The sequence below is a fragment of the Macaca nemestrina genome, chromosome 14 (assembly GCF_043159975.1).
Source record: "Macaca nemestrina isolate mMacNem1 chromosome 14, mMacNem.hap1, whole genome shotgun sequence".
NCBI classification, from domain to species: domain Eukaryota; kingdom Metazoa; phylum Chordata; class Mammalia; order Primates; family Cercopithecidae; genus Macaca; species Macaca nemestrina.
Window position 1 is genome coordinate 6,852,892 of NC_092138.1, and position 72,089 is coordinate 6,924,980.

General features: G+C 41.1%; 1 long non-coding RNA gene across 3 annotated transcripts; it reads left to right on the top strand.

Moving 5' to 3' along the window:
- Positions 1-27,442: 27,442 nt before the first annotated feature.
- Positions 27,443-48,855, top strand: LOC139358078 (uncharacterized). 3 transcript variants are annotated; one of them, XR_011612329.1, is made up of 4 exons: positions 27,443-27,569; positions 30,310-30,414; positions 31,045-32,436; positions 47,676-48,855. It is a non-coding gene; the product is annotated as an uncharacterized lncRNA (long non-coding RNA). The 3 variants fall into 3 exon arrangements; XR_011612328.1 differs by lacking the exon at positions 47,676-48,855 and having other exon boundaries at positions 31,045-31,236; positions 32,251-33,529; XR_011612327.1 differs by lacking the exon at positions 47,676-48,855 and having other exon boundaries at positions 31,045-33,529.
- Positions 48,856-72,089: the final 23,234 nt, after the last annotated feature.

The following is a 72,089-nucleotide window of genomic DNA, read 5'->3' on the forward strand; positions in this document are numbered from 1 at the left end:
CATCAAAAGAGAGTTATTGGGGAACTAACTAACTCAAATAACCCTCTCTTATTCAACCTTCTGCTCTGGCTCCCTTGACTAAGCACCCTCCAGTTTCAGGTGTGTTCTTATAGCTCCAGGCAGCACCTGCTGCTAGATCCTCTGGTTTCTTTAGGGTACAGTTGCCTTCCTCCCCTTTCAGGCCCAGGAATTCCAGGCTGGTTTTTGTTGAGATTTAATCTACTTACTGGTCTGGAATCCAGGAAGGGAGACAGAGGCAGGTCCTGAGGGAGGCACAGGTGTCAGGAGAAGAGGACCCTGAGTCATCTTCAACAAAGGGTAGGCAGGAGGTTCCTGCGTGCAAGCTTAGAGGTTCAGGGGAATCTGGAGATTCGATATTTTAGGAAGCATTAATCCAGATGGCCCCATCCTCTATGCCGGGGTCCCGTTCTTTCCCAGCCATGGCCTCACCTTGACATAACACTGTCACCTTGGTGGGAATCCACCTCATTTGGAGCTCTGCCACTCTCCCTGGCACTCAACCCTCTCTTCCTTTTCAGTGCAGGAGGTGAGAATTTCTCTATTCATGACCAAAGAAGCCTTCTGCATTCATTCTTGCTGTTAGTTGCTAATTGATTTATCCCAGCTTTCCTTTTTCTTTCCCAAAGGTCAATCGAGTTTAGCAATAGCCAACCAATCCCCTTTTCTTTATGGTTAGTATTTCCCCCACTTTTCCCAAACCCTTGGCATAGCATATGAGTTAATGCACTTCCTCTCTCCATGACACCACCAATGGAAGCTTTAACGGCTGCACCGCTTCCTATGCAGCACTGTCTGTGCTCTACCTACCACGAGTGATGGGCCTTCATTGCCAGGTAGGCAGGGGCTGATCCACCCCAGCCCCCGTGGGTGCCACCCCAGTGCCTATATTTTTGGACCACTTCTAATAATTGTCATAGTTTGGGATCCCTGGTAGGCTGAATCTGGGAGGGGCCGTGTAGGAGGTTTATTAGGAAGAGCTGGTGAGATCAACTCCTGCAGAAAAGAGCTAGGAAGCAGGATTAGGCAGAGGGAGAAACTGAGTTGCAACACAGCTGCAATGAAGGCTTTAGTTGACCCCACAGAAGTCTCTGTACCTGGGAATGCCCTGTGGAGTTGTCCTGAGCTGGAGTGAAAAAGCTGAGTTTCTAGTTCCCTGTACTGATCAGTTAGTGAATGTGGCCTGCCCCTGGAAAGAGGCATGACTTTGGGCCAAGCAGTTTCTTCAGCTGAAGCAAGTCTCTAGAGAGTCCTGATGGCTGAGAGCTGTCTTCCCATTGGATTCCCAGCAGCTGGGAAACACTTTTCCTGAGAGGCGACATTTCAACAGCAACAATGGAGATGGAAGATACTGGCATGATTACTTTAATGAGATGAGGGAACACAACTGACACGTGTGAAAAGATCCTGCAAGAATGGAGGTGAATAAAGACATTTTCAAACAAACAAAATCAAGATAATTAGCTAACAAGAGACCTACACCAAAGGATGTTCACACTGTGGTTTTTAGGGGAAGGAAAACAATGTCAATTGGAAAGTCAAAGATGCAAGGAATAACGAAGAGCAATGAAAATGGCAAATATGTGGGTAAATCTAAAATAACACTGACTTCGTAAACATTCATCATAATGTCTTACATGGTGAAAAATTTAAAAATACAGCAAAAATTACATGTAAGGATGGAGGGGGTATTGTTCCCCTCCATATGTCCACGTGTTCTCATTGTTCAGCTCCCACTTAAAAGTGAGAACATGTAGTGTTTGGTTTTCTATTCCTACATTAGTTTGCTGAAGATAATGGTTTCCAGCTTCATCCATGTCCCTGCAAAGGACATGATCTTGTTCCTTTTCTATGGCTGCATAGTTTCCATAGTGTATATGTACCACCTTTTCTTTATCCAGTCTATCATTGATGGGCATTTGGGTTGATTCCATGTCTTTGCTATTGTTAACAGTGCTGCAGTGAACATACATATGCATGTATCTTTATAATAGAATGATAAAAAGATTCTTTTACATGGATGTATTATGTGATGGTAAAATAAAACAAAAGACTTTTTATTTATTTATTTTTTTTGAGACAGAGTCTTGCTCTGTCACCCAGGCAGGTGATCCACCTGCCTCGGCCTCCCAAAGTGCTGGGATTACAGGCGTGAGCCACTGTGCCCGGCCTAGGCCAGGTCTTTCTCGTGTTGTTTGAGTGGATATCAGAAGGAAGTGAGGACACAGGCTATTCAGGTAAGTGGAGAGAGAGCATTTCAGCAAATGTAACAGCTGATGTTGGGAAAGAGTATGGCATGATTAAGGAACATTAAGGATGCCAGTGTGGCTACAGTGTAATGAATGAAAAGAGAGTGGTAGGAGAGGAAGTTAGATCAGAAGGAACCCAGGTCATTGGGGTCTTATAGGTGATTGGGAGGATTTCATCTTTCACTTGAGTGAGATGGATATTATTAGAGGTTTTGAGCAGAGGAATGACATGATCTGACTTCTTTTTAAGAGAATTATTCTGGCTGCTGTGTGGAAACTTAGATGCTCAGAAAGCAAGAGTAGAAGCAGTGAGTTGATAGATAATAATCCAGGTGAGAGATGATGGTGACTTGGACTAGAATGACAGTGGTAAAAATGATGAGAAAGGAGTTGAAGTGTGTATATATTTTGAAGATACAAGAGCGAGTGAGGATGGCATCAAAATTTTTGGACTGAGTAACTGGAAGATTTGAGTTAAGAGAAGAAATGCAGGCTTTTAATCTTTTAATGCGCAATGTCATTTGTGGGTAGAAATATTACCATAGGTCTCCTCGATGTTAAAAAGGGTCACAGCCACTACTCCTCTTTTGGTCATCATAGTTACTAAACTTAGAAAAAACCCTGACCAGATAGAGCAGCACGGAAAACACGGAGACGCATCACATGTCTGCTTCAAAACATCTTTTTTTTTTTTTTTTTTTTTTAGACGGAGTCTCGCTCTGCCACCCAGAGACGGGGTTTCACCGTGTCAGCCAGGATGGTCTCGATCTCCTGACCTCGTGATCCGCCCGTCTCGGCCTCCCAAAGTGCTGGGATTACAGGCTTGAGCCACCGCGCCCGGCCCAAAACATCTTAAGCAATGTGTTCTAACCATAACCCTAGCCCCAACCCCTAAAACTTGTGTTCTAGTAAACTTAAAGGAACCAGTTACTCATGGTCTTTCCTTATGGTTGTGCATAGGAAAAATTTGGGACTTTTTCTTTTTTATGGTAGCCTCCATAACTCTGATTACTGAACCTGAGGAAGACGGCACAGATGATTTGCTAAGATTTTTGTCAAGGATTTTCATGTCTATGTTCATGAGGGATACTGATGTCTGCGATTTTCTTTTCTTGCAATGTCTTGGTTTCATTTTTGTATCAAGGTTATGTTGATCTCATAAATGAAGTCATTGCCTCTTCCTCCTGAAGTATTCCCTCTTCCTCCATTTTCTGGAGGAAAATGATCAAAAGATCCCACTTTATGGCTAGGATTGCAAAGATCTTACATATATATTATCAAATCTTACATGTTTATTAAAAGTAGAATAAATCAGGATCAAGTCAATTTATTCTAGGATGGCTCAACCTTGAAAATTTCTAAAATATGACTCATTGTATTCCTTTATTATAAAATTAGAAAAAAACATAATTATATCTATGGAAACTGAGAGGCATTATACATAATTCAACTTCTTGATTTTCTTTTTCAAAAGCAGTATTTTAGTACAACAGGAATGCATGGAAATTCCCTTAATAAAGAGGTTTTCTTTGTTGTTGGTCTTTTTTTTTTTTTTTTTTTTTTTTTTTGAGACAAAGTCTCACTTCATTGCCCAGAGCGCAGTGATGCAAACACAGCTCAGTGCAGCCTTGACCTCCCGGGCTCAAGTGATCCTCTCACCTCAGCCCCCAAGTAGCTGGGATTACAGGTGCATGCCACCATACCCAGCTAATTTTTTTCTTTTCTTTTCTTTCTTTTCTTTTTTTTTTTTTTTAAGAGATAGGGTTTCACCATGTTGCCCAGGCTGGTCTTGAGGTCCTGAGCTCAAGCAATCCACCTACTTTGGCCTCCCAAACTGCTGGGATTTAAAGGCATGAGCCACCATGTCCCGCCAATAAAGAGTATCTATCAAAATTAAACCCAAATATTGTACTTAATGATAAAATAAACATACCTATCTTCAAAACTTTCACAGGGACATTACTGCCATAGGCATTTTTTGGTGCATCTAAATCTAGAGTTTCTCAAACTCAGCTGATAATGACAATTCAAGAGGAACCGTTGCCCCACCTCAAAATCCCAGTCTGCAGAGTAGAGACCTGGGTGTGTGATCCTTAAACAAGGGCTCCAGGTGAATCCTTTCGTTCTTTCATTTAGGGAACACTGATCCAAGTGCTTAGCTCATTTCAGCTTTGAAAAGTGTTATAAGGTTACTCCTCAACCTCTTCTCTGAATTAAATCATACCATTACATTTTCTTCAAAGATTTAATTATCTAATCTTAGTCCTCCTAATTAACTCAACAGCTATTAGCAGAGCATGCTTTGAGGATTTGAAATCTATCTTTAGAGTTGTGGGCCCTTGAACTTTATATGAACATGACGGTTTGCCTCAAGGTTGCTGGGAGGCTCTCAGACGCAGGGATATAGACTATGTGACTTTTAAGCTTCCTTCGCACCCCCCCCTCAATTTTTAGATAAATTGCACATACTAGAAATGTTGCAGCTGATATTTGTATAGGTTTACTTTTCCTCATTCTGCAACTAATCTACAATACAGTCCTAGTTTGCAGAGAGGTTTTATCATGAATATGTGTTGAATTTTGCCAAATACTTTCACTGCATCTACTGGGATGATTATATTTAATTTTTAAAATATATTTGACTGTTGAAAATATATTTAACTGTTGACTGCATTTTTCAATGTTAAATCTATTCGATACCGTCCATGAATTCCTGGGATAACCCCTATTTAATCAGGATATGTCATCCTTTTATAAATGTCTGCGTTTTGGTTTGCTAAGACTTTTGTCAAGGATTTTCATGTCTTTGTTCATGAGGGATACTGATGTATGTGATTTTCTTTTCTTGCAACGTCTTGGTTTCATTTCTGTATCAAGGCTATGTTGATCTCATAAATGAAGTCCTTCCCTCTTCCTCCTGAAGTATTCCCTCTTCCTCCATTTTCTGGAGGAAATAATTTCCGGATTCCGATTCCAGCTGTGTCATTTCCCTTCAGGTTAAAGGAGAACTTCTAGTCCGGGCGCGGTGGCTCACGCCTGTAATCCCAGCACTTTGGGAGGCCAAGGCAGGGGGATCACCAGGTCAGGAGATCGAGACCATCCTGGCTAACATGGTGAAACCCATCTCTACTAAAAATGCAAAAAATTAGCCGAGTGTGATGGCGGCGGCTGTAGTTCCAGCTACTCACTTGGAGGCTGAGGCAGGAGAATGGCGTGAACCCGGGAGGCGGAGCTTGCAGTGAGCTGAGATGGCGCCACTGCACTCCAGCCTGGGTGACAGAGTGAGACTCGGTCTCAAAAAAAAAAAAAAAAAAAAAAAACCCCACAAAACTTCTAGTCTTTCTTGTAGCACAGTTCTGCTGGAGATAAATTTTCTGCAATGTCTTTTTTATTTTTTAATGTATCTGTTGGAGTTTAACCAAAGAAGCAGGATCAGTCCTTCCAGATGCTTCCCTTCCTGTCTGTCCTCATCAGCAACAGACGGTGGCTGTGGTTGGTATGAAGCACCCTGTATATCAGAAGAGCAGACTCACCTACAGAGGAGGACATGCCTACCTACAGATGACAGCACTCAGTCACCCAGCTTCCTACACCCACAAAAATTCACTCCCATCACTGTTTTCTCCAGGACTGATAATACGTTCCTTCGTATTCACTATTGTTTAAGTCATTCTACACTCCTGGGCTGGTCCCTGGGTCCAATCCCCTAAGCCAGACTTCCTAAATATTGCCTTTATTTAAAATAGTCCAGGCTGGGACTCATGGCTCTCTCCTGTAATCCTGGCACTTTGGGAGGCAAAGGTGGGAGGATCACTTGAGTCCAGGAGTTTGAGACTAGCCTGGGCAACACAGCGCAGCCCCATCTCTATGAAAAATGAATTTTAAAAATTAGCCAGGTGTGGTGGTACACACCTGTAGTCACAGCTACTTGGGAGGCTGAGGCGGGAGGATCACTTGAGCTGGGGAGACTGAAGCTGCAGTGAGCTATGATCGCATCACCGCACTCCAGTTTGGGCAACAGAGTGAGAACTTGCCTCAGAAAAATAAAATAAAAATAAAATAAAATAAAATATTTCAGCTCACTCTCCCCATAAATTATTGAACCATCCTGGCTAGTCTAACATTTTAGCATACATACAATAAAACTCTATCAGTGAGACAAGTTTTCAAACCCGGAAGCAACGTGAAATCCTTTGGCAGATCGTGTTTACCAACTTCACCTGCTGACTCATCGAGGGGAGGAGGTACAGGTGCCAGTGCTATATTGTTACATTCATTGGGAATCCTAGAAAAGAGGGCCCTACAGGACTCAAAATCAAATTGGAGTGCATATTCCTTCATGCAGTACTCAGGGGCCTAAGACATCCAGGAGTAAAGTGCATGGTCATCTTATTCCTAGTGTAGCTTGGGCGAGGGGGAGAGTCATCCCTTTGGGCACATTGGCCAATAACCCCAACTCTTCCCTTCAACATGCCAGTTCAACATCCTGGACACCAGAATTCTCCCAACCTTCTTACATGAGCCTAAATCCTCCCTTCAAACAGAAGAAGGAACGGAGCTGCGGTGATTTGAAAGGAAGATCCATAACTCTCTGTCGGTGGAAGGCAAGAAACAGAAACAGCTGCTTCTACTCCACTGCTGACGTGACCTCCTTCCCCTTTTATTCCCTTACAGACTGGTCTTTTTGGTTTTCTCCAACCATGTCCACGTTACTGGTGTGCGTCACTGGGGCTTCCCTCCTTCCAGCATGTTGGTCTCATTGCCCTTATCCGCTCTCTGCCAAAGCTTGTCTGACCCTGACTCTCAGCCTGGGTGGAGAGTAGGGATCCCCACCCCTGCCCGCTGTACTCGTTGACTAGTCAGACCCAAAGTGACAAGCCTGAAATTGCATCTGCAGAATGAGGAACGGACAGCCATGACTCAGCATCCAGAATCAATGAGGAAGCAGTTACTTCATATCTCCACACGGGACCTGAAAACACTACCTCTGAAACAGTACGTTTTAGTTTTTAAATGTTAGCATTTTAAATGCAAAACTTTGTAGTGATCATACACATTTCTCACACAATGTGTTGGTCTGAATTCAATCTTTTCTTGATGAGTTGGATGATATGGTAGTTTGACACATTGATGGCCCCCAATAAACCACACCTGCTGGTAGTCACATCCTTGTGTCATTCCTCCCCTTGAATCTGGTCTCTTGTGATTCACCTTAACCAGAAGAATGTGGCGGAAGTGACGCTTTGCCAGGTCCAGGCCTAAATCTTAAGAAAGCTGGAGGCTTCCACCTTTAGGTTCTGGGGGGAAGCCAGCAGCCATATAAAAGGCCTCATTATTCTGAGACTGCCATGCTCTGAGAAGCCTACTCCAGCCACATGGGAAGGCCGCACAGAGGAAAGCTGAAGCCCCCTTGTCAATACTCCTGGCAGAGTCCCCCACCAAATGCCAGCACCAATAGGCCAGCCTCATGAGGAGGCCATGTGGACATGGATGATGCAGCCACATTTGAGCTGCTGCACTAATGCCACAGAGAAAAGAGACAAGCTGTCTCCGCAAACCCTGCCCAAATTGCACAATCATGAACAAATCAATGGTTGTTGATGTTGAAGCCACCAAGTCTCAGTGTGGTTTCTTACACAGAAAGATGACTCACCAGGAACATCAGTATTGATCGGTGATGGGATTGTGCCAATCTTCACAAGCAAGCCGGAGCGCCATATGAGAGTGTAAGGAGGGCTTGTGATTTGCTTTCTGCAGTAATAGAAAGTCAGCTGATATTCCTCCCTGATATGAGGGCACTCTCACTATAAAAAGGGGCTTTGGGTCTTCAAAACCACTGATAATTAGGTATGGTAGGGGGAACGAAGAAGTATGAGAAGAATGCAGGAGAGTGGATGGCCACTTGTAAAAACGAGAGAGACTCATTTGTTGTTGATAAGTACAGTGGACTGGAGTAAGGAGAACTTTCAAAGACTCATGAAGACGTCAGGGCGCCTAGGAAACAGTAGAGCTGTGGATAAGCATGAAACACCTGCACCCTGGCTCTTTTCCACGATAACCTGGAAGAGCAAACATCATTTCTCGAACATAGTTTGAGTGATGTACACCTAGGAATAGTGCACCACATGCTTAGGAGTGGATTTTATTGACATTCTCAATAAAAAACTAGGTGTAATTTTGTATACTTAGAAGCTTGAGTGCTTTCTTTACCTTAATAATTCCCTTTCTCTCTCTTCGGGATACTTTTCATTAGAACATACTTAGCTGGTTTATTATTAGCTGAAATAATTATGTGTTGATGAAAAGCACTAACAAATTGCAGATGGGAATAACATTCTCCATGGGCAATCCCACGCTGTCTTGGAGGCCTCGCTTGGAATTCTTTGGGAATTTCAGCCCTCTATTATGATGGAATCATCATCTATGAAAATTGTTATTCTCTACACCAAATATTCCATCATCATCAGGATTTAAGAGCTTAATTGTTTAATGAAGCCAATTTTCAGACCTCTCCTTATTTCTCCTTCAATATGAAAATTGGCCCATTAAAAATAAATAGGAGATGAAAATTTGGGTCATGTAGCCAGATGTGTGCTCCATTTAGATTTGGACAATTTAGTCACTGCAGCCATGGCCTGAATTAGCGCTCCTGAAAGGTGTTGACACCTCTCCAACTATAGGCTCCAGGTTTGGCATCCGCATAGAGGAGGCATTTGTGGGTGGAAGTCTTTCAGTCTTAGTATTCACTCAATACTACGTAATTGTATTATTGTACATTGTAAATGTAAATGATAATTGTAAATTTAAGTGATACTAACAATTTAATTGTAAATGTAAACGATACTAAGTGAACTGAAATTACTTAGTATTGAGTGAATGATACTGGTGAAAACATAGACCCCACTAATTCACAAAAGATTGTAGTGTGTATCATGTGCAAACTCTGCATTAGGAGGCTACAGCCTGGTTAGTAACTTTCCGACTAGTTCTAATGTATACAGGTTTTATCAATATCTACTCTTGGCTCCTGCAGTGATATTATGGTCTACTTTAAATGATAAAAATAATGTAATTTATACCAATCTCACCACATTCCATAGATTAATATATCAAATGTAGCTGTACAACCATCAGCTGAATTTTCCCCAATTTCTTTCAAAATATCTAAAACTTGCAGGAAAATAGAAATAATAGTACAATGAACACCCATAAATTCTCCTTCCAAATTCACCAATTGTTAATGCTTTGCCACATTACTTTCTTGCTCTTTTTCTCTCTATATAAACGCACACACACATTTGGAAATAAGCTGCAGTCATCACCTCTGCTTCAGTGCGCACCCCTCAAGAACAAAGATACTTTCCTATTAACCACAAAATCATTAACTCCAAAAATTCAATATTTAATATGATGGTATTAAAATTTCTTCAATTGTCACCAAAATGATCTTCATTGCTGTTTTCTGTTTTATAAATTCGGGATACAAAGACCTCGCATGACAGCTAGCTACCACACTTCTTCAGTCCCCTCACAGTGATTTGCCGTTCAAGCCCTTAGCATTTTTGAAGTCGACGTGTAGAAGCATTCACTATCTGGATTTGCTTAATCATCTTGATTAGATTGCAAACTAAAAATAAATCTAAGCCCCCCTCCTCAACTGACCAAACCAACCTCCTCTTGGCCAAGGGAACCCCAGAGAAACCCATGATGAAATGGGAGGTTAGACACACCTCGTTATAATCCCCCCGCCCCGCCCTGCCCCCGTCTGAGGTTTAGACACATCAACTGACCAGCATTCATGTTAAAACGGAGATCAGAAGACTGACAGAACAGACTATTTGTGGCAATAAGATACCAAATTATAAACAGGACCTAAGGCCATGCCAGTGAAGTCACCCACTCCTACACTTAAAGAGTGGACTATGTTCTAACTGCCACAAGGTTTCTCTTTTTCTTTTTCTCTGGCAGCTAAACAAGGACTAGACTTGAGATAAGCAATATTAAAACAATTATGAGTCATCGGCTCACAGATGCTGACTCACTGAACCCGTGCTGCACCAGCCATGACTACAGCTTTGACTGGACAAGGCAATGATTCAGTAACCTCCTCCCGATAAGAAAATCACCAACCATAGACTGGCTCTGGCAGACTCACAAAGGCTGAACACTAGTGCTGTGGTGACTCTGCTGCACCTCTGATCACACAGAACCTAACGGTAATACCTTTAAATGTTAAGCCTCTACCCCAAGATGAACAAGGGTCTATGTTTGGGAATATTTGTAGTTTCCCTGTAAACTGTTGAATATGTATGTTTAGCCAACCCATTCACTATGAGCTCCAGCTCCAACTTGTCTTCCTTCGAAGTGCCTGTCTCTGATCTTTGCTGGAGACCCACTTCCCAGCCTGCAGGATGGCCACCTTGCACGTTGTAACCCTTTACAAAAAATAAAGTCTTCTTTCCTGAATGTATAGATCTTAAGTTAACAAGATGCAGGTTAAACAGCTTTGACACGAGAACTACCTGGCACTATGGTCTGCTTCCTTTACATCATCAGTTTGTCCCACGACTGGGCAATTCTGACTTCCATCTATTCTTCAAGGTGTATCCTTTTCCTCTTTATACTTAAAAATAACCTGTGGGTGATGCTTTGAGATTGTGTGCCCAACTCTTCAGCCAATGATTTTAGGTGCACTGCTGATTCTTGCCTAAATCGGTCATTACCGTGGTGACTGCAAAATTTTATTGTTAAATTCCTTCATTCCTCTGATATTCATTAAAAAGTATTACTTTATAAAGAAGAGCTGCCTTGCCCCTATTTTAAATGTATTACTAAGGACTTGAAGATTTCTTTCTTTATTTTAGTTAATGTAATATAACCCATTACGCCCTTTTTAAATGTTCGAATTGTCCCAACTATGGCTGGTGGGAGTCCCTTTCAGTGAGCACCTGTGTTCTTCTCACATATCCCTCTGAGATTTTTGCTTTGTTTTAGCACTTTTCTTGCTTTCTGGTACAGCAAAGCGTCCCCAGCTTGCCTTGTGTTTGTTTCCTGTGGTTAGGCATTTACATTGCTTCCACCATTAGCTATCTCAAATTATGGCACAGTGAATAACTACGCATGAATTGATTTGCAGCTGCCATGTGGTATCTCAAAGACAAATTCCAAGAAGTAAGGTTGCAGATTGAAAGATAAATGTCTGTGTGATTTTGCTAGAAATTGCCAAATGCCCCTCCCAAAGAGTTGTAGCATTTTGTACTCTTATTAGCCAAAGTACCAGCTTGATTTTTTTATATTCATACTTCAGATTAAGTTCTTGTCCCAGAGACGTCACTATTTTTTGAAACTCTGTTTTTACAATTACTTTATGTCCCTTCATTACAATCTTAAATTATTTCACTTAGCAATTTTTGTCATACATGATAATATTCGAGAATTTTTATTGCAACTTTTATTTTACTTAATTTATTGTAAAAATAATACATGCTCATTTGATTTTTTTAGAAAACTTCACGAGTCAGAGCAAGTATAATTGTACTTTGTAGCGCATTTGCAAACCAAATGAAATTATTTTGGTTTTGTTACTACAGTTCGTCAGATTGGTCACAAAATGCTATAAATTTTATATATTTTATGCATTGGCTTTTGAGCCCATATCCAAACAGAGACTCTAAAACTATTTTGAGCAATTTCAGCATCATTTGAATAAGTTTATGGCCTCCCACAGTAAAACTTTAAAAGATAACATGCTTTCAAGTACATAAATATCACTGTATAATTATTTTCCTTAAGAAATAATATTTCATAGACATTACACTATTTGCTTGCCCCTGACAAGTATAATTATACAAGTCTAGCATAAGAACAAATACGATCAAATATTCTATTTAAAAGAACCAAATTTAGTTGCACACTAACTAAAAATATGCTCACTGGCAAAAATGTTTCTTCCCTGAGTTCTAGGCAAGACAAAAAAGAAACAAACTTCAAGTTAAATAGATATTTAAGTTATGGAATGGTGGTGTCAAATGCTTATTCAACTCTTAAAGTTGGTTAGATATATTTTTATACCATGGTTAACAAATATTTTCAGTATTTTTCAAATTAGTGATAAATGAGAAAATGATTTAATTGTGAACTCTTAACATTCATGTTTGTTTAAGCCAAGTCACATTACATTGAGTAGGCATGAAAGTACTAGAAGCCGGTTCAGTTAACCAATGGATGCAGACATTCTAGACAGTGACATTTCCACCACTGCAACTAGTAAAACTATGTTATTATTGGTGGTGATTGGAATATTTGCAGTCACTTTTTCAGTTGGATTTGTGAGGCCAGTACTTTAAAAAGTGGTGCATTTCTTCTTGGAGTCTACCAGCAATTCAGATAGCTGCCAGGGAGTGACTGAAACCTCTCATCTCTAACTGCATGACTAATTAAGATGACCTAGGTAATATTGTCACGGATTTATTTCAATTGGCATAGACAAACTGAAAGTAGAAATGTAATATATAATCAATCTTCTCATTCTGTGCCTAAGAACACACCCACACAAACACAAGAATAACCCTATGTACTATACTATACAGCTTTGTTTTTGTTGAGTATCCATCACGTGCCATTCACTGAGCTTGATTCTTTTACATAAAATCCTAGTGAGATAATTTCACAAGCAATCTGTGTAGTGTAATCTAATTCAGAGGGGAGCATATCATCACTCCCTGATAGAGAGGAGAGTGGTGAATCTCAAGAGATTAAATAACATGCTGATGATCATCAGAGAGAACACATCAGCAACGCATCTCCAATTGCTAGGTAACATTAGATGTAATACAATTGCCTAGGTAAAAGCAGAACTTCCCTTTAAAATCTCGAAGACACTTTACTTGCTGATTTTCCTTATTGCATTCAATGCAGTAAAACCTGCTTTTCCGTTTGTGCAGGATGGAGGCACTCCCTCTTGTTGCTGTGGCCTCGGGGGACAGTGTGGGGGCTGGTGGTGAAAGACTGTTGGTGCCCATCCTGCTACGGTCCCTCCCCGTGCCCACTGCCTCGCTGACAGGGCTGCCCTTCCCACAGGAGCTGGAAATGCCAGATGGCTGCTCTTCCCACTTCTTGTGAAGCCAGGTGTGGGCCTGAAGCCATCCTGGCCACAGAACTGTCTGCAGGGGGCAGAAGAAGGGACAAGTGTGTGTGTGAGGATGTGGCTCTTGCCGCTGTGAAGACAGAAGCCTGAGGCTGACAGGAGGGAGGATAGTCTGAGTTTTGTCCTTCATGTTACTATACCTATTAGTACACCAACTTATTATCATGATAATTTTAAGGCAGTCATTTTGTTCTTCAAAGTTCCGTTAAAATGTATGTCTTAAAGAATAATGGCTTCTAGGGGAACAGAATGGAAGGTCAGTGGCTCCAGCCACTGCACCAACCTGGGCACTGTCCAGTCTCCAGACATACTGGTGTCGAAGGCAATCAGCGTTGGATTTTTAAACTGTTGCTACCCAGCGGGGTCCTTGGGCCAACAGAATCAATAGCACCTGGAGATGACTAAAATTCAGGATCCGGGGTCCCACCCAGACCGGCTGGGCCAGTATTTGCATTTTAACCAGATGCCCTGGTGATGCGTGCTCTGAAGCAAGTATGAGCATCTTCAACCGATTGTTCAAAAAGCAGAACCACTTGTGCATATTCTGTGACCTGCAACCAAACGTAAGCAACTGAGGCAGGGGTCGTGGTAAACACCGTGCAGCCGTCCTTCAGCTCAGTAGCGTCTCCGCTCCCTAAATTCTTACAAGTGTCTTCAGTCTAAGCACAAGACGCGCTCTGGGCCGTTCACTCAGATGGCAAGAAGCTTTTTATCAATGCCTGAGAAATACACAAGCCAAACACTTTGTGGGAAAGCCTGGCATGGCCCCTAGTAAAGAGTCAGGTTTCTCCCCAGCCGCTCCCTAACAAGGCTGGCGGTACTGATTCGTCATAGCTGCAAAGGCTTTTTCTTTTCTTTAAAAAATAAGCTCTGTATGAATTCTTCCATTCCATTTCCCTAGACTCCCTTGTTCTTTAAGACACACATTTGAACAGAACAGTGAAGAGCAAAATAACTGCCTTAAAATTATCATGATAGTAAGTTGGGGAATAGGTATAGAAATAGTGGAATACTACTTCCCCCCTGCCCTGACCCATTTTAGTTCTCCTTTAGCTCATTTTAAAAAAAAAATGGATAACCACATATTAAAGGGTAGCTTCCTTGTGTCTGCATGTGTGTGCACTGAAAAATGCACTGAATAATTTATGCAATCATGCTTTAAAATAAGCAACATTAGACATTCAGTATAACGTAATGATCAGCATTTTAGTATTGCAAAACTAGTAAAAGTAGAGAAAGTCAACATGTTTCCCAGTTCCCAGAATGTAATTTTCCATCCTGGGAATTATGTTGACAATATTTTAGCAAATGGGAACTTTTTTTCCTCTTTCTACGCAAAAACTGGACCTTTTTGACCCTTACACAAATGATTATTAATCTTTCCAGATTTCTGGGTTTTTTTTTTTTAAGTTTCATAAAGTGGAACCCAAAACTGTAACTGAACACAGTTTGGAGACAGATGACTAATTTCCTAAGCTATTTCTGGATTTTTCCTTTGACTACTTATAGCTTCAAACAGGCTTCCACAGAAAACTTCGCTGTGAAGTCCTCCCTGCTCCCCCCTCCAGTCCCCCTCTCCCCTGAGAGGTAGAAGTGAAAGGTTTGTAATGGAACACTTAAAAAATGATTCCACTGGGCCCTGCCTCCTATTCACTAACAAGGAATGTGGCTGTGCTTATACAGCCGAGGTTAGTCCAAAAGAATTTTCATAAACCACCAATTGCATTACATCAACGCATCATCTTAAATCCCATGGTGATTTTCCTAAACATAACTAGCTCACTGGCCTCAAACCTATTATCTCTACTTGTCACTGCAAGAAACTCTCTAAATGTTTATGTTCCTGCAGGGCCATACTAAAACGGCCAGTTAGCTAATGTGGAATACTAAGGGAAAAGTAATATATACGCTCTCAAGAAATTATGCTGGGGTAGAATATACAGCCACCAAGCAAAACTGTCTGAAGATCATGCTGCCCCTAGAACCTGTGAGAGGAAGCATATCGTTAGCCCTATTGTTTCTGTGAATTTATTTATTGTTGTAGTGGGTGAGGGGAAGAGACTTTGGTATGGAAATGAAGAGGAAGCAGGAGAGCTATTTAGAGAGACTATTCCTCTTTCCAAAACACCATAGGGCAAAAATGCTTGCCCCTGATACTCTGAAATTGACAGAGAATGACAGGGAACTCGGAGAGAATGAGGAGGACTTACAAAATTAAAACGTGAGCTCCTCAACATCAGTAATCATCAGGGAAATGCAAATCAAAACCACAATGAGATATTATCTCACCCTAGTCAGAATGGCTATTATTAAAAAGACAAAAAACAACAGATGCTGGCAACAATTCAGAGAAAAAGAAACTCTTACACTCTGTTGGTGGGAATGTAAATTAGTATAGCCACGGTGGAAAACAATATGGATATTTCTCAAAAAAGTAAAAATAGAACTACTGTATCATCCAGCAATCCCATTACTGGGTATTTATCCAAAAGAAAAGAAATCAGTATATTAAAGGGATACCTACACTCACATGTTTATCATAGCACTATTGACAATAGCCAAGATATGGAATCAACCTAAGTGTGCATCATTGGATGAATGGATAAAGAAAATGTGGTATATATACACTGTGGAATATTATTCAGCCATAAGAAAGAATGAAGTCCTGTCATTTACAGCAACATGAATGGAACTGGAGGCCATTATATTAAGTGAAATAAGCCAGGCTCAGAAATACAAATACTGCATGGTCTCACTCATATGTGGGAGCTAACAAACTTGATTTCATGGAGATGGAGAATAAAATGATAGATATCAAAGATGGAAAAGTCAAGAGGAGGGGGATGAAAAGAGGTTGGTTAAGGGTACAAACATACAGTTAGATAGAAGAAATGAGTTGTATTGTTTGATAGTTGATATGGTTTCGCTGTGTCCCCACCCAACTCTGATCTTGACTTGTGGCTCCCATAATTCCAGGTCATGGGAGGGACCTGGTGGGAGGTAATCGAAGGCAGGTCTTTCCCGTGCTGTTCTCATGCTAGTGAATAAGCCTCACAAAATCTGATGGTTTTATAAAGGGGAGTTCCCTGGCACAGGCTTTCTTGCCTGCCACTATGTAAGACGTGACCTTGCTTCTCATTCGCCTTCCCCCATGATTGTGAGGCCTCCCCAGCCATGTGGAACTGTGAGTCAATTAAACCTCTTTCCTTTATCAATTGACCAGTCTCAGGTGTGTCTTTATTAGCAGCATGAGAACAGACTAATACAATAGCAGACTAGGAAAGTATACTTAGCAAAAATATTGCGTACATTTTAAAGTAACTAGAAGAGAGGACTTGAATGCTCTAAAAATGCTCCCAACACACAGAAATGATAAATACTCAAGGCGATGGACACCCAAAATACCCTGACTTGATCCTTATGCATATTCTATGAATGTAGCCAACTCACATGTGCCCCATAAATATGTAAATTATTATCTATCATTTAAAGGGAAAAAATTGTGAGCTCTTGAATGCAGTAACTGGTCAGGAAGATAACATTATGAGCTCTAAATCAAGACATGTCTCCTTAGCATATTAGCATATTGGACTTATGCAGTTCTCTGAAAAAGTAATTTTTGGTTATGGTTGAGAGGAGGCCTATGAAAGATGGTACAAAAAAGAAATCAGGTGTTGTATATCCTGAAGTTTCAGCTTTCCCTAAGACCTCACCTTTCATTGCAGGCTCTTCTCATTCTATGTTCTGTGAGTGACCTCACCCAAGACTTGAACTTCCACAGGTGTGCTGATGACCCAAACCTCCATCCCCAGCCTGGCTTCGCTTCTGAGCTCCAGATGCAAACAACTAGCTGCTTATGGGCCATCTCCTTAGGGGCCTTCCATGGGTACCTCACAGTGACACGTCCAAATGCAACTTCTCTGGTCTCCCCCTGCCTACTACCTCCATCCCTTAGTGTATTTGAGAAGAGGAAGGTTTGTCACTGACCCGGTTGGCTGCTCTGTGACACGAGCTCATCCCCTGTGGTTCTGGATCAACTCTGGGTTGCTAGTGTATTCCTGCAGGTCACCACTGAGATCCGCTGAGAACAGCACCAGCTGTTCCCTTAGCACAGGCCCTGGGGTGGCTGTAGGGGCTGCCAGTCTCCCATCACATGCTCCAAACACCACATGGGGGCTGATCAAGGGATGGGACCCTCTGATGAGGAAGGAAGGAGAGTAATTAAATAGAATTACAGCATGCTTGCTGGAAGCTTTTAAAACTGAGTGCTAAAATGACTATCCTGAGACTCTAGGAGAAAAGCAAAAAAAACCCAAAACGCCTCCCTGAAGATGCCTTGTGGGCAATTGCCCAGAGCTGCAACAGTGTGAATCTCCAGCCTGCCAGGAAGCCCACTCGGATTGCTCTCACCCAAACCCAGCACCCCCTCCAGCACCCGTGGCTCCAGCCTTCTCAGTTACTTGCGCCTCCAAATATCTCTGTCTGTTTCACTTTCCCTGCGTTCACATTGCTATTTTTCCTTGATTTCCTTCATCTTTCAGCTACTCCACCTGCTTATCCTAAATCCCTCTAGTCCCTGTCTCAAGCATCACCGTCCCTAAGCCCTTGCCTGAGTTAGAGGCACATTACGTTAGAGCAGGTGCCACACCCTCACCTCCCTGGAACCCCGCCCATCTCTTCTTCTCACTTGATTCCTACCACTCAGGGCCTTTGTGTTTGCAGCACCTGGCCCAGCACTTGGCACATAGCAGTTCACAAATATTTGGGGGAAGAATGACTGCTGTAAAGAACAACATGCTTGTGTTCAAGACCCGGGATTAATGCCCCGCTTTGCTATTTCCAGATGTGCAGTTTTGCTGAGGTAGCGTAATTTCCCTGATTGCCCTGAGTCCTCCTATCTGTAAGATGGAAGATGATTCCCTTTCTTCCTCTAGTGAGGATCAGCATCACAAGGGGAGTGTGCACGGGAAACTCAGAAGTTTCACCCAAATGTAAGCTTTTTGGGGGGGGTGGGGAAGGAGCTAAGAAGAAGAATAGCTGAAGCTCACCTAGCCCATACTCTGTGCCAGGCACCGTTTAACTGATCCTTGCAATTATCTCCTAAAGGAAGCTAAGTCATTTGCCAAAGAGCATAGAGGTAGGACACAGTGGAGAGAGGATTTGAACCCAGGCAAGTCACTCGCTTGTAAATGATTTCACCAGGCAAATCTTTGGCTTCAGAATGTATAGGCTTAAAAGCCCGCTGACGACTGTAATACAGAAAGCAAATGCTGCCTGCACCTTGCCTGTATGCTGAGCTCCGTGATAACCATTCTACAGCGACATCGCGCTATACCATCCACAGCCCTACTGCATCGGCGCCCTTGGTCCCGTGAATCCGATGAGAAAGTGGAGACAGAGCCATGGTCACTTGACCAGGCTGCAGGGCTAGTGTTCAGGACCGACCCACACTTCAGAGCCGGGGCTGTCCAGCACCATGCAGGGGACAGCAAGGATGACTCTCAGGCAGCAGTTCCTGGGCTGTGCAGGACCAGGAGGGAAGGCCAGTCGAGGCTCATGGACGATCCTGCTTGGACATAGCTTTGTCTCAAAACTGAAAGTGTTGAATGATCTTCAAGTCTCCATAGGAAAAAGAGGTTACAGAACAAGGAAGTACAGCCGAGGACTGCTGGGAATTGGGGCGGGCTAGCAAGTCCCTCTTGTGTTTAGAGGAGGAGACTTGACCCAGCAGGGAGAGCCTGAAAAGGCCTCGCTGAGGCTCTGAACACAAAGGTCTGGTGAACTCATCTTAGAGAAGGTTGCTAGTGTTGCAGAGGTCTCCTGTCGGTAAAAAGTTTGTAGTCTTGATTTTCCCCATGGTGTGATAACATTCTGATGTGTTAGGTTTGAGGTTTCTTCATGAATAGACTCAGAATATGCATTTTTGGTGGGAATGCAAGAGAAGTGAAAAGTTCTGTTTTTCTCAGCACATCACATCAGGAGGTACATGAAGTCCTCCTCTATTGCTGCTGCCAGCTGTGATCACCTGGTTAAGGGGAGGCCTGCCAGCCTGCAGCAGTGTGAAGCGACTGTTTTTCCCTTCGTAATCCATCAGTGTTCTTTGAGGCGCTGCACTGAGATCATGAAAACATCCTATTCCTCCTCACCAGCTAGTTCTGTCTTCCGCTGACAACTGTCTGAATCCATGTAACTATGACTGTTACCAAAAGGTGATTTTCTCATTAATTCATTCTTGGATAGGATAAAAACTTACGGACGTTTTATGAAGTGGCTGGCTTGTACGCCTCAAAAATACCAATCTCATTAAAACTGAGGGACTGCTCCACATCCAAAGAGACTAAGGAACTATGACAACTAAATGCAGTTGTCTGGATCCCAGACAAGAATTTATTTTTCTTTTGCTCTAAAAGGCATTACTGGGGCCGTGCACCATGGCTCATGCCTTTAATCCCAGCACTTTGGGAGGCCAAGGCAGGTGGATCACCTGAGATAAGGAGTTCAAGACCAGTCTGGCCAACATGATGAAACCCTGTCTCTACTGAAAATACGAAAAGTTAGCTGGGCGTGGTGGTGGGCACCTGTAATCCCAGCTACTTGGGAGGCTGAGGCGGGAGAATTGCTTGAACCCAGGAGGCAGAGGTTGCAGTGAGCCAAGATCGTGCCACTGCACTCCAGCCTGGGCGACAGAGCAAGACTCTGTCAAAATAAAATAAAATAAAATAATAAAATAAAATATAAAATAAAATAAAATAGACTTTACTGGGACAATTGGTGAAATCCGAATAAGTCCTGGAGATTAGATAGTATTATTTCAATGTGGATTTTCTGATTTTGATACTTGTATTATATAAAGAATGTCCTTGTTTCTTGGGAATTACACATTGAACTGTTTGGGAGCAGAGGAGGTTTTGGCTGCAACTTTCTTTCAAAAGGTTCAGAAAAAATAGTATGTACAGAGAATGATAAGACAAACGTGGTAGAATGCTAACATCTGAGGAATCTGAGTGAAGGCTCTATGGGGGTTGTTTGTAATATTCTTGCAACTCTTGTACATCTGAAATGATTTCAAAATGAACACGTTTTTCAATGTGCTATGAGTTTGAACTGAATATGTGTACTTGGCTCTTTCTGACAATGAATGGTTGGACTCCCCACCCCTACAGGGAAGGGACTGGGGCTGTCTTGTCTCTGGGAGTGTTCTGAGGTGGGTGGACCATCTACTCTGGCCCACTCTGACACATGCAGATCCACAGAGAGATGTATGTAGTAAGAAGTATCTTGGTCTATTGTGCTGTTGCAGAGGGGAAACACTTAAATCAAATCAAAGTTCATCTTTTAGAACGCTGACTGACACTGGCCCATTGCTTTTGTCTCTAAGTTCAGCTTTGGGGTATGATGCTGCCACCGTCACAGTCTCCTGAAATCGATGATTCCAGAGCACGGAGCTTCCGTATGACAGAAGGCTATACAGGGTAGCAACAATAAAGCCCTTTAGCCACAGAGCCTTGCAATGAAGGGCAAGAACAGCAAGTCATGAGTCTTCACCACCATGTGAATAAGCTGCCGACCCACAGCGCCACAGGAACACAGGCTCTGAGCCCACATGCCCACAGTGCAGATAATGACCTCAGCCTTCAAAGGGGAGAAAGAAGTACCCCCCAAAACAGTCCTTTGAAACCCTCCTTCGTCATTTGTGACAGCACAATTTGCTGTTTCATTTCAGTTTCTTGTGAAGACGCCTTCTGAATCAGTGCTCTATTTTGAGCACAAGTCAAGATGTCTGTGGCTTCAGCCAAAGAGGTTCACACGGAAGACCTGCTGCGCTGGTTGCTGATCCAAGCCTGGACCGTTCCTGAAGCTCTTCTGGGTGAGTGGGAAAGGGTCACCCATAATAGCTTTTTCTTGGCCTTCCTATCCCTTTCCCACCCTGTCCACTTAGCATCCCTCCAGAGAGAATAGGAAACTGAATACATGCCAAGAAAATGGACACACTCCACAGGCATTAATAACTTCACAATATTAATGGCTTGCCAAAGTCAACTATCTCCCTAGGGGATCTTAGTTTCTCCCCGTGAGCGTCTATTTTTTGTGTGTTTGTTCTTTCTTTTCCCTGGCCTTCGTATAGAAATAGCATGTAAGGTAACCAGTTGTAGCCCTTGTAATGACATTCACACCTAATGACAGCAGGTCTGGCCCCACAGATGCCTCTCAGTCACTGAGTTCCCATAACGGGGCCCTTTACATATCCCATCCGCCATCCCATCTAACCCTCAAGACAAACTTACATTTCACATCCCAACTTCGCTGATGAGTAACTAAAAGCTCAAAGAGGTTGAATCACATGCCCAAAGATGTATGGCTAGTACAGGAGGTGAGATTCAGACTCAGTCTACTTGTCCTGGTGTAAGAGCCTTAGTGTTTCCACTCTGAAGATGACCAGCTTCTTCATTTGCCTGTTGAGGGCCCAGTGTTCTTTTACCAAATTGGCTTTGGTGCCTGGAGTGCATGAGGACTCATGACCCTTAGCTCACTTTCCACCTGTAGTTGCCCTTTTGTTTCATTGCTCCAAGTCTCCTGTGTAACCCTGTTCAGCAAGAAAGTGAAGATATTCAGGCTTTTGCTCAGATTGTCATTCAGATTCCTCCACGATATGCGAGCAGGGGTTCCTCAAAATGCAAAGCTGGGCGGTGTTGCCGTCTTCTGCCCCGGCTAGTGAGGAGGGCCCAGTAGCTAATCCTGTGTGTTCAACCTTCCTACAGTTTGCAATTCATCATTTGGCTTTTTGTGAGTTATGTGACATCTGGGCCTGAGAAAGAAGATGTTCTCACCTCCCAGGGGACCTGAGAGTCTGCCCTGTTTCCCTGGATACAACCACCTCTTTCTTTGGCTCCTCAGGCAAGAGCATCCCTAGAATGATGCTTCCAACGAGCGCCCGAGAGGCTCCTCTCCTGGACATGACTGAGTTGCACCCATCGCCTGCCGTGGCACCCACTGGAACCTTGTACAGTAGTGGCTTCTCACAGATGCAGCTACACTTCTCCACTGGAGGGCCCAGGGAGCCTGACTCACACATGGGACCTGGGTCTGAGGTGTATCCTAACTTTCTTCTGGAGGCCTCCAGTGGGGCTGTGCCACTACTGCCCACAGTGATAAAGCCTGTAAAGCACCCTGTGCATCAACTTGCTTCTCTTCTCTGTTTCACATCCATGCCCCTCCCAGCGCTTCCCAGCATCAGTACTTAAAATATCCCTTGCACTCAGATCTTAGTCTCGGTGTCTGCTTCTGGGAAAACCAGCCTCAGGCACCCCCGGACTCCTCTTGTACATCCCTAGTGCTGTGGTCCTATGCTTAGCCCCCCGTGCAATGGTGCTAACAATGGTGAGGGCAGATAACCCTGAGTTCCACACTTAGACTTTTCCATTCCAGAAAGCTGCTGTTCCAGCCAGAAGGCACCCTCAGGAGTTCCTGGCGGGTACAGGAGGGCAGGGTTTGGGGTGGGGAGCCACTCCAGAAATGTGAGAGAATTTTCTGTTCCAATGGTGTATAGGGAAAGATACAACACTCCCGATCCAATTCCAAGTGCCATTAAGCTCAGAAACAGAAAATATTTCTATGCAAAAGAAAGGAAGATTTTGTCTTATGCAGATTCACAGTGTTTCAAAAGAGTAAGATGTTTCTTCCTCTCCTTCCACCTTAAAACCCTCTTTTCTACCCTAAGCTGCATGCTCCATTAAGTTATCTAATGATTTCCAGGAAGAAATGGAAACCCAGAGTCACGCACCCGACTTCTGCTAGCAGTCATTCGGGGCCCCCCTGCGGTCCCGTCCTCAGTGCACCAGGTCTTGGAGTAGGTGAGGGCGTGTTTTGGCATCCAGGAGCACACTCACTTCCTCCCTCACTCTAATTGGCTCAGGGGTGGACATGTGACACCTTGAGACCCAATGAGGTATCTCCTGGGACTTCTGGGAAACAGCCCTTTGCTCCTCCTCACTGGTTTACAGTGAGAGGATAAGGTCTGAGGTCTTGGCAGCCATTTTGCTCCCATAAGAGAAGGGCCTGAAGTTAGAGCCCACAGAAAGAGGCAGAGCTGAGAGGAAAAGAAACACCAAGTCTTGTGACACTGAGCAATGGAATCTGCCTGTCCTCCTCTGGATCGTTTGGTAGTTTAGTCATTCAGTTCTCTTTCTTGCTTCATCTGGTGTTGGGTTTTTCTGTCACTTATTGCAAAGAGTCCTAATTGATATGAACAGAAGGGAGAGGTTTCCTTTTTTTTCTCTCTCTGATCCAAAATGACTGGTAAGTTTTCTTCATTCTCCTTTGCACCGTGACCCAAGTTTCTTTCTCCTGTCCTCTGTGACCCAGAGTGTCCCTCAGAGGCAGGGCACATGGCTGCTGGAGGTCCCTCAGTGTGCGTATCTAACATTTCTGCTTGAAATCCTCTGTTGAAATGTAACTGACTCCGCCAAAGAGGGATGACCAAACACACAAGGAGTGTAAGGAATTTGTACTTGAGATGCCCAAGGGTCTGATTCTGGCATGCTAAGGTTTTATACCAAAAGTTAAGATTTCATTAACAAATCTTCATGCAAAAGCGCATGGCGAAATTTGGCTTTAAATTCAAGTGCAAAGCATAATCCTTTTAATAAGCTGGGACCAATGTTTTGAAAAGGGAGAAATTTTTCAGTGGCAATTTAAATATGTAAAATAAACAATATTTATCTACTAGTTCTTCTGAAAAGCCTATAAACATGGTAACTGCAGTAGAGAGTTTCTCATATCACTTCATTTTTTAAAAATCCTTTAGTTTCTCTCCAACTTATTAAATACTCAACCTACAGAAAACTTGCAAAAAATAATCAAATGGACATCTACATATCCTTTACCTAGATTTAACCATTGTTACTGTTTTGCCATATTTGTATTATATACACATATATGTGATTTTTTTTGAGGAACCATCAGAGTTAATTACAAACATCATGACACTGAACCCTTGAATGCTGTAGCATGTCTCTCCTATTAAATAATTATCTCATAATTATCACACTCAGGAAATTAACACTGATAGAATACTAATTATTTTTTTTTATACAGGTATCACTCTGTCCTCCAGACTGGAGTGCAGTGGTGAGATCATGACTCATGTAGCCTTGAACTCCTAGACTCTCAACACAACCTCCCAAGTAGCTGGAATTACAGGCACATGCCACCATACCCAGCTAACTTTTGTATTTTTTGTAGAGATGGGGTTTCACCATGTTGCCCAGGCTGGTTTCAAACTCCTGGGCTCGAGGAATCCTGCCTTGACCTCCCAAAGTGCTGGGATTACAGGTGTACACCACCATGTCCAGCTCACAATACTATCGTCTACTTCTTTGGTCCATATTCAAACTTTTTTCTTTGTCCTAAGAATATCTTTCACAGTTAACTTTTTTCTTTTGACACATGATTCACCCAAGTATCATGCATCACATTTACTAATATTTTACTTTTAAGCATTATGCTACAGTCTTTTTTCTAGTTCTTAATGAACTATCTTGGGTTATTATGAAACTGATATTTGTTCCATGAGTTACTTATTTTCTATCAGTTTCTATTCATTCTACCGATCAATTATTGAGAAAAGTACCTAAAGAATTACCTAGGCCGGGCGCGGTGGCTCATGCCTGTAATCCCAGCACTTTGGGAGGCCGAGGAGGGTGAATCATGAGGTCAGGAGATCGAGACCATCCTGGCTAACACGGTGAAACCCCGTCTCTACTAAAAAATAGAAAAAAATAGCTGTGCGTGGTGGTGGGCACCTGTAGTCCCAGCTACTTGGGAGGCTGAGGCAGGAGAATGGCATGAACCCAGGAAGCAGAGCTTGCAGTGAGCAGAGATCACACCACTGCACTCCAGCCTGGGTGACAGAGCAAGACTCCGTCTCAAAAAAAAAAAAAAAAAGAATTAAAAAAGAATTACCTAAAGGCCACAGGGGTTTGGGCATTTGTGTGATTTTTTAAACCTAAGAGAACCTGTTGATTTTATACTTACAAGCAAAACCCATCCTGTTGCATTATACATTATCACAGGGAAAAAAAAGTAATCAAAGGAGGTTGGTGGCAGATGTATGATGATGTTAATGTGGTGATGGGGATGATGAAGCTGAGGAGAAGGAAGGGTATGGTGATTTTAAGTCAGGTTGACTTAATTAAAGTTTTGCCTGAAGATGGATATCTGTGTGCTCTTTTGTATTATGAGCGTTTTGCAAAAGGTAGCTGCTTCACATACCTCCTGGAGCTGTAACCACCTCCTCCAAGATCACCGCCTTGACCCTATTATCACCAAAGCTACACCACATCCCAAAACTACAGTGCCATGCCTCCCACTCACGGACTGACATATGCCGTGTCTTTGCTTGAAAATGGTGCTGTCCCACAGAATGTTCTACAAGGACGGAATGTTCTAGACATGCACCATCCAGTACATGTGGCCACTGAAGAGTATGACTAAGGTACTGACATTTTAATTTTATCTAACTTTAAATAGCCACAGGTGGCTGGTGGCAGCCATATGAAAGAGTGTGGCTCTAGGTCATGGCTACAAAACTGCTTGTCCTCTCAGAGCCCCCAATTCAGATTCACCAGCCAGCACCTCTCACAGCCCATACACTGCTTAGAATTCACCGGTAGGTTATGGTCACCTCAGAGAAGAATTCAGAAGTGGCCATCTTGTTTAAAACTCACAAATCATCCCTCTTCCAGCCCAGCCCACGCAGAACTCCCCGTTTCCCTCCCTGGTTGATTTTCTCCATGCACTTACCACGGCTTGGCATGCTGTGTATCTAACTTATTTAATTGTTTACTTTCCATCTCTGTCCACTATGATGTAGCCTCTCTGAGAGGAGTTTCCTCTTTCTTGTTTCCAGCTGCATCAGTGAACACTTGGGAGTGAAGCAGGTGCTGGAGACCATTACCCAGGAATGCCTACGTCTCACCAGCACTGTGTGCCTTACATATCACGCACATCCAGGACGCCCATACACCCTCAGCATGGCGGGGAATGCGGGAGGCAGCAGAGTAGAGGAAAACAGGGGGGGCCTAAACAGAGCTAAGTTCCAGCTTACCACTCGTAAAAATAGTGGTACTCTTTCGGCCAGCTGGGTTGTTATGAAAAGTAGAAATAATAAATGTGAACAACCTATCGTGATGCCAGCAGCAGAGGATAGCCCCGTGCACATGTAGAATCTCACGAATGTGATTCAAGTCAGGCATCTTAAAAACCTTTTCAATGATACTTTCTTATAAAGGAGCAGGCAACATGCTTCACTAGGGAATAACAAGAAGGGCCCCTCATATAGCTGAAAAATCTCAGTACTGAGTGCTTCATCTGTGGTAACTCATTCACGAGTGGTCATTATCCTCATTTTCAGTTGGGAAAACTGAGGCCTAGAGAAGTGTCCTGAATCCTAATGTCTGTAGCGGTACATGAACTCACGAACCTCCTGCAGTCTATTTCCAGAGCCTGCCAAGTCCCTCTGCTGTACCACCTGGCACGTGACATGCCAGACTGAACAGCAAGGCAACTGGAATGAAAGTCCCTCCTGTCATTCATTCAAATTGAGTGAGTCCCTCCTCGTAAGCATTGAATGAGGTGAGAAGCGGGAGGTTGGTGAGGAGGGCAGCTGCTCCCTGCTCCACACCTTCCAGGAAAGGTGGCTGACCGGCCACGCAGCTCACATAAAGAGAATGGGGGCATTTTTATGTTAGGATGGTTTTAGGGTCTTTCAGAGGCCACTTCTTGTTTGCTCCGTGGCTGAAGGAGCTGAAGAGCTGCTCATTCTTGCTCTGGGGTGGGTTGGGGGGAATCTCATTTCAAGGTCAGAGACTGAAGGAGTTGCCTCTTTGGCTCTGCATTACAGTGCCAAATGCCCAGGCTTGGGAATTATTTTTAGTTGGGAACGTCACCCCAGAATGTTGTGATTCCAGAGATCGCCACCCAGGCAACCCTCATGCAGATGGCTGAGTAATGCAGCAGCCGGCACCAGGGCTCCAGGGAGGGGCAGGAAAGAGAGAAGCCAGTTCCTCGTGTCCTCATTTCAACTGACTGTGTGTTCCTGGTACCCTGACTTCTCCTAGTTCCTGCAACTCCAGACTCCTGCTGGGGACAGAAGAAACGTGAGTATTTCCTGGTCCCCTTGTCCTCTCCAGGCTTTCTGATTTTGAGCAGGGTGAGTACTATGCTGGTTTCCCAGATTCTATTTTCATTCTGCTGGTGCGGGATCCAACTCTGGACATTACAGCATATCCCAACAAAGCTGTCACAGGCTGGCCAGGAAACATAGGACGGGAGGGACAGAAGGAGCGGGTGAGAAGGGGAAACTGCAGTTTCCTAGCTTCTCCACCCACAGCCAATGGAAAGGGCTCTGCAGGTGCCTTGTATGGTCTTTGGAACCCACAACCAGGGAGAGAACTCAACAGGTGCAAACTGTTGAGGGAAGAGACCAGGAACTGGAAGCTGGGCAACAAGTCCTCTAGCCAGGGATGTTGTGGCAGCCCACGCTTCATAACCTTATGTGGATAGGCAGTCAATGGTCTTGTCTGCATAGACCCATACTCTGCAGCCGACATGTGCCCCTTTCGGGTGATGATGCAGTCCTTTCTGCTCCATTACCTATATACATGTGCAGAAGTTTTTCACCATACTCTGGAGTCCAACTTATTTGTCTCTTTTTAAAACATTCAGTTAGGAGGCTGGGTGCAGTGGCTCACACCTGTAATCCCAGCACTTTGGAGGCTGAGGTGGGCAGATCACCTGAGGTCACAGAGTTCGAGACCAGCCTGAACAACATGGCAAAACCCCATCTGTACTAAAAATACAAAAAGTAGTCAGGCGTATTGGCGGGCACCTGTAATCCCAGCTACTAGGGAGGCTGAGGCAAGAGAATCGCTTGAACCCGGGAGGCAGAGGTTGCAGTGAGCCAAGATCGTGCCATTGCACTCCAGCCTAGGTGACAAGAGCAAAACTTCATCTCAAAAAAAAAAAAAAAAAAAATTCGGTTAGACAGTAATCTGTACTCCAAGTAAAATCACCATCATCATCATCATCACTACCAACCACCATCATCATCTTCATCACCCAGCCCTGGCTTTTTTATATTAAACTACTGCCTCCCAAAGATAAAGACCAGATGTACTCTTTGCCATACCTTTCACCACATTCATATAATCATATAACCAGAGGCAAACATCATTTTAGATAATATTTTATAAAACCATTTCCTATTTTATGAAACCAGATTCACGCTGTGTACATTTCTCTGCAGATTGCCTTTCATACTTCTTGTAGTTTTTTGCCAGGCCAAAAAGTGTTGCAACAGATATCCTGGAGTACAGATACTTTTTTTTTTATGGGGTAGATTCTGAGAAATGAGATTGCAGGGCCAAAGGGTATGCGCATTTTAACTTTTTAATGGATATTGCCGGATCACTTTCCAAAACAGTTGTGGTTATTCCTATTCCCACGGGCACAGTATGCAAGTGCCTTTTCCCCCAATCCTTTCTGGCACCGAGTTGTCATTTTTTCTCACTTTTAAGCAAATATATTGCATGAAATTATCTATTTCTTAAAATTTCATTTTTCTGGCTAATAGTCAAATTAATTATATTTTCATATGTTTATTGATCATTAGTAATTATTTTCTTCAAAACTATTAATATTCTTTGACTATTTTGCACTGAGATTTTAAAATCTTTTTCTTATTTTTTGAGCATTTTATTGTGTTATAGATGTTAACTCTTTATTTGTCACATATATTTTCTGTTGATCATTTGTCCTTTGACTTTGTTTATGATACTTTTTGCCGTAATATTTTAAAATACAAATATCATCGGTATTTCTTGTGTTGTTTACAAAAAATGTTAACCACAAAATGAAAAGCAAAGTAATTAGAAAAGAGTGTGAAGATATATACAAGAAAGCATCGATTGCAAGCACTGTTTACCATTAAAATAGAAATAACCTGAATATTCAAATATTAAGGGTGTAATTTAATTATAGTATTGTATACAATCACAGCCATCAAAAAGCAGATGACTATGATTGTATACAATACTAGAATTATAACTACATGAAATGAGACTCAAAATACATATTTTGATGTGAAAAATAAGGTTACACGGCAATATATATCTTATGACACCAACTATTTATATATATATATATGTGTGTATATATAAATATATATATATATATATATTCTTTTTTCTTTTTTTGAGACAGAGTCTCACTCTGTCACCCACGCTGGAGTGCAGTGGCGCGATCTCAGCTCACTGCAAGCTCTGCCTCCTGGGTTCATGCCATTCTTCTGCCTCAGCCTCCCGAGTAGCTGGGACCACAGGCACCCACCACCATGCCCAGCTAATTTTTTTTTGTATTTTTAGTAGAGACGGGTTTCACCGTTAGCCAGGATGGTCTCAATCTCCTCCTGACCTCGTGATCCGCCCGCCTCAGCCTCCCAAAGTGCTGGGATTACAGGTGTGACACCAATGATTTATATTTTTATAAGTGCATAGAAAATACTTGGGATATGAAAAAAACCAACCATGTTTTATGCTAGTGAAATTACCTGTGTTTTCCCATTTTTTTAATCTATGTGTATACATACTTTTTAAAAATTATCTCAATTCTGTAATGAAGAATAAGGTCTATAAGGATTTACACACAAAATGTATTATCTCTTGGGCATAGAAGTGGGCTAAGAATCATTGTTAGTCGGAGTCTCTCAATGTTAATTCCACACACCTATGTATTATTTAACTTTCAAAAACACATTATATCTGAATAAAACAGAAATGAAATGTGAATGTCAGGAAGTACTCCAATGACATGAAGTGAACATAGAATAAATCTTTTAAGGTCACCCTCTGCGTGCCCTTCCCTGCTCCACTGTCTGCTGTCCTGTCCTTTCCTGTGGATAATTGTGGGTATTATTTACTCTGAGTCCTTTCAGATCCACTAAAGGTGAGTTATGTATGGATATGCATGTTTACAAATCTCTACCTTTTTAAAAAGGATAATGTCGCAGGACAATTAATTGAGAAGTGATTTTTTAGGAGCTCTAGCATTTTATTGCTTGTATTTTAACTTAATTTTTGAGGTCTTCTTGGTCCATAGTTTTCAATTTTTGTGTAGTGAGAGCTCCTGAAATTTCCTTGTTGTATCTTTTATTGCTTCACAACCCTTAGTCCATCCCCAGATTTTAAAATGCAATCTATTCTCCTTGTTTTAGTGTTTTCTAAGGCCTTCGTTGTTGTTGTTGTTTATATTTAGCTCTGTAATTCATCTAGAATATATTGTTCTGCATGTTGTGAGGTAGGAATTGAACATTTTTTTCTAAACAGAGAATGAGTTGTTTGAATACCCTTAGTTGACCAGTTCAATCTTTCCCTGCACTTGAATGCTACTATTAGAATATTCTGTATTTCATGTTTATACTCTCTTGGGTTTCATTACTCTCTTTGATTTGTTCCATAAGCTCACACACTGTTTTAACTACTATAATTTAGAATATAACTTAGTATCTGGTAGACCATGTTCTCCTTCTTGTGCTTCCTGAACTTTTTCCTGGCTATTCATTTACTGTTTAAAAAGTACAAAGTGGCAGTGAGACAAGATCACACTACTGCACTCCAGCCTGACAGACAGACAGAAACTCTGTCTCAAAAAAAAAAAAAAAATAGATTATGAGAACAAAATACAGGAGATGGCTGGCAAGATGGCCAAATAGGAGCAGCTCCAGTCTGCAGCTCCACTCTGCAGCTCCCAGCGAGATCAACACAGAAGGTGAGTGATTTCTGCATTTCCAGCTGAGTACTTGGCTCATCCTATTGGGACTGGGTAGACAGTGGGTGCAGCTCACGGAGGGTGAGCTGAAGCAGGGTGGGGCGTTGCCTCACCTGAGAAGTGCAAGGGGTCAGGAACTCCCTCGCCTAGCCAAGGGAAGCCATGAGAGACTGTGCCGTGAGGGACAGTACACTCTGACCCAGATACTATGCTTTTCCCACGGTCTTTGCAACCTGTAGACCAGGAGATTCCCTCAGGTGCCTACACCGCTAGGGCCCTGGGTTTCAAGGCTGGCCATTTGGGCAGACATCAAACTAGCTGCACGAGTTTTTTTTTTTCCCATACTCCAGTGGTGCCTGGAACGCTAGCAAGACAGAACTGTTCATTCCCCTGGAAAGGGGGCTGAAGCCAGGGAGCCAAGTGGTCTTGCTCAGTGAATCCCACCCCCACAGAGCCCAGCAAGCTAAGATCTACTGGCTTGAAATTCTCGCTGCCAGCACAGCAGTCTGAAGTCAACCTGGGATGCTCAAGCTTGGTGGGGGGAGGGGCGTCTGCCATTACTGAGGCTTGAGTAGGCGGTTTTCCCCTCACAGTGTAAACAAAGCCACCAGGAAGTTCGGCCTGGTTTCTAGATTCCTCCTCTCTGGGCAGGGCATCTCTGAAAAAGAGGCAGCAGCCGCAGTCAGGGGCTTATAGATAAAACTCCCATCTCCCTGGGACAGAGCACCTGGGGGAAGGGGTAGCTGTGGGCACAGTTTCAGCAGACTTAAACGTTCCTGCCTGCCGGCTCTGAAGAGAGCAGTGGATCCCCCAGCACAGCGCTCAAGCTCTGCTAGGGGACAGACTGCCTCCTCAAGTGGGTCCCTGACCCCTGTGCCTCCTAACTGGGAGACACTTCCCAGCGGGGTCGACAGACACCTCATACAGGAGAGCTCTGGCTGGCGTCTGGCAGATGCCCCTCTGGGACAAAGCTTCCAGAGGAAGGAACATGCAGCAATCTTTGCTGTTCTGCAGCCTCCACTGGTGATACCCAGGCAAACAGGGTCTGGAGCGGACCTCCAGCAACTCCAGCAGATCTGCCACAGAGGGTCCTGACTGTTAGAAGGAAAACTAACAAACAGAAAGGAATAGCATCAACATCAACAAAAGGATGTCCACACAGAAACCCCATCCGAAGGTCACCAACATCAAAGACCAAAGGTAGGTAGATTCATGAAGATCAGGAAAAACCAGTGTAAAAAGGCTGAAAATTCCAAAAAATAGAACGCCTCTTTTCCTCCAAAGGATCATAACTCCTTGCCAGCAAGGAAACAAAACCGGACAGAGAATGAGTTTGATGAATTGACAGAAGTAGGCTTCAGAAGGTGGGTAATAACAAACTCCTCCAAGCTAAAGGAGCATGTTCTAACGCAATGCAAGAAAGCTAAGAACCTTGAAAAAAGGTTAGAGGAATTGCTAACTAGATTAATCAGCTTAGAGAAGACCATAAATGACCTGATGGAGCTGAAAAACATAGCACAAGAACTTCATGAAGCATATACAAGTATCAATAGCCAAATCAATCAAGCAGAAGAAAGGATATCAGAGATTGAAGATCAACTTAATGAAATAAAGCGAGAAGACAAGATTAGAAAAAAAAGAATGAAAAGGAATGAACAAAGCCTCCAAGAAATATGGGACTATGTGAGAAGACCAAACCTACGTTTGATTGGTGTACCTGAAAGTGACAGGGAGAATGGAAGCAAGTTGGAAAACACTCTTCAGGATATTATCCAGGAGAACTTCCCCAACCTAGCAAGACAGGCCAACATTCAAATTCAGGCAATACAGAGAACACCACAAAGATACTCCTTGAGAAGAGCAGCCCCAAGACACATAATCATCAGATTCACCAAGGTTGAAATGAAGGAAAAAATGTTAAAGGCAGCCAGAGAGAAAGGTCTTGTTACCCACAAAGGGAAGCCCATCAGACTAACAGCAAGTCTCTCCGCAGAAATCCTAAAAGCCAGAAGAGAGTGGGGGCCAATATTCAACATTCTTAAAGGAAAGAATTTTCAACCCAGAATTTCATATCAAACCAAACGAAGCTTCATAAGCGAAGCAGAAACAAAATCCTTTACATTCTGCACATGTGTCCCAGAACTTAGAGTGTAATTCAAAAAAAAAAAAGAGAAAGAGAATAAAGAAAATAAAAAGGAGACCTAGGAATGTGCTCAATCTGCCCACTTTTGGGGTCTCTTTGTTGTGTTCATTCATAAGCATTTATAATTTTCTTTATCTAGGTCTTGCACATTTTTATTAGTTTTATCTCTGGCTGCTTTTAGTTTCTGTTTCTTTACATGCTTGAAATTTTTTCCCCAATACTTTTTATAGTGAATTATTGGAAAGTGATCGATTTTTCCATTTTGATCTTGTATCTGGCTATCATGCTATCAGTTTCTCCTTTGGGATTTTCTTAGAAGAAGTTGTGGTGAGGAGAATTCTAAGATGGGGCTTATGACCTGTCCCTGGTCTCCCTCTAGGTTACACTGCAGAAGGCATTTTGCAGAGATAATTAAGGTCACCAGTCAGTTGACCTTAAGACAGAGAGATTATCTGGGCCGACCTAACCTCATCACATGAGCCTTTTAAAAGCAGAGCATTTTCTGCAGCTGCAGACAGAAGAGGAATCCAGAGATGCGAATCAGGGGGGGGTTCTATGTGAGGGACTCCTTGTCACTGAGATGAAGAGTGACATGTGTCAAGGAAACAGGGAGCTCAGCTGGGCAACCCCAGGAACTGAATTGTGACCACAACACCCAAGAGCTTAGAAGTGGGTTTTCCCTGACTCTCCAGACAGGAATTCAGCCCAGCCAGCACCTTGAGTTCAGGCTCTCGAGACCGCAGTCAGGGAACACAGTGCAGCCCGGCTGGACTCTGGACAACTGAACTGTGAGAAAACAAATGGGAATTGTTTTAAGTCACTAAGTTTCTGGTGATGTGTTATGCAGCAACAGAAAACAAACAGAAAAGTCAGATCATTTAGCAGGAATTAGAGTTTTGCTCTTCCCTTTCTAATATTTACACCTCTAATATATTTTAATTATTCTGTTAGTGTCTAGAACCTCCAGAAAAAGGCAAACATTGGCGGCAGTAGTGGAATTTCTTGTTTGTTCCGAATTTTGATAGGAACGTTTAGTGTTTTACCATTAGTTGCTCTATGTGCAATAGATCACAGTAAACAGTTTCTTTTATCCTAATTTACAAAATGTGATATTCAGTAAGAAATGTTGAATTGTATTGAATGCCTTTTCAGCTACCATCATGGAGACTTTCTGTTTTTCTTCTTTAATTTGTAAATTTGCATTTTCATAAATAAACAATTGGAATTTTTTTTTTTTTTTAAGACGGATTCTTGTTCTGTCGCCCAGGCTGGAGTGCGGTGGCACAATCTCAGCTCACTGCAACTTCTGCCTCCTGGGTTCAAGCAATTCTCCTGCCTCAACCTCCCGAGTATCTGGGATTACAGGTGTGTGCCACCATGCCCAGCTAATTTTTGTATTTTTAGTAAAGATGGAGTTTTGCCACGTTGGTCAGGCTTGTCTCGAACACCTGACCTCAGGTGATCCACCTGCCTCAGCCTACAAAAATGCTGGGATTACAGGCATGAACCACCGCGCCTGATAGGTCATGATTCCTTTATATACAGCTAGATTTGGTTTTACATCATTTTACATAGGATGTTTACATCTATACACTGAATTGAGGTATGGTTTTCTCTGTGTGGTATCTGGTTTTTTAGTATCACGGAAGTGCTAGTCTTGTAGAATGAGGTAGAAAGCCTTACATTATCTTCCATGCTCAAACATGGAAATTAACTGTGTTTTAAATGTTAGTAGAATTCACTTGTGCAAGTCTCCTAGTGTCTTTCCTTATGGAGCAGTCATTCATTCATTCAGTTAGCCAGTAACCACTGAGCACCAGGCACAGGTCTGGTGTCAGGGACCCCGCAGTGAACAAGGCAGCTGCCTTTAAAGCGCTTACAATCAGTTAACTATCATGCACTACCTTTGATTTGGCTCCAGTTAGTATTTTTGCATTTGCAAGCTATTATGAAGTAAATGGTATTCATATATAGTTTACTGGAAAATTCATTTAATCTATATTATAATATTTATGGGTATAAGTAGTCCTTAATAATTTTTAAAACTTCCTTGTATCTTGAGTATATGACCATTTTCATTTTCAACATTGTTCATTTGTGAATTCCCTCACTGTTTCTTAACCCACCATGTGCTGTGATATCTGGTCTGTTGCTTTCAAATGTATTCCTTTTGTAATATTTTATTAATTTCTAATTTTTTGAATTAATCTTTTTTTTAGCATCCTCTTGCTATTTTTATTTTGTAGTCTTTCTTTGTGTTCCAATAATTTCACTTAAGGTTAGAGTTTTTCCTCTGAGTAACATTTTGGCCACATCTCTTAGGTTATAATACTAGGTACTTTTGTTAGAATTCTGTACCTTCAGCTAAAATTGACTGCCATGTTAGCCCAAGATGTATTTAGAAGAATTTAAAAATTTTCTATCTGAATACACATACGTATATGTTTATGTTTACATTTATCCATGTAGTTGGAAATTTTGAATACATACATAAAACATATGCTGCACATATCTATACATATATATATTATAAGTCTAGAAGTCAGGGTCAAGGTCTGGACTGGAATGATTTTGTGATCAATCTATGCACAGATTGTAAGTGAAGTTATGAGTACATGAAATGGTTGGAAGAAAGTAATGAGTGGGTAGAAAAGAGAGCCATGAGAAATGATAACAATGAATGCTCAAGAAAATGAGATATGGGTTTGTCATGCCAATCGAGAATGCATTCAACTATCAGTCGCAGAACCCCTGACTAACAGCAGCTTTAACTTCGGGCTAGTAGGTCTCATAGGGCAAGAAGTCCACACAAACTTGCAGGGATGGTACAGTGGCTCCACAATGCCATCCAGGTTCTTTCTTACCTTTTTGTTCTGCCATTTAATATATAGGCAAGCCTTTGTCTACATGAGGGGCTGACAAATCTGGCCCACTGCACGTTTTGTAAATGAAGTTGTATTGGGAAACAGCCACGCTGGTTTGTTTCCCTATTGCCCATGGCTGCTTTTGAATGACAAGATTAAAGTAGTCAGGAAAGAGACCTTGTGGCTAGCAAAGCTCAAGTCGTTTATCTCGTCTTTCTTCCACCTCACCTAACCCCTCCACAGTGTTAGGATTCCCAAAATGGAAATCCACAATTTAGATAGAATAAAAAACCATTTCCAGTCTAGCTCAGCACATAAGGCCGTAAGAGGCCATCACTCCTGCCCTCACAATAGAAAGAGATAAATGGAAAATAAACAACTCTTATTAGATCATAGAATTGAGTTTACAGGCCAAACCATTGCTCCAAAATAGGAAGAGAGAGATAGGTGCATATAGAGAATCACCACATACTGGAACAGAAGCCAAGGAGCAGAAACTTTCATAGGAACTAGTGCCAGGGTAGAAAAACCTAAACTATACACCAATATCTCTCATTAGCATAGATGAAAAAGCCTTCAATAAAATATTACTAAATCAAATTAAATAATATATAAAAAGAATTACATACCATGAACAACTGGAATTCATTACGGGTATGCAAAACAAGTCAACATTCAAAAATCAAGTAATATAATCCCTCATATCAACACATTAAAGAAGAAAAACTGTAAGATCATATCAATAGATACAAAAAGAGCAATTGACAAAATCCAATACCCATTCATGATGAAAACTTCCAGCAAACTAAAGGGGACCTTTGTCAACTTGATTTAAAAAAAAAATACAAAAATCCTACAACTAACGTGATACATAAGGGTGAGAAACTGGATACTTTCCCTCTTAGGTCAGAAACAAGGCAAAGCTATCCCTCTCACCACTCCTATTCAACGTTGTTCTGGAAGTACTCACTAATGCAATAAGATAAGAAAGGGAAATAAAAGTGTACAGACTGGAAAGGAAGAAATAGACTGTCTTTGTTCACAGATGATATGATGGTCTATTTAGAAAATCCCAGAGAATCCGAGATTGTTCCAAGATGGCCAAATAGGAACAGCTCCGGTCTGCAGCTCCCAGTATGATCAACGCAGAAGACAGGTGATTTCTGCATTTCCAACTGAGGTACCTGGTTCATCTCACTGGGACTGGTTGGACTTGGGCGCAGCCCACGGAGGGTGAGCTGATGCAGGGCGGGGTGTCAGCTCACCCAGGAAGCACAAGGAGTCAGGGGAATTCCCTTTCCTAGCAAGGGGAAGCCATGACAGATGGGACCTGGAAAATCAGGACACTCTCATCCTAATACTGCACTTTTTAAACCGTCTTAGCAAATGGCACACCAAGAGATTATATCCCACGGCTGGCTCAGTAGGTCCCATGCCCACGGAGCCTTGCTCACTGCCAGTGCGGCAGTCCAAGATCGAACTGCCAGGTGGCAGCCTGGGCTGGGGGAGGGGCGTCCGCCATTGCTGAGGCTTGAGTAGGTAAAGAAAGTCACCAAGAAGCTCAAACCGGGTGGAGCCCACCACAGCTCAGCGAGACCTGCCTGCCTCTGTAGACTCCACCTCTGGGGGCAGGGCATAGCTGAACAAAAGGCAGCAGAAACTTCTGCAGTCCTAAACGTCCCTGTCTGACATCTCTGAAGAGAGCAAAAGAGACAAAGAAGGCCATTATATAATGGTAAAGTGATCAATTCAACAAGAAGAGCTAACTATCCTACATATATATTCACCCAATACAGGAGCACCCAGATTCATAAGGCAAGTCCTTAGAGACCTACAAAGAGAATTAAGACTGCCACACAGTAATAATGGGAGACTTTAACACTTCACTGTCAATGTTAGACAGATCAATGAGACAGAATGTTAACAAGGATATCCAGGACTTGAACTCACCTCTGCACCAAGCAGACCTAATAGACATCTACAGAACTCTCCACCCCAAGTCAACAGAATATACATTCTTTTCAGCACCACATTGCACTTATTCCAAAATTGACCACCTAATTGGAAGTAAAGCACTCCTCAGCAAATGTAAAAGAACAAAATCACAACAAACTTTCTCTCAGACCACAGTACAATCAAATTACAACTCAGGATTGAGAAACTCACTCAAAACTGCACAACTACATGGAAACTGAACAACCTGCTCCTGAATTACTACTGGGTAAATAACAAAATGAAGGCAGAAATAAAGATGTTCTTTGAAAGCAAAGAGAACAAAGACACAACATATCAGAATCTGTGGGACACATTTAAAGCAGTGTGTAGAGGGAAATTTATAGCACTAAATGTCCACAAGAGAAAGCAGGAAAGATCTAAAATTGACACCCTAACATCTTAATTCAAAAAACTAGAGAAGCCAGAGCAAACACATTCAAAAGCTAGCAAAGGCAAGAAATAACTAACATCAGAGCAGAACTGAAGGAGATAGAGACACAAAAAACCCTTCAAAAAATCAATGAATTCAGGAGCTGGTTTTTTGAAAAGATCAATAAAATTGATAGACCGCTAGCAAGACTAATAAAGAAGAAAAGAGAGAAGAATCAAATAGACTCAATAAAAAATGAAAAAGGAGATATCACCACCAATCCCACAGAAATACAAACTACCATCAGAGAATACTATAAACACCTCTACACAAATAAACTAGAAAATCTAGAAGAAATTGATAAATTCCTGGATACATACACCCTCCCAAGACTAAACCAGGAAGAAGTTGAATCCCTGAATAGACCGATAACAGGCTCTGAAATTGAGGCAATAATTAATAGCCTACCAACCAAAAAAAGTCCAGGACCAGATGGATTCACAGCCAAATTCTACCACAGGTACAAAAAGGAGCTGGTACCCTTCCTTCTGAAACTATTACAATCAATAGAAAAAGAGGGAATTCTCCCTAACTAATTTTATGAGGCTAATATCATCCTGATACCAAAGCCTGGCAGTGACACAACAAAAAAAGAGAATTTTAGACCAATATCCCTGATGAACATTGATGTGAAAATCCTCAATAAAATACTGGCAAATCAAATCCAGCAGCACATCAAAAAGCTTATCCACCACGATCAAGCTGGCTTCATCCCTGGGATGCAAGGCTGGTTCAAGATATGCAAATCAATAAATGTAATCCATCATATAAACAGAACCAAAGACAAAAATCAGACGATTACCTCAATAGATGCAGAAAAGGCCTTTGACAATATTCAACAGCCCTTTATGCTAAAAACTCTCAATAAACTAGGTATTGATGGGATGTATCTCAAAATAATAAGAGCTATTTATGACAAACCCACAACCAATATCATACTGAATGGGCAAAAACTGGAAACATTCCCTTTGGAAACTGGCGCAAGACAGAGATGCCCTCTCTTACCACTCCTATTCAACATAGTGTTGGAAGCTTTGGCCAGGGCAATCAGGCAAAAGAAAGAAATAAAGGGTATTCAATTAGGAAAAGAGGAAGTTGAATTGTTCCTCTTTGCAGATGACATGATTATATATTTAGAAAACCCCATTGTCTCAGCCCAAAACCTCCTTAAGCTGATAAGAAACTTCAGCAAAGTCTCAGGATACAAAATCAATGTGCAAAAATCACAAGCATTCCTATACACCAATAACAGAAAAACAAATCATGGTGAACTCCCATTCACAATTGCTTCAAAGAGAATAAAATGCCTAGGAAACCAACTTACAAGGGATGTGAAGGACCTCTTCAAAGAGAACTATAAACCACTGCTCAGTGAAATAAAAAAGGACAAACAAATGGAACATTCCATGCTCATGGATAGGAAGAATCAATATCATGAAAATGGCCAGACTGCCCAAGGTAATTTATAGATTCAATGCCATCTCCATCAAGCTACCAATGACTTTCTTCACAAAATTGGAAAAAATTACTTTAAAGTTCATATGGAACCAAAAAAGAGCCCACATTGCCAAGACAACCCTAAGCAAAAAGAACAAAGCTGGAAGCATTACACTACCTGACTTCAAACTATATTACAAGGCTACAGTAACCAAAACAGCATGGTACTGGTACCAAAACAGAGATATAGACCAATGGAAGAGAACAGAGGCCTCAGAAATAACACCACACATCTACAACCATCTGATCTTTGAAAAACCTGACAAAAACAAGAAATGGGGAAAGGATTCCCTATTTAATAAATGGTGCTGGAAAACTGGCTAGCTATATGTAGAAAGCTGAAACTGCATCCTTTCCTTACATCTTATACAAAAAATAATTCAAGATGGATTAAAGACTTAAATTTTAGACCTAAAACCATAAAAACCCTAGAAGAAAACCTAGGCAATACCATTCAGGACATAGGCATGGGGAAGGACTTCATGACTAAAACACCAAGAAGCAATGGCAACAAAAGCCAAAATAGACAAATGGCATCTAATTAAACTAAAGGACTTCTGCACAGCAAAAGAAACTACCATCAGAGTAAACAGGCAACCTACAGAATGGGAGAAAATTTTTGCAATCTACCCATCTGACAAAGGGCTAACGTCCAGAATCTACAAAGAACTTAAACAAATTTACGAGAAAAAAATCAAACAACCCCATCAAAAAGTGGGCAAAGGATATGAACAGACAATTCTCAAAAGAAGACATTTATGCAGCCAATGGACACATGAAAAAATGCTCATCATCACTGGCCATCAGAGAAATGCAAATCAAAACCACAATGAGATACCATCTCACACCAGTTAGAATGTCAATCATTTAAAAACTCAGGAAACAACAGGTGCTGGAGAGGATGTGGAGAAATAGGAATACTTTTACACTGTTGGTGGGAGTGTAAACTAGTTCAACCATTGTGGAAGACAGTGTGGCAATTCCTCAAGGATCTAGGACTAGAAATACCATTTGACCCAGCAATCCCATTACTGGGCATATACCCAAAGGATTATAAATCATGCTACTATGAAGACACATGCACACGTATGTTTATTGTGGCACTATTCACAAGAGCAAAGACTTGGAACCAACCCAAATGTCCATCAGTGATAGACTGGATTAAGAAAATGTGGCACATATATACCATGGAATACTATGCAGCCATAAAAAAGGATAAGTTCATGTCCTTTGTAGGGACACGGATGAAGCTGGAAACCATCATTCTAAGCAAACTATCACAAGGACAGAAAACCAAACACCACATGTTCTCTCACTTATAGGTGGGAATTTAACAATGAGAACTTGGGCACAGGGCGGGGAACACCACACACTGGGGCCTGTCGTGGGGTGGAGGCTGGGGGGAGGGATAGCATTAAGAGAAATGCCTAATGTAGATGACGAGTTAATGGGTGCAGCACACCAACATGGCACATGCATAAATATGTAACAAACCTGCACGTTATGCACATGTACCCTAGAACTTAAAGTATAATAATAATAATTTTTTAAAAAATCAGAGAATCAACACAAAACCCTGCTGTAACTAATAAGTGATTCTAGCAAGGCTGCAGAATACATGGTTAATATACAAAAGTTCATTGCTTTCTTATATACCAACAATGAACAATTAGAACTTGACATCAAAAACATGATATCATTTATATTAGCACCCCTCCAAAAGAAATACTCTATTAGAGTATTCCAGAGAAGCAGAAGTGAAAAGATGTATGTGTGTGTGTATATACACACACTTGCACACATACATCATATACACATGTATACATACATGCGTATCCTACATATACACACACATATGCATTTATATACACACATATAAGTTGTATATACATATGATATGATATAATATAATATATATGTGTATAAAGACAGAGAGAGATATTTATTTTAAAAACTTGGATCATGCAATTTGGGGTGCTGGCAAGTCCAGAATCTGCAGGATTGGCAGGCTGGAGACTAAGGTAACAGTTGTTGTTGAAGGCAGCTTGAGTCTCAATGCAGTCTGCTTGCAGAATTCCCTCTTCATTGGGGGAAGCATTCTTTTTTCTCTTAAAGTCTTCAACTGACTTGTGGAAGGTATTCTACTGCACTTAAAGTCTGCTAATTTAAGTATGAATCTCACCTAAGAAATGCCTTCAGAGAAATATCTAGGAGAGTATTTGACCAAATATCCGAGTACCATGGCCTACCCAAGTTGATGCATAAAATTAACCATCACAAGTCCACTCTTTGTCAACTTGGCACCCATATACACCTCTTTAAACCATGTTTATTCTCAGAACAAAGACAGTAACAATGTTGTACTTCTGCCTAATGTGATAGAACTATCCTGCATATGGCCAAAAGTGCATTAACCCTTTCTTCAAAAAGGATGCAGCGTCCTTGGGTGATGTTTACTCTTTTCCTTGATGTCTTATAACTTAAGTATTATGAAATAAAATTAACAGTGCTTAAATACTATGATACAAAGCCAATTCCTTACATTTTATATGATAAGGGGATAAGAGAAGGAAGAAAACAAAGACATTATACAAACATACATATCCGTAACAAAACAAATTCATGCTCATAACAATTGCAGTTCTCTTTTCTACAACAGGTCATACAGTCTTAGCTGCTTTTTGTAACTACTTTCATCCACTACCATTCTGTATTTCTTGTGTTTCTCAGGAAGCATCTCAGCTAGTTATGGTTTTTCACCTGGTAGAGTGACCCTAACCTTCATTCAGAAAGGTCTATGTTGTTAGTACTCTTGCCAGTTGGGTTGTTGAAGTTTTCCATTGACTTTAATTGCAGGGCATGGTAATATTAAGAGATGCCCTAAGGTATCTCCTGTATTCCAAACACACTCTTCCTTACCTCTATTGTGGATTAGTGGTTCAGTTTCCCTTTGGTCATCAGGATCAATCACACCAGCCAGCACAAAGACACAGGCTAACTAAAAGACTGAGATCTAAACATGTGATTTTAGAATGCTTACACACACACAGATATACTGTACATCACACACACCCCACACATACACCCACACACCCACTACACCCTTTACTGCCATGCCTGTTGGGCTGTAGTATAATAACAGTGGGTTCCAGCTGAAAGAACCACAAGACTCAGACTCTCTCTAAAAAAAAGTACTTATGAAAGGTTAAAGTGAAGAGGAAAGATTAGGAAACAAGGATATTAGAAGAATTTTAATCCTCTGGCACCTATAGCTCAGCAAACATTAAACAGCCCAACTCCTGAACAGATTAACAAAAATCCTCACATAAATCCTAACATAAATGGCCTATTTACCTCAGTTCCTATTAACCAATATAGCATGTCAAGCATTCCACAAGAGATTTAAAGGCATGCTAAAAGGAAAAAAACCACACACACTACAAGGAGACAAAGCAAACACTGGAATCTGACTCAGCCATGACACAAATGGTGAAACTGTCATGCAAATAATTTAAAAGACTATGATTAATATGTTAAGAGCTCTAATGGAAAACGTAGAGTAAAAGTAGACAAAATGGAAAAAAAAAAAAGCCATGGATAATACAAGCAGGGAGATGAAACTGGAATAAAGAATTGAAATAAATTGCTAGAAATAAAAAACACCATGACAGAAATGAAGAATTCTTTTGAAGGGCTCACCAGTAGATACAATACAACAAAGACAGAATCACTGAGGTTGAACACAGGTGAGTTAAAACTTCACAAACTGAAATGTGAAGAGAAGAAATAATTTTTTAAAAAACAGAACTGAATCTCCAAGAACTTTAGGACAATATCAAAATGTGCAGTGTATATATATTTGAAACATCAAAAGAAAAGAAAGAGTACAGAGAAGAAGAAATATTTGAAATAATAATGGTTAAGAACTTACCAAAAATAATGACAGACACAAAACTATAGATGCAGAGCTCAGAGAACACAAAACATGATAAATACCAATAGAATAATATTTAGGAACATCCTACTGCAACTTAGAAAACCAAAGACAAATAAGAGTAATACCAGTAAATGCTAATATATCTAGGAATAACCTATTGCAACTAAGAAAACCAAAACAAAAAGAAAATCATTAAAGAAGACAGAGGAAAAATACAGCTTAACTCTAAGAGAGCAAAGATAGAGAATACCTTTTGGAAGAGGAGAATCTTCTCATCAGAATCCATGCAAGCCAGAATTGGAGTAGTGAATTATTTAAAATGTCAAAAGAAAAAAGTTCACTAACCTAGACTTTTATATGCAGAAAAATTACCCTTCAAAATTGAAGCAGAGATAAAGACTTCCTAAGACAAACACAAACAGAAAATTTATCACTAGCAAATTGGCCCTGCCAAAAATTCTATAAGCTCTTCAGGCAGAAGGACATAATACAGGTTGAAATCTTGGGTCTGCATAAAGAACGGAACTGCATCAGAGAGGGAATGAATGAAGGCATAATAAAACATTATATATTTTTTATTATTATTATTATTATTTGAGACAGAGTCTCGCTCTGTCACCCAGACTGGAGTGCAGTGGTGTGATCTCAGCTCACTGCAAGCTCCACCTTCTGGGTTCATGCCATTCTCCTACCTCTGCCTCCTGAGTAGCTGGGACTACAGGCACCCACTACCATGCCCGGCTGATTTTTTGTATTTTTAGTAGAGACGGGGTTTCACCGCATTAGCCAGAGTGGCCTTGATCTCCTGACCTCGTGATCCACCTGCCTCAGCCTCCCAAAGTGCTGGGATTACAGGCGTGAGCCACTGCGCCCGGCCTTTATATTTATTATTCTTAATTGATATAAAAGATAACTGTTTAAAGTAACAATAATAACATTGTATGGGGCTATTATGGCATATATAAAAATGAAATGAATGCCAGCAATGCCACAAGGGAAGGGAGGAAGCAAATAGGAATACTCCATTATAAGGCACCTGTACTACGCATGAAGTAGTATAGTGTTATTTGAAGGTAGAGTTAAGTTATTTTAAAATATATCGTGTTAACTCTGGGACAACCACTAAAAAAATTTTTTTTCAGAGGTATAATTGATATGCCAAGACAGGAGAGAAAATGTAATAATATAAAATGCTCAGTTAAAACCTGACAGGGCAGAAACATGTGAGGGAGGTGAGAAACAAAGGAAAAAATACAGCAAATATAAAACAAACATGGTAGGTATTAACCAACTATACCAATAATGACTTTAAACATGCATGGTCTAAGTACACAAATAAAGAGACAGAAATTTTTGATGAGGATTAATGAAAAGAAAACTAGCTGTTGTCTACAAGAAACTCACATGAAACATAAAGATGCAAATTGTTAAAAGTAAAGGATGGGGACCTACATACCACATTAACACTAATCAGAAGAAAGCTGGAATAGTTCTATTTTCTAACAAAGCAGACAGAATTATCAGGGATAAAGAGGAACATTACATAATTATAAAGGAGTTGATTCTCCAAAACAACAGAGCAATTTTAAATGTGTGTGTATCTAACAATAGAGCATCAAAATGCATGAGGCAAAACTTGATAGAATTGAAAGAAGAAATGGACATATCCACTATTATCATTGCAGACTTCAACACTCTGTTGGTAGTTGATAGATGAAGTTGACAAAAAATCAGAAAGGGTATAGACAACCTGAGTGTCACTCCCAGTCAACTAGTTCTAATTTTTCTTTATGAAAGACTTTACCCAACAGCAGCAGAATGCACATTCTTTTCAAACTCACATGGAACATTCACCAAGACAGGTTATGTGCTGGGCCATTCTTAGACTGCAATGGAATTAAACCATTAAACAATAACATAAAGACAGCTGGATAATCCCTGGATATTTGGAAATTAAACAACATTCTTCTGTATAATACATTTGTCAAAGAAGTCTCAAGATAAAATATTTAATAAATATTTTATTTAATAAAATAATAAATAATGAAATAAAATTACAACCTATCAACAGTTGTGGCATGCAGCAAAAGCAGAAGTTAGAAAGAAGTTTATAGCATGAAATGTACATACTGGAAAAGAAGAAATATCTAAAATCAATAACCTAAGCTTCCACCTTATGAAACTAGGGAAAGAAGAGCAATTTAAGCCTAGAGCAAACTGAATAAAAGAAATAAAAAAAATCAGAAAAGAAATCAATGAAATTGAAAACAGGAAACTATGTAGGATATCAACAAAATCAAAAGCTGGTTATTTGAAAATATCAATAAGATCGATAAACCATTACACAGGTTAACCAAGATAAAAAGGTAGAAGACATAATTACCAATATTACAAATAAGATGTCATTATACTAATTCCATAGATATTAAAGTGATAATAAAGAATATTTCAAACAGTTCTGTCGCCACAGATTTAATAACTGAGATGAAATGGATCAATTCCTTGAAAGACATAAACTACCAAAACTTATACAAAAAAATAAACTGAATATTTTATGTCCGTTAAACAAATTGAATAATAATAACTATCTCCTTCCCTCCCCCCACCCCCCAAAAAAATTGGGCCTAGATGGAATCAATGGTAAATTCTATCAAACATTTAAAGAAAAAATAATACAATCTGTTCCAGAAAATAGAAGCACAGGGGGCACTTTCTAACTTATTCAATGAGGTCAGCTTTATCTTAATACCTAAACCAGAGAAAGATATTATAAGAAAACTACAGACCAATATCTCTCATGAATGTAGATGTAAAACTTCTTAATAAAGCATTAACAAACTGAGTTCAACAAAGCATAAAAAGGATTATGCATCACAACCAAGTGGAATTTATTCCAGGTATGCAAAGATGGTTCAAAATCTGAAAATCAGTCAATGTAATACATCATATCAACAGGCTAACAAAAAAATCACTTGATCGTATTAATAGATGCAGAAAAAGCATTTGACAAAATCTAACAGCATTTATGATAGAAACTCTCAGCAAACAAGAAACAGAGGGAACTTTCTCAATAAACAACGCTTACAAAAAAACTATCGCTAACATTATACTTAATAGAATAACACAGATGTTTCCCTCCTAAGATCAGGAATAAGACAAGGATGTCCACTCTCACCACTTCTATTTAACATTGTATTGACAGTCATAGCAGGTGCATTAAGACCAAAAAAAAAAAAAAAAAAGATAATAGATTGGAAAGAAATAAATGTATTGATTGTTAGTATATTTGGATTTACTTCTTATTTTGTAGTTTGTAGTAAGATACATACTCAACCATCAACTAACGAAGTCTAAAGTTATTTCACACCTGGTCCTTCTCAGCAAGACAAATACCTCAGTAGGTTTTAAGTACCCATCGAATAACCTCCCCCCATTTTATTAATGTTGACTAGATTCCAAATCCACATTATTAAGCATACAGAACAATGGCCGTGATTACCTACCAATAGTCTTGTCAATATATTTTATCGATGTGTATCACTTTGTTTCCTAAATAAGATGCCTTTCCTCTAGGTTCCTTTTCCTCTCCTTACCTGAGGCTCATCCTTAAGAGTTATTAAGGACACTGAGATGAGGAAATCATCCTGGGTTATCTGGGTGGGCCCTAAATCCAGTGCAAGTGTCCTAATAATAACAGAAGAGTAGAGCTGATTTGAGACAGGAGCAGAGAAGACTCAGACACAGAGGAGAAGACAATGTGAAGCTGGAGGCAGAAATTGGAGAGACACGGCCACAAGCCAAGAAAGCCAAGGAACACTTGAAGCCATCAGAAGCTGGAAGAGGCAAGGCAAGGTCCTCCCAAGAGCCTCCAAAGGGAGTGTGGACAACACCTTGATTCCAGACTTCTGACCTCCAGATCTGGGAGTGAATACATTTCTGTTGTTTTAAGCCACGAAGTTTGTGGCAATTTGTCATGGCACCCTCAGAAAACTAACATGGTTCCCTTTTGGTTTTTAGTTATCAACTCAATCCTTACCCCACATACACACACAACTTTGTTATTTTTGCTTTTTATTTATAATTTTTCAAATTTTTACCTGAATTTATTTTTTAGTTAAAAAAATTTTAAGAAGTCAAACTAGGTTAAGTTTTCCTAAGGGCATTTTCCTAAGGGATGTATTTTCTTCTGTGTATAAATTGGAAAATGTGAAACTGTGGAATTGACGAGATAAATAAGATGGGGTTGGTTTGCTCTACAAACAAGATAGCTTAATAAGTTCTTCACCATAATGGTCCCTGACTGAGTAAATCGATCCAAAATCAATGACCAGGAACAAGTTTCCACCCAAGATAGATGAGAAACTCCAAATATGGCATAGAGAGCGTGGAATTTAGATGTTCCCAATGAAAATGACAAAAGCGTCTTACTCATTGCTTATGAAGTTACACAGAAGGAACTAGATGGCAATGTAGCATTTAATTTCTATTCTAAACCTTTCTATATTGCCCATATGCTTAGGATATATTAGGCATTTTTGCAGTTTTCAAGACATAAGTAAAATAGTACTTTTGAGTTGTAATGCCTTTCAGAGGGTGTCCAATGCACTTACTCCATATGCCATGCGTCATGAGCCAGATGTTCATTTTTGACTTCTCTATTTGATAAGTAAAGGCTCAGGTGGATGCTTGCTGAGCTCTCAATGTGCATAACTCAGGAACTTTGCAGAATTACCCCAGGGAAAACCCTTGAAAAATAAAGAATGTGATTTGATGGATAAACATTCCATCTCCTGTGTTTCAAGTGGACAGTTCTGGTTTCACAAGTTGTCTATTAAGAACAAACCCCAGGCCAGGCATGGTGACTCACACCCATAATCCCAGCACTTTGGGAGGCCGAGGCGGGAAGGTCACTTGAGGTCAGGAGTTCAAGACTAGCCTGGCAAACATGGTGAAACCCCATCTCTATCTAAATATACAAAAATTAGCCAGGCATGGTGGTGCACACCTGTAGTCCCAGCTACTTGGGAGGCTGAGGCAGGAACCTGGGAGATGGAGGTTGCAGTGAGCCGAGATTGCACCACTGCATTCCAACCTGGGTGACAGAGTGAGACTCCATCTCAAAAAAAAAAAAAAAAAAAAGAACCAAGCCCTCCTTGCCCATGGTAGCAATCACTACACTTTTCTTTCTTCTTTCTTCGCTGTCTCACTCCCCCGGTCCCTCACTCTTCCTCCGAGGATTGCTTCTCAAACTACCTGTCAGGCCTCTGAGCCCAAGCCAAGCCATCGCATCCCCTGTGACTTGCACCTCCGCATCCCCTGTGACTTGCACATCCACCTGCCCAGATGGCCTGACGTAACTGAAGAATCATAAAAGAAGTGAAAATGCCCTGCCCCGCCTTAACTGATGACATTCCACCACAAAAGAAGTGAAAATGGCTGGTCCTTGCCTTAAGCAATGACATTATCTTGTGCCTGGCTCATCCTGGCTCAAAAAGCTCCCCCACTGAGCACCTTGTGACTCCCACCCCTGCCCACCAGAGAACAACCCCCCTTTGACTGGAATTTTCCTTTACCTACCCAAATCCTCTAAAACAGCCCCACACTTATCTCCCTTTGTTGACTCTCTTTTCGGACTCAGCCCGCCTGCACCCAGGTGATTAAAAAGCTTTATTGCTCACACAAAGCCTGTTTGGTGGTCTCTTCACACGGACGCACATGCCATTTTGGTGCCGTGACTCAGATCAGGGGACCTCCCTTGGGAGATCAATCCCCCGTCCTCCTGCTCTTTGATCCATGAGAAAGATCCACGTATGACCTTGGGTCCTCAGACCCACCAGCCCAAGGAACATCTCACCAATTTTAAATTGGGTAAGCGGCCTCTTTTTACTTACTTCTCCAGCCTCTCTCACTATCCCTCAACCTCTCTCTCCTTTCAATCTTGGCGCCACCCTTCAATCTCTCGCTTCTCTTGGTTTCAATTCCTTTCATTTTCTGATAGAGACAAAGGAGACACGTTTTATCCGTGGACCCAAACGCCGGCGCTGGCCAAGGACTGGGGAAGGCAGCCTTCCCTTGGTGTTTAATCATTGCAGGGATGCCTCTCTGATTACTCACCCATGTTTCAGAGGTGTCTGACCACGCTGCAGGGAGGCCTGCCTTGGTCCTTCACCCTAAGCGGCAAGTCCTGCTTTTCTGGGGGAGGGGCAAGCACCCTGACCCCTTCCCTCTCTGTTTCTACCCCTTCTCTGCTTTTCTGAGGGAGGGGCAAGAACCCCAACCTCTTATTTTTGTGCCCCAACCTCTTGTTTTTGCACCCCAATCCCTTATTTCCACACCCCAACATATTTTCCCACTTTTCTGGAGGGCAAGAACCCCTGAACTCCTTCTCTCCGTATCTCTACTCTCTCTTTTCTCTGGGCTTGCCTCCTTCACTATGGGTAACCTTCCACCCTCCATTCCTCCTTCTTCTCCCTTAGCCTGTGTTCTCAAGAACTTAAAACCTCTTCAACTCACACCTGACCTAAAACCTAAATGCCTTATTTTCTTCTACAATGCTGCTTAACCCCAATACAAACTCGACAGTAGTTCCAAATAGCCAGAAAACGGCACTTTCGATTTTTCCATCCTACTAGATCTAAATAATTCTTGTCATAAAATAGGCAAACGGTCGGTCTGAGGTGCCTGATGTCCAGGCTTTCTTTTACACATCGGTCCCTCCCTAGTCTCTGTTTCCAATGCAACTCATCCCAAATCTTCCTTCTTTCCCTCCCACCTGTCCCCTCAGTCCCAACTGCAAGTGTCGCTGACTCTTTCTAATCTTCCTTTCTACAGACCCATCTGACCTCTCCCCTCTTTGCCAGGCCGAGCTAGGTCCCAATTTTTCCTCAGTCTCTGCTCCCCCACCCTATAATCCTTTTATCACCTCCCCTCCTCACACCCGGTCTGGCTTACAGTTTCGTTCTGCGACTAGCCCTCCCCGACCTGTCCAGCAATTTCCTCTTTAAAAAGTGGCTAGAGCTAAAGGCATAGTCAAGGTTAATGTTCCTTTTTCTTTATCCGACCTCTCCCAAATCAGTTAGCGTTTAGGCATCTTATTCTCAATATGCATTTTATTTTATTACCCAGTCTCCTCCTGACATTAAATAAAGCTCCAAAAATTAAATTTCAGCCCTCAAACCCCACAACAGGACTTAATGAACCTCACCTCCAAGGTGTACAATAATAGAGTAGAGGCAGCCAAGTAGCAACTTATTTCTGAGTTGCAATTCCTTGCCTCCACTGTGAGACAAACCCCAGCCACATCTCCAGCACACAACTCCAAAAGCCTGAACCGCAGCTGCCAGGGGTTCCTCCAGAACCTCCTCCCCCAGGAGCTTGATACAAGTGCCGGAAATCTGGCCACTGGGCCAAGGAATGCCCGCAGCCTGGGATTCCTCCTAAGCCGCGTCCCAACTGTGCGCGATCCCACTGAAAATTGGGCTGTCCAACTCGCCCGGCAGCCACTGCCAGAGCCCCTGGAGCTCTGGCCCAAGGCTCTCTGACTGACTCCTTCCCAGACCTTCTCGGCTTAGCGGCTGAAGACTGACACTGCCCCATCGCCTTGGAAGCCTCCTGGACGATCATAGACGCTTTGGGTAACTCTTACAGTGGAGGGTAAGTCCGTCCCCTTCTTAATACAGAGGCTGCCCACTCCACATTACCTTCTTTTCAAGGGCCTGTTTCCCTTGCCTCCATAACTGTTGTGGGTATTGACGGCCAGGCTTCTAAACCTCTGAAAACTCCCCAACTCTGGTGCCAATTTGGACAACATTCTTTTATACACTGCTTTTTAGTTATCCCCACTTGTCCAGCTCCCTTATTAGGTCGAGACATTTTAACTAAATTTTCTGCTTCCCTGACTATTCCTAGGCTAGAGCCACACCTCATTGCTGCCTTTTCCCCCAGTTCAAAGCCTCCTTCACATCTTCCCCTCGTGTCCGCCCACCTTAACCCACAAGTATGGGATACCTCTACTCCCTCCTTGGTGACTGATCATGCACCCCTTACCATCTCATTAAAACCTAATCACACTTACCCCACTCAATGCCAATATCCCATCCCACAGCACACTTTAAAAGGATTAAAGCCTGTTATCACTCGCCTGCTACAGCATGGCCTTTTAAAGCCTGTAAACTCCCCTTACAATTCCCCCATTTTACCTGTCCTAAAACCAGACAAGGCTTACAGATTAGTTCAAGATCTGCACCTTACCAACCAAATTGTCTATCCACCCCGTGGTGCCAAACCCATATACTCTCTTATCCTCAATACCTCCCTCCACAACCCATTATTCTGTTCTGGATCTCAAACATACTTTCTTTACTATTCCTTTGCACCCTTCATCCCAGCCTCTCTTCGCTTTCACTTGGACTGACCCTGACACCCATCAGGCTCAGCAAATTACCTGGGCTGTACTGCTGCAAGGCTTCACAGACAGCCCCCATTACTTCAGTCAAGCCCAAATTTCTTCCTCATCTGTTACCTCTCTTGGCATAATTCTCATAAATACACACTTACTCTCCCTGCTGATCGTGTTCGGCTAATCTCCCAAACCCCAATCCCTTCTACAAAACAACAACTGCTTTCCTTCCTAGGCACGGTTAGTGCAGGCAGAATTCTTACACAAGAGCCGGGACCACGTTCTGTAGCCTTTCTGTCCAAACAACTTGACCTTACTGTTTTAGCCTAGCCCTCATGTCTTCACACAGCTGCTTTAATACTGTTAGAGGCCCTAAAAATCACAAACTATGTTCAACTCTCTACAGTTCTCATAACTTCCAAAATCTATTTTCTTCCCCCAACCTTTGCTCTAGACAATGCTTATGCTGAAAAGGTAGCTAAAAAAGCAGCCATCAAAAGGCATCAGATCTCATCGCTCAGGACAATGCTTATGCTGATAAGTTAGCTAAAAAAGCAGCTAGCGTTCCAACTTCTATCACTCATGGCAGTTTTCCTCCTTCACATCGGCCACTCCCACCTACTTCCCTGCTGAAACTTCCACCTATCAATCTCTTCCCACACAAGGCAAATGGTTCTTAGACCAAGGAAAATATCTCCTTCCAGCCCTTCAGGCCCATTCTATTCTGTTGTCATTTCATGACCTCTTCCATGTAGGTTACAAGCCACTAGCCCATCTCTTAGAACCTCTCATTTCCTTTCCATCATGGAAATCTGTCCTCAAGGAGATCACTTCTCAGTGTTCCATCTGCTGTTCTACTGCCCCTCAGGGATTGTTCAGGCCCCCTCCCTTTCCTATACATCAGGCTCGGGGATTTGCCCCTGCCCAGGACTGGCAAATTGACTTTACCCACATGCCCGGAGTCAGAAAACTAAAATATCTCTCAGTCTGGGTAGACACTTTCACTGGATAGGTAGAGGCCTTTCCCACAGGGTCTGAGAAGGCCACCGCCGTCATTTCAGACATAATTCCTCGGTTGGGCCTTCCTATCTCTATATAGCCTGATAATGGACCAGCCTTTAATAGTCAAATCACCCAAGCAGTTTCTCAGGCTCTTAGTATTCAGTGAAACCTTTATATCCTTTACCATCCTCAATCTTCAGGAAAGGTAGAACGGACTGATGGTCTTTTAAAAACACCTCACCAAGCTCAGTCACCAACTTAAAAAGGACTAGACAATACTTTTACCACTTTCCCTTCTCAGAATTCAGGCCTGTCCTCGGAATGCTACAGGTTCCAGCCCATTTGAGCTCCTGTGTGGACACTCCTTTTTATTAGGTCCCAGTCTCATTCCAGACACCAGACCAACTTGGACTGCACCCCAAAAAACTTGTCATCCCTACTGTCTTCTGTCTAGCCATACTCCTATTCACCGTTCTCAACTCCTCATAAATGCCCTGCTCGTGTTTACACTGCCGGTTTACACTGTTTCTCCAAGCCATCACAGCTGATATCTCCTGGTGCTATCCCAAACTGCCACTCTAAATTCCCTCTTAAAGTAAATAAATAATCTTTCCTGGCAAGGCTATGCTAAGCCTCCTTGGGCACTCTCTAATTAGATGTCCTAGGTCCTCCCAATTCTTAGTCCTTCAATACCTGTTTTTTCTCCTTCTCTTACCTTGTGTCTTCCGTTTAGTTTTTCAATTCATACAAAACCGCATTCAGGCCATCACCAATCATTCTATGTGACAAATGTTCCTTCTAACAACCCCACAATATTGCCTTTTACCACAAGATCTCCCTTCAGCTTAATCTCTCCCACTCTAGGTTCCCACGCCACCTCTAATCCCGCTTGAAGTAGCCCTGAGAAACATCGCCTGTTCTCTCTCCATACTGCCCCCCCAAAATTTTCGCTGCCCCAACACTTCAACACTATTTTGTTTTATTTGTCTAATTAATACAAGAAGGCAGGAATGTCAGGCCTCTGAGCTCAAGCCAAGCCATCGCATCCCTTGTGACTGGCACATCCGCCTGCCCAGATGGCCTGAAGTAACTGAAGAATCACAAAAGAAGTGAAAATGCCCTGCCCCGCCTTAACTGATGACATTCCACCACAAAAGAAGTGAAAATGGCCAGTCCTTGCCTTAAGCAATGACATTATCTTGTGCCTGGCTCATCCTGGCTCAAAAAGCTCCCCCACTGAGCACCTTGTGACTCCCACCCCTGCCCACCAGAGAACAACCCCCCTTTGACTGGAATTTTCCTTTACCTACCCAAATCCTCTAAAACAGCCCCACACTTTTTTTTTTTTTTTTTTTTTTTTTTTTTTTTTTTTGAGACGGAGTCTTGCTCTGTCGCCCAGGCTGGAGTGCAGTGGCGCGATCTCGGCTCACTGCAAGCTCCGCCTCCCGGGTTCACGCCATTCTCCTGCCTCAGCCTCCCGAGTAGCTGGGACTACAGGCGCCCACAACCGCGCCCGGCTAATTTTTTGTATTTTTAGTAGAGACGGGGTTTCACCGTGGTCTCGATCTCCTGACCTTGTGATCCGCCCGCCTCGGCCTCCCAAAGTGCTGGGATTACAGGCGTGAGCCACCGCGCCCGGCAAAACAGCCCCACACTTATCTCCCTTTGCTGACTCTCTTTTCGGACTCAGCCCGCCTGCACCCAGGTGATTAAAAAGCTTTATTGCTCACATAAAGCCTGTTTGGTGGTCTCTTCACATGGACACACATGACACTACCTGCACAGCCTTCTCCTCAGACTCTACTCAAGGCAGAAGGAGCCGGTGGGTCAGGGGGTGGCTGGGGAGAGAGGTTGTTGGGGAGAAGGGAGTTCAACTCAGACATTAGTTTTCTAACATGTTCTGTGAACAAAGGAACATATAAAACCCCAATCTCTCTACCTTCTCCACCATCATCATCTAATATCTTCCCCGGTTTCTGGATGGAAGAGCGGATATAAAAAGGGCTCTTTGTCAGTGTGCCTTTGCCTAAGGAAAAGACTCTACGGTATGTCTCATTACTCCCATTCATCCGTCCATCCATTCCTTCATTCATTATACATACATTCATTAAGCACTGCATTCGAGCGATAGCATTTGAAATGCAAATATTAATAAAAATCAGTACCTGCATCAAGGATTTTATAGTCTAGTGGAGAAAATAAATACATAAACAAATATTTTCTTTCTTATTTATTTGTTTGTTTTTTGTTTTGCGACAGAGTCTCTCTCTGTCACCCAGGCTAGAGTGCAGGGGTATGATTACAGCTCACTGCAACCCTGAACTCCTGGGCTCAAGCAATCCTCCTGCCTCAGCTTCCTGAATAGCTAGGACTACAGGTGCACACCACCATACTCAGCTGATTTTTTATTTAATTTTGTTATTGTTGTTGAGACAGAGCCTCACTACATTGCCCAGGCTGGCCTCAAACTGAGAGAGAAGAGAGGAAGGAACAAGTTAAGCAGAGACTTAGGACACGTCCTTGGAATAACTCTTTTCTACAAGAGCAGCCTGAAAGATCAAGCTACAAGCACAGATAAGGAAGCAAGGTCCAACATAAAAGAAAGTTAGCAAGATTCACACATACATGGTGGGCTTCACTGAGCACGTCCCTTTCCTTTTTTGGGCATAATCAGTTAAGGGAGCTTGCATAGGAAGTTTTGCCTAAAACTTGCCTTTAGCTGCACAGATAAGATACACAGAACCAGGCATGTCCACAATGGAAAATTCCACCCCCTGACACATGGGCAGTAGGGAAGTTAAACAACATGGAGTAACTCAGACTAAGAACCCACATGGGCACTAGAGGGACAGGGTGGAACTGTCAGGAATTCACACCTTATGCAAATGAAACACAGTCCTGACCAGTTTTTTGCACCTTATGCAAATAAGGCATCCTGCCCCACCAGCCTGTTTCTAAAAATTCTTGTATTCAACTGCAAAATGGTACCTCTCCCCACAGCAGAGAGCTTTCTTCTTTCGCTTATTAAACTTTGCCCCAACCTCACCCTTGGTGTCCATGCTCCTTAATTTTCTTGAGACAAAGAACTTCAGGTGATACCTCAAGCAACGAGATCACTTCAGAACTCCTGGCCTCAAGCAATCCTCCTGCCTTGGCCTCCCAAATAAGCAAATACTTTCTAATGACTTTGATAGAACAACATTAAATTAAGAAAAAGTTAAATAACATATTAAGTATCACCAGAAATGGTAACTGGGTAGGTAAATATACAAGAATTTTTAACATTAAAATCAGTGAAATAGAAAATAGAAGAAATAGAATCAATAAAATCGAAAGCTGGTTCTTTGAGATGATCAAAAAAATTGAGATCTTCTAGAAAGGCTTATCAGAAAAAAAGATAGAAAAAACAAAGGCCCAATATCAAGAAGGATAGAGGTGACATCACTACAAATGCTACAAATGTTAAAAGCAAAACAGGAGAATACTATGAATAATATTATGCCAATACATCTGACAATATAAACAAAAATGGACACACTCCTTTAAAAACGTAAACTACCAAAGCTCCCTGAAGAAGATAAATAACCTAAATAGCCCGGAATCTCATAATGAACTTGAATTTTTAGTTAAAATCCTCCCAGCAAAGAAAACTCCAGGATAAAATAACTTCACTGGTGAGTTCTACCAAATATTTAAGAAAATAATGGTACTATTTCTATAAAAACTTCCAGAAAATTAGAACAGTTCCAAATTCTCTTTACAAGGACAGCATTATTGATTCAAAAAAACTAAAAAAGTTTTTTTAAATTACAGATTAAAATTCCACATAAAATATATGTAAAAATTCTAAATAAATCTAAGTCACTGATAGATAAAAAGGACAATATAACATGACAAAGTGGGTTTATCCCATGAATGCAAGGTTGGCTTGCATTTGAAAATCAATGCAATTCACCACATGAACAAATGAAAAGAAAAAAACTATAATCATCTCAAGACAGAGAAAAAAACATTTCACAAAATCATATTTACGTTTTGCATCTAAAAACCTTGCAAAAAAACTTGGAATAAAAGTTGCTCAAACTTAAAAAGAGCACCTACAATAAACCTATAGCTAACATCATACCTAGCAGTAAAAGATTAAATATTTTCCCCTAAATTAACAACACAAAGATTTCACTCCACTTCTTTTCAACATTGTACTAGAGGTTCTGAGCAGTGTAATAAGGTGATAAAAGGCATAAAGGACATTCAAATTGGAAAGGAAGAAGTAAAACTGTCTCTATTTGCAAACAGAAAGCTATCTATGAAGAAAATTCAATGAAATCTGCTACACAGATACCAGAACTAATATAATACAATATATTATAATTCGATATAGTAACAATGAACGATGAGAAATTGAACTTTAAAATACCATTTATAATAGCATAAAAAATACTTGGGAATGAATCTGACAAAGATGTGACCTCTAGACTGAAAACTATAAAATATTGCTGAGAGAAAGTACAGAAGAAATAAATAAATAACAGCAATAACAGTGTTAAATGCAAAGATAACAGTACTTACAGCTTGGAAGAATCAATATTATTAAAATGGCAAATCTCTCCTAATTGATCTATAAATTCGATGAGATCACAATAAAAATTCCAGCAAGTTTTTTTTTAACAAAAACTGACAAACTGATCCTTAAAAAATGTTAAAATTCAAAAGATTAGAATAACAAGAGAACTTTTAAAAAGAATGATAAATTTGGATAGTAGCACTATCTTATTTTAAGCCTTATTATAAAGGTACAGTGATCAAGATAGTGAGACAGTGTCAAGATAGACACATAAATCAGTATAAGAGAATAAAGAGTCCAGAAATAGAACCACACACATATCTTTTAAGAAAAATGCAAAGGTAATTCAGTAGTTTAAAATACAGTTTTTTCAACAAACAGTGCTGGGACACTTGGAGATCCATATGCAAACAAAATAATACAAAACCCCAAAAAAGTGAATCAAAAAAGAATTTAATGCATTCCTCACACCATATAAAATGTTAATTCAAAATGGATCACAGACCTAAGTGTAAAACCTAAGCTACAAAATACCTAAAAGAAAGTAGAGGAGAAAATCTTGTCATCATGTAATAGGCAAAGATTTTTTAGATATAATGCAAAAAGTAAAATTAGTTCAGAAAAAGTTAATGAATTAGACTTTATCAAAATTCAAACTTTCTTTCCTTTAAAAGCACTGCTAAGAAAATGAAAAGTTAGTCATACACTGAGAAAAAATATTGCAAATCGTCAATACGATAAAGACATCCAGAATGAAAAACTCTAAAAATTTAATAATGAGAAAACAAGCAACCCAATAAAAAACCTGTATCCACACTTCAGAAAAGATGAGATAAGAATGGCTACTAAGAGCATGGGAAAGGTGTTTAAAATATTTATCAAATAAAAACTTCAACAAGATACCATAATATAGCTATTAAAGTAGATAAAATTCAAAAGACTGACCATACCAAGTGCTGGAAAGAATGGGAAAGAACTGGAACTTTCCTGTTCTTCTGATGGGAATACAAAATGGTATAACTGCTCTGGAAAGCTGTTTGGCAAGTTTCTAAAAATATTAACCATTAACCTACAATGTGACTGATCCAACCATTCGACTCCTATGAAAGAAAAATGTACATGTACATAAACACATGTAGAAAGTGCTGGAACAATTTGTAATAGCCAAAAGCAGGGAATGATCCATATGTCCATCAATGGATACATGTATATCCATACAGTGGAATAATACTCATCAATAAAAAGGAATAAACGATCGATATATACAACAAAATGAATGGATCTCAAAATACTTATACTAATGAAAGAAACAAATAGGAAAGTTGTGTGGTTTCCCTTACATGAAATTTTAGACAGTGTGAATTAATCTCCAATGACAGAAAACAAATCAGCAGTTGCCTTGGGATATGGGGCGAGGGTAAGGGGAGACTTTTACGGGTGATGTACATTTTCATTAACCCACTTATGCCAGAGGTTGCAATTTTTTGAATTTTTGCAATCAGACCTTGGCTATGACCTTGAGCAGTAGGATATAAATAACTCCCACATGCTTGGCGTTCCAATAATGGAACATGAAGCATAAATGGGTTAACTTGAATGTGGTGATGGTGTCACAGGTCTATATGTATGTCAAAATGTGCCGGATTGTACCTTTCAAATATGTGAAGTTTATCATGTACCAAATTGTTCAATTATGCATCCATAAACCTTTTGGTTACGTATCGATGTTTTAATATGGCCAAAGAATGCTTGTAAAATAAAACAGCCCTGGGTAGATGAAGGGTTTGGAATAAACTCAAAAAAGGATTGAAAAATTTTTTTTATGTTAGAGCTTATCAAAAGGACATCAAAGCTGGAACAATTTAGGCCACAAAATACATAATGATGGTATTAAATAGAATCAAATAAATATCATGGAGCCACAAGTGATGTAAATAAATATAAATAAATAAATAAATAAAATGGGGAGAGGGGACGGCATTTCCTTACAGAAGAGCTACAAGTAATAAATGCAGAAGGAAAGAGGGAAATAAAAACTCACCATCAGTCAAACACCACAGCAAAACTTGCCTTAGAAAAATCCATGGATGAGTGCTAAGATTGGTGAGCAAAAGTTTGAAGAAAAGCAGTATATTCACATAGTCTCAAATATCTCCCTCAAGATATTTAGTAATTACAAAAAGATCTGAACAGTGGAGAAACTCAACAAATACCACCTTACCCAAATGATCAAAGGGAACATCACCCTCATATTCATATAACTCATAGTCCTACCACGAACCCCTCATTTCATAAGAAAACATTACATAAACCCAAAATATTGTGCAAAATAAGTGGAGGCAAAGAGCATGCAGGTTGTGTTCACTACGATGTCCCTAGCAATTACTGTTACATTTAACACATAGGAAACATTTGACAAATATTTTTAAATGACAGAATTCATTAGAAAAATGAGTACCAGTTATTGAGAAAAAATCTAAAGTTTCTTATGAGAGGTTTTGTTTTGTTTTGAGACGGAGTCTTAAGTGCAGTGGCACAATCTCAGCTCACTGCAGTCTCCTGGGTTCAAGCGGTTCCTCCTACCTCAGCCTCCCCAGTAGCTGGGATTACAGGCTCACACCACCACAACCTGCTAAATCTTTTATTTTTAGTAGAGACAGGGGTTTCACCATGTTGGCCAGGCTGGGCTCGAACTCCTGACCTCAGGCAGTCCGCCTGCCTCAGCCTCCCAAAGTGCTGGGATTACAGGCATGAGCCACTCGCCCAGCCGAGAGTTTTTTAAAAAGTAAAAATTGACAATCACTTTGGGGTAACTGAATTATGGCCCAATTTCTAATGAAATTCATACATTTCCTAGGTAATCAAGACCTCGTGGTTTTACTGTAGCATTTTTTTTTCAGAGTCAAAAATTCTGTGTTTTGTAAACACAAAAGGGCAAATAATTGTTGGGATAAAAAGGCTTCCCGAAAGTTGATTTCCATGGAATAGAAATAATTTTTCTATTCCAACTGCCTTGTTTGCTTGTGCTTAGGGAACATAAATCATGGGTAATTTTACTTGTGATATTCTTTTTTTTTTTTTGAGACAGAATCTTACTTTGTCTCCCAGACTGGAGTGCAGTGGTGCCATCTCCGCTTGCTACAACCTCCACCTCCGGGGTTCAAGCGATTCTCCTGCCTCAGCCACCTGAGCAGCTGGGACTACAGGCATGCGCCACCCTTGCCCAGCTAATTTTTGTACTTTTAGTAGAGATGATGTTTCACCCCGTTGGCCAGGCTGGTCTCAAACTCCTGACCTCAAGTGATCCCCCGCCTTAGCCTCCCAAAGTGCTGGGACTACAGGCATGAGCCACTGTGCCTGGCCTTAGTTGTGATGTTCTTTAATTGTATTTCTCAAGCCTTAATCGCTTGAAATTTCTTTTCCATGTCGAAAACTGTTGTTTAATTCCACATGACACACAAAACCAGAAATGAGATACTATAAGCTAAAAAGATAAATCTCAAGTCAGTAAGACTTGCCCTCATTTTGTGGCTCTTTTTAATGTTTTAATTCTATCAGGTTTCATAATTAGATAATATCTACCAATACAAATGCACCCTGTTCCCATGTTTCAATTTCAGGGAAAATTTTAGACTGATCTGTATAAGAAATGATTGCCTTAGTGTCATGTCGGAAATGTCTCTGCTTTAAAATACAGTCTCAAATGATCAAATAGTTTTATTAGTATAACCACAGGAGGAAAATGCTAAATAGCAAGAATTTAAGAAGAATTTTTGAAATATGTTGGGAAAAAAAATCAGGTTTATGTCTCTCCAAAATAACCTTAAAATCTTCAATGTTATTTTAAAAATATTTTTGTTAATAATTCATTACATTTAATAAGACAAAGGCTTATGAGGTAAAACCTATCAAACGTTTGTATTCTGCTTTTATTTATGATGCTATTATGGGCTGAATTGTGTTCCTCCAAAAATTTCTGTGTTGGAATCCTAAATGCCAGTACCTCAGAATGTGACCAGACTTGGGGATAGAGTCTTTTCAGAGGTAACTACATTATAATGAGGTCATTAGTGTGGGCCCTAATCTAACATGACTAGTTTCCTATAAGAAGAGGACACTCAGACACAAACACGTACAGAGGAACAACCATGCCAAGCCACAGGAAGAAGACGACCCTCAACAAGCCAAAGAGAGAAGCCTGAAACAGACCTTTCCCTCACAGCTCTCAGAAAGAACCAACCCTGCTGACACAGTGCTCTCAGATGTGTAACCCTCAGAACTGTGAGAAAGTAAATTTCTGTTGTACAAGCCACCCAGTCTGTGATATTGTGTTATCACAGCCCTAGAAAATTAGTGCAGGTGACAATTCCAGCTGTTGTTCTTACAGCTGTGAACCCAAAAGTCTCTGAGACAGGTCTCAATTAATTTAGAAAGTTCATTTTGCCAATGTTAAGAACACATCTATGTCATAGCCTCAGGAGGTCCTGACAACATGTGCCCAAGGTGGCTGAGGTTTAGCTTGCTTTGCTTTTTTTTTTTTTGAGACAGAGTTTCGTTCTTGTTGCCCAAGCTAGAGTGCAGTGGTGTGATCTCAGCTCACTGCAACCTCTGCCTCCTGGGTTCAAGTGATTCTCCTGCCTCAGCCTCCCGAGTAGCTGGGATTGCAGGTTCACACCACCACACCCAGCTAATTTTTATTTTTTATTTTGTATTTTTAGTAGAAACGGGGTTTCACCATGTTAGCCAGGCTGGTCTCGAACTCCTGATCTCAGGTGATCTGCCCACCTCAGCCTCCCAAAGTGCAGGAATTACAGGCATGAACCACTGCACCTAGCCTAGCTTGCTTTTATACCTTGTAGGAGACATGATACATCATTTAATACCTGTAAGAGGTGTATTGGTTTGATTTGGAAAGGTAGGACAACTAAAAATGGGGGCACCCAGGTTATAGGTATATTTAAAATTTTTCTGATTGGCAATTGGTTGAAAGAGTTAAGTTATTATCAAAAGGTCTTAAATCAATAGAAAGAAAGGTCTGGGCTATGATAACAAGGTGTTGTGGAGATAAAAGTTTTATTATGCAGATGAAGCTTCCTGGTAGTAGGTTTCTGAGAGAATAGATTGTAAATGTTGTTTTGGTGTTTTTATCAGACTTAAGATCTGTGTTGATGTTAATGCTGGTCAGCTTTTCCTGAATTCCAAAAGGGAGGAGGGTGTAGTGAGGTATGCCCAACCAACCCTTCCCATCACAGCCTAAACTAGTTTTCCAGGTTAACTTTGGAATGCCCTTAGCCAAGTGGAGGCTTCCATTCAGATGGTTGATGGGCCTTAGAATTTTATTTTTGGTTTACATAGCTAAAAAATACTTCTTGAACTTGTCAAGAATTGTGAGGGGGTCTAGGATTTTACTCTACTTGCAAGCTAACAATTTAGACTATTACTATTTCTCAGATGCTAGCAGAAGACATGAGATTCCTGGGTCAGAGACAAAGGACTTCCTTACTCATGGCAACAGCAGGTCATGTGCATGGATATCCTGTTTTCCCTGAATCCCTCAGGGCCAATTTAAACAGTCCATGATGAATGCCTATGTGTACAGTGGTTGTGTTACAGGACAAGAACCCACACGCTTAGATGAATCATCACTAATATGCTAAGTAGAAAGAGTCCTGCTTTTTGTCTGAAGGGAGACATTACTTCATTATCTCTCGGGTGTGTGCTCTCTGCAAATACAATCCTGAGGAGTGGGTCCAGATAAAGAGTGATCAAGATCTTGTATTCTTGGCATACTCAGCAAGATCATGAAGAGATATTGAGGGCCAATTGTGGCTTGCCTTTCCCAGTGAAGCTATTATCTGCCAGGCACGATGCTAGAGGCCCTAGTGGTGGAGATTAACAAGCCAAAATGTGGTATCTTAAGAGTTATGATAAGAATCAAAACACATGGAAGGGTGTAATTCTTTAAAAGGATACGTGATTTTGTATAAGGAAGTCAGAGTATGTTTCCCAGAGGAACTGATGATTTAACTGACACTTATAGATCAATGGAAATTCTGTATATGAAGAGGTAGAGGAGCAGAACTAGAGACAGTTCCAGCAGAATACAAAATTAAAACAAAGGCCAGGCGGTGAAAAGATTGGGTACAATTGGAAACATGCAATACTTAATATATTTGGAATCAGGAGGAAGAAGGGAGAGTGGTAAGAAGACAAAATTAAAGGTAGGAACCAAAGCCAGGTCATGGTGGGCTTTGAAATCATGCTAAGAAAAATGAACGTTTTCTGGGTGATAATGGAGAGCTAGGAAAATGGTTTTAGAGTGAGAAGTGTTGGGATGAAATTTGGTTTTCAGAAAAAATTACCTTGGTTACTTCTGGGGAATAGATTTAATCAGAACAAAGCTGAAGCCAGTTAGGTACCATTAAAGTAGAATAGGAAAAAAATTGGTCACCAGGAAGTTAGAGTCAAGAGATCTTTAGGATTTACAGAATTGAAGGGAGAAATACACAGTTCTACAATAATAATTGAAGACTTCAATACTCCACTTTCAATAATGAACAGAACGTCTAACCATAAGATCTATAAGGGCACAGAGGGCTTGAACAACACTATAAACTAACTAGACCTAACATACATACACAAAACCCTCCACCCAACAATAGAAGGATACACATTCTTCTTAAGTGCACGCAGAATATTCTCCAGGATAAATCATGTGTTAGGCCACAAAGCAAGTATCAATGAATTTTAAAATTGAAATTACACAAAGCATCTTCTCCAACTATAATAGAATGAAGCCAGAAATCAATGCCAGTGAAAACTAGAAAATTCACAAATATGTGGAAATTAAGCAACACATTCTTATATAACCAATGGGTCAAAAAAGAAATCACACAAAAAATTAGATGATTAGAGACTAATGAAAATGAAAACCAAACCAGTATACCAAAACTTATGGGATGCATCAAAGGCAGAGTTCAGAGGGAAATTTGTAGCTGTAAATGCCAACATTAAAAAGAAGAGAGATCTCAAATCAGTAGCCTAACTTCACATCTTGAGGAAATGGGGAAAAGAGCAAATTAAACTCAAAGGTAAGATAAGGAAGAAAAGAATAAAGGTTAGATAGCAGATAAATAAAAAGAGAATACAAGAACAATAAAGTTAATTAACCCAAAAGTTTGTTCTTTGAAATGATCAACAAAATTAACAAAATTTAGTCAGACTAATAAAGAACAAAAAAGAAAAGATACAAATGACTAAAGCCATAAATAAAAGTGAAGACATTACTATTGACTATACAGAAATAAAAAGGATTTTAGGAGAATAGTATGAACAGTTGTATGCAGAAAATTAAATAATCTAGGTGAAATGGACAAACTTCTAGAAACACAAATTACCTAAACTGACTTAAAAATAAATAGAAAATCTCAACAGACCTATAACAAGTGAAGAGATTAATTCAATAATCAAAAATGTCTCAACAAAGAGAAATCCAGGACCAGATGGCTTCACTGATAAATTCTACCAAACATTCGAAGAACTAACACCAAACCTTGAACTGTTTTTAAAAAATAGAAGAGGAGAGGAAACTTTCTAACTAATTCTATAAGGTCAGCATTACCCTGATAGCAAAGTCAGATAAAAACATCACAAGAAAAAAGAAACTTCAGACCAACATCCATTATGAATAGAAATGCAAAAATCCTCAACAAAATGCTAGCAAACTAAATTGAACAGCACATTAAGAGAATTATATTCCACAACCAAGTGGGATTTGTATCAGGAATACAAGAGTGGTTCAACATAAGAAAAGCAATAAATGTAATACATCACATTAACAGAAAGAAGGGGGAAACCCACATAATTACCAAAATGTAATGCAGAAAAGATATTTGACAATCCAATATCTTTTTTATGATAAAAATAACTCTTAGAAAATTAGGTAGAGGAGGGAACTTTCTCATATGCTAAAGAGCATTTATGAAAAACCCACAGCTAACATCATAGTCTATGGCAAAAAACTAAAATCCTTCATTCTAAGATCAGGAATGAGACAAGGAAATTCGCTTTCACCCTGCCGTTCAACATTGTATTGTTAAGTTTGAGCCAGAGCAATTAGTCAAGAAAAAAAAAATAATTGGAAAGGAGCAGGTAAAATATATTTATTTGCAAATGGCATTGTCTTACTTGTAGAAAATTCCAAAGAATACACAAGAAAGCTAATAAATTAATTCCACAAAGTTTCAAGGTACAATGTCAATACCAAAAATCAGTTGTGTTTCTATATACCAGCAATGAATAACTAGAAAAGGAAATTAAGAAAGCAATTTCATTTACAATAGCATCTAAGGTAATAACATACCTAGGAATAAATATAACTAAGAAGGTGAAAGACTTGTATGTTGAAAATTGTAAAATATTGCTGAAAAAAATTAGGACCAAAATAAATGGAAAGATATCCCATTAAAAAGAAGACTTAATAGTATCAAGCTGTCAATACTACCCCAAAAGATCTACAAATTGAATGCAATCCCCATCAATATTCTGATGACCTTTTTTTCTAGAAAGGGATAAGCCAATCTTTACTTCATGTGGAATTTCAAGGGACCCTGAATAGCCAAAGGCACATTGAGAAATAGAATGAAGTTAGAAGACTCACACTTCCCAGTTTTAAAACTTAATACCAAGCCTTAGTAATTGGTTTGGAAGTGGTCTGTTCCCACCAAAACTCATGTTGAAATTTGATCCCCAGTGTGGCAGTGTTGGGAGGTGAGGCCTAGCGGGAGGTATTTGAGCCATAGGGAGCAGATCCCTCACAAATAGATTAATGTCCTCCATCAGAGGTGAGTTCTTGCTGTCACAGGATTGGATTAGTTCCTGCGAGAGCAGGCTGTTAAAAAAAAGCCTGGCTTCCTTGGTTTCCCTCTATTTATTCCTCTCTAGCCATGTTCTTTTTGCACATACTCCCCTTCTGCTTTCTGTCATGGATGGAAACAGTATGAAGTCCTCATCAATTGTAACTGTTTAATCTTGGTCTTTTCAGCCACCAGAATCATGAGCCAAATACACCTTTTTAAAAAAATTAAGTTACCCAGCCTCGGGTATTCTGTTATAGCCACCCAAAATGAACAAGAAAGTAAGCAAAATAGTGTGGTGCTACCATGAGGATAGACATAAGACCACTAGGATAAAATTGAGAGTTTGAAAAAAAAGACATTTGAAAAGGGTACAAAGTTTATGTAGTGTGGAAAGAATATTCTCTTTAATAGATGGTTCAAAAGAATAAAGTTGAATCCCTACTTCATATTACATACAAAAGTATACAAAAATTAACTCATTGATCAATGGCCTAATTATGAGAGCTAAACCATAAAACTCTTAGAGGAAAGCATAGACATAATCTTTAACACCTTGGATTTGGCAATACATTTCTAGATATTAAACCAAAAGCATAATTAACAAAAGGAAAAAGTAGGCAAATTTGTGCTTCATCAAAATTTAAAACTTCTGTGCATCAAAGAATACTGTCAACGAAGTAAAAAGGAAACTTACAGGATGGTAAAAAATATTTGCAATCATATAATTCACAAGGGTTCAATATCAAGAATAGATAAAGAATTCTTACAACTCAACAATAAAAAGACAATGCAACTAAAAAGTAGTCAAAGGACTTGAATAAATATTTCTCCAAAGACGATATACTCATGGTCAATAAGGATGCGATAAGATACTCAACATCACTTACCACTGGGAAAATGAAAATTAAAGAGGCACAATGAGATATCACTTCACAGATACTAGGATGGCTATAATTTTAAAAATGGAAAATAACAAATGTTAGCAAGGATATGGAGAAATTGGAACTCTTGTGTGTCATTGGCATAAATATAAAATGGTGCAGCTGCTATGAAAAACAGTTTGCCAGTTCCTCAAGAAGCTAAACATAGGATTACTATATGAACCAGCAATTCCACTACTAGCAATCTCAATACCCAAAGGAATTGAAAGCAGGGACTCAAACAGATACTTGAACGCCAGTGTTCATCACAGCATTGTTCATAATAGCCCAAAGTCGGAGACAACCTATGTATCCATCAACAGATGAATGAGTAAACAAAATGTCATCCATACATACAAATGGAATATTACTCAGTTTTAAAATGAATGAAATTCTTATATATGCGATACATGGTTAAGACTTGAAAACATCAGGGCCAGGTGCAGTGGCTCACACCTGTAATCCCAGCACTTTGGGAGGCCAAGGCCAGCAGATAACCTGAGGTCAGGAGCTCAAGACCAGCTTGGCCAACATGGTGAAACCCTGTCTCTACTAAAAATACAAAAATTAGCCAGGCATGGTGGTGCGAACCTATAATCCAAGCTACTTGGGAGGCTGAGGCTACTTGAATTCAGGAGGTTGCAGTGAGCCAAGACCATGCCATTGCACTCCAGCCTGGGCAACAAGAGCAAAACTCCATCAAAAGAGAGAAAAAGAAAGAGAGAGAGAGAGAGAGAGAGAGAGAGAGAGAGAGAGAGAGAAAGGGAGGGAGGGAGGGAGGAAGGAAGAAAGGAAGGAGGGGAGAAAGGGAGGGAAAACATCATACTAAGTAAAATAAACTGGACACAAGAGCACGTATATTGTATGACTCCACTAATATGAAATACCTAAAATGGGCAAATGCATAGAGACAGAAAGTAGATTAGAGATTACTAGAGGCTGAGGGGTGAAGGAAGAAGGAGTTATTGTTTATGGTTACGGAGTTTCCATTTGGAAGGGTGAACATGGTTTTGGAAATAGTGATGATGGTTGTACCATATTGCAAATGTAATTAATGCTATTGAATTGCACTTTTAAAATGGATAAAATTAAGGTTGATGTCAGCAAGATGGTCAACTAGAAGTTTGTAGAACTCCCTGCCTTTTAACACACACAAAATCAAAACAATGAATATACAACTACATTTCAACCAAAATAACTAAAAGGAGAACACTAGAGAAGAGCAAAGGGGAAGCAGAAATCCTGTGAAGCACAGAAACCCAGTATGGCTATGTAGAGAAAGGAAAGAAACAATTTACCTCCACCAACTGGTTCTCCAGTAAGGATCAGCTCTGAACCAGGAGAGACTTCTTTCTGTCTGCGGGGAAAGGTAAGCAAGAGGACTCCTAAAACCCCCATCACCACCGCGGACATCTGCATTCTTCACTACTGCAGACTCCCACAGTCCTCACAGATTCTGATCCTAGTTAAGGGAGCTCCCCAGTGTCTACACACTGCACTACCCCAGAGAAGGAGCTGATGTTGTTTCTTTCCCCTTGTGACCTGAGCTGCTGCTGCTCTACACCGTCTTGGAATTAGGGCCACTGCCAGAATATGTTCTGCTCCAGGGATGAGTAGCCCTTGCACCTCTCCATCCCTGAGTCTTTGCTGCCACTGTACCACGCCCACATGTTAGCATTACCATCTCTAAGCCAAGCTGTTGTTACAACCTACTCCTGAGCTAAGCTACTATGGAGACCCTCCATCCCCACCAATTTCAGTCACTGGGGCACCCTGCCCTCAGGGTCTGAGCTAACACTGTTCCTCACTGCTCTGGGATCTCAAACCTCTGGCACATCAGAACAGTTGCATCTCCCAGTACCATAGCTGAAGTAGTGCCCTGCTCTCTATGAACCCTAAGCTTCAGCCCAACAGAGCAGTCATGTGCCCCCAGTGCCCAAGCCAATGCAGCACCCCACCCCTCAGAGAACTAGAGCCCCTGGCAATGTGTGTAGCCATACTCTGGAGCTGAGCTGATGTGGCACCTCGTATTCCCGGGAAACTTATCCTTGGCTGAGCTGTTCTACCCCACCTTTCAGGCTCAACAGCTAAAAGGCCCTGCCTCCCTGAAACTGAAGTAGTCTCCCAGAGTCCAAGCTGCTGAGGCATGCCCACTCCATGGGGAGTAGAGTCATCACTGTCTACTCCCTGGTCCTCAGGGCCTAAGCCACAGTTGGACCATTCCTGGGTCTATGCTGCTGCAACAACTGACCTCACAGAGCCTGGGTTACTGCCATGCCTCACATTCTCAGAATCCAGAGTCACTACTGTGTGGTATCTCATCTCTCAGGGCCCAAGTTGTCACTGTTTCCTTTTGGTTCTGGGACCTGAATTGCAGCTGTGCCTTGCTCCCCAGGGCCAAACCCTCAGAGTACCCCTTCTTCCCAGAGCCAAGTCAGTACTATGCCCTGACCACCAGGACCAGAGTCATAGCTACAACCTAGCTCCCTGGGCCTGAGCTGCTAGGATGTGCCTCAGAGCAACAGACCCCAGCTTTATTAAAGAACTAAAGCCACTTGTGCCTCAGAGAGTGAACTGAACCTCAAGTCCCAGATCCTATAGCAGTTTTGCAAGACCCTGAGCCCAGCCCAGGACTCTGGCTCCACAGACACTCAGAGCACCTGGGCCTTGGATCCCAGCACCGTTACCTGTGGGCCATATCAGGCTTGAAACGAAGAGAGATTCCTTCAGCTGAGTGGGGACACTGTGGAGAAGAAAAGTACAGGAGAATCTCTAAAGCTCTTGCCACCAGGAATCCTCATAACATATGCTGCCACCACCACTGCCACAAAATCTTGCAGCCTAGACCACTGAGGCACCCACAGTCATTGCTGATGTTCATCACAGGTAAAGAAGCTACGTGGAGGTAAAGAAGCTACGTGGAGAGAAGCTACGTGGAGAATTACATAACTACACCCACCTGGGACCAGACCAATCACACCCTGCCCAATTGTCTCCCTCAGGCCCACCTGTAGGTGAAAGTATTTCCCTACAAAAGCCACTGTGTAAAGTCTGAGAGGTGACTGCTCCACCAGAAGCACAAACATCAATGTAGGATACAAGAAACACAAAAAAGGAAGGAAATATGATACCATCAAAGGAACACAACAATTCTCAGTAACTGACTCCAAGAAAATGAAAATTTACCAACTGCCTAAAACAGAATTCAAAATAATGATCTAAAGGAAATCCAGGAAGATACAAGAGAATACAGATAGATAATTCATGAAATCAGGAAAACAATTTATGATATGAATGAGAAATTCAACAGAGATATCATTTTTTTAAAACCACACATAAATCTTAGAATTAAAGAATTCGATCAATTAAACAAAAAATACCGTCAAGAGCTTCAACAGTAGACTAGATCAAGCAGAAGAAAGATTCTGTGAACTTGAAGACAGTCTGTTTTAAATGAATCAATCAGAGGAAAAAAATGAAAGTGAAAAGAATGAAGAAAGCTTGTTGGACTTATGTAACACCACTAAGCGAACAAACGCTTGCAATATGGAATTTTCAAGAGAAGAGAGAAAGACAGAGACAGAAAGCTTATTTAATGAAATCATTGCTGAAAATTTCCCGTGTCTTGAGAAAGATGTGCGTGTTTAGATTCATGAAGCTTAAAGTTATCCAAACAGAACCAAAGAGGTCTTTTCTGGGGTACGTTATAATCAAGCTGTCAAAAGTAAATGATGGCAGCTGTAGCATGCCTTGTGCCAGAGCTGCTAAGAGGCCAGCTGCAGTGGGGGAGGTGTAGCTGGGGCTGCATGCTCCATGGAGCTGGTGAGGGCTGGCAACAGGTGGGAGCCCCGCCCCCTTCTAAGTTGTTGCGGTAAGAGTCCTGCAGCCACCCAGCCACAGCTACCAACCCAGCCCAGGAAGCCCCTCTGCCCCTGTAGGCTTAGAAGTGCCTGCTCCCACTGCCCACTCCGGGGTGGAGCAAAGTTGTGGTCGAGCCCAGGGCTGTTGTGACATGTTCAGGTGTGCCTGTGCTCGGGGTAGTGCTGACATGTTAGCCCCCTGCCACCTTGGCCCCCTTCAGACTTTGAGCCCTGACCAGCATAAGTGGGAGGCCAAGGAGGTGCTGAGGGCAGCTCAGCCATGGGCCTGCAGGTGCCCTTCAGTACAAACAGCATGGGCACCATGGACAACATGATTGGTGGCAGGAAGCATACGCGCTCCTGGGCAGAAAGGGGCTGTTCCCCG